This window comes from Peromyscus californicus, unplaced genomic scaffold (assembly GCF_007827085.1).
Source record: "Peromyscus californicus insignis strain IS unplaced genomic scaffold, ASM782708v3 Scaffold_8__1_contigs__length_139910024, whole genome shotgun sequence".
Classification (NCBI taxonomy): domain Eukaryota; kingdom Metazoa; phylum Chordata; class Mammalia; order Rodentia; family Cricetidae; genus Peromyscus; species Peromyscus californicus.
In genome coordinates this window covers 86,621,166-86,680,381 of record NW_026294606.1, presented here as the reverse complement: position 1 = coordinate 86,680,381, position 59,216 = coordinate 86,621,166, and the positions used below count along the sequence as shown (strand labels likewise).

At 47.4% G+C, this 59,216-nt stretch overlaps 1 long non-coding RNA gene across 4 annotated transcripts; it reads left to right on the top strand.

Annotated features, from left to right (window-relative positions):
* Nucleotides 1-32,184: 32,184 nt before the first annotated feature.
* Nucleotides 32,185-57,333, top strand: LOC128104079 (uncharacterized). 4 transcript variants are annotated; one of them, XR_008215861.1, is made up of 5 exons: nt 32,185-32,323; nt 33,052-33,161; nt 49,327-49,483; nt 52,948-53,141; nt 57,075-57,333. It is a non-coding gene; the product is annotated as an uncharacterized LOC128104079 (long non-coding RNA). The 4 variants fall into 4 exon arrangements; XR_008215862.1 differs by lacking the exon at nt 32,185-32,323 and adding an exon at nt 32,404-32,959; XR_008215859.1 differs by lacking the exon at nt 33,052-33,161.
* Nucleotides 57,334-59,216: the final 1,883 nt, after the last annotated feature.

Here is a 59,216-nt window from a genome sequence, read left to right as displayed (position 1 = left end):
GCATAAGTCTCTCCAGGGGTTGCACAGAACAGTTCTGCTAGATGAACCTGCTGTTCCCGTGGGCTTGTGGCACCTGTGGGACAGGCCACCCCTCAGGACAGCTACTACTCATCTGGCAGATAGCCAAGCTGCCCCGTCTGAATTCTGTGCGGTTCAGGAATCAGTAAGCAGGCACTGCATGAGGTCAGGACCTGTGTTCCCAGCCTTGGCTGGGCAGTCTCTTCACTCTTCAGCCGTGTGTAAGAGGCTGAAACTCTGGTTGAACATATTCTCACATTTCCACAATCCCCTGATTTCTAATGTCCATCTGGGAACAGTGGACAGCCCCAACAATAAGACCTAATCTGCATATGAGGGATGCATGCGACTTGCCTGGCATTCATCTCTAAGAAGAGGGGCAGACTTTGCAGTTCACTTCAGGCCACTTCTCTGGGACATCCTGCAACACTTTAAACTTCATTCATCGTATGAGTTTCCTGTTGCTGCTGTAACAAATACATTGTAAACTCAGGCATTTAAACAACCAAGCCTAACTACCTTATTGTTTTGGAGACTAGTAATCTGATGGGACCTCACTTCAAGAAATAAAGAGCTAAACAGTGTTAAGCCAGTAGGATTATGTTTACTTTGGTAGTTTCTGGGGTCACCTACCTCATGACTTATGTCTTCTTGCACCTTTGAAGCCAGTGATGGCTAGCCATCCCATTCTTATGTGGAATCACACAACACTGATGTTTTTGTCTCACTCTTTGCCACCCTAGACTCTTGTCATGAAGGCACTGGGTCCATTGGAGATAGTTCTGGGTACTTATTATCGAAGACTATTGGGGTCCAGCCCCTCAATAACCTTCTCCCAGAGTTCCAGAGGAGATTGTTTAATCTGAGGGATACTCAAATAAGTCTACGTACACAAAAAATTCTTAGTCCATACAGTTTGTTCTTCTGAGTCAGTTCTCTCTCTACACACTGTTCTCATACTTCGCTCCTCCCTGTCCTCATTGCTCTATCTAAGTTCCTTCCATCTTCGTTCCTCATCTTAGCTTGTCCTTCTAATCCTCTCAAGTCTCTGAGGCTTACAGTTATAGACCCATACAAAGCAGCAATTTTCTGGCCAAAGCAAGGTCACAAGGCTTGAATTCTTATAGGGTCATAAAGGCAGATAAGAGTTAACCTCAGGCAGTGACTGTCAGGCTTTCTTTTACAACCCAAAAGGAGAGTGGTTAAAGGAGGTGGGGTCAACTAAGAGCTAAAATCGGTTAATATATCAGAAAAAGGGAATTTATGTATGCAAACTACATTCCTAGAAGTGGTTAGGTAAAATGTTAGGAGTCTACAATGTTAGTATAAATCATGAGTAAAATAAAACAGCCTATTTTTCTTTAGGGTTTTAACTGTATAATTCAGTATATCTCAGTTGTGCTGTTTTCTGGGAGGATGGGGGTATCTAGGCAGCCTGTGTCACAGCTTGATGTACCTGGTGTGTAAAAGGCACTTTTGTTCTAAGGAGGGTTAAAGCTTAATTAGCACAAGAAACAAAGCTATATACCTAATGTCCACCTGGCCTAAGTGGTGTCTCCGTATGGATATTTACCTTAATTCAGGAGACTAGCAGGTGGTCTGGAATGCTTATTCTGTCTATCATTCGTCCTTGGATGTTTGAGAGGTATCTCAGATAAAATGCTTTTGTCCAGAGCTGGCCGTGGCCTTGGCTGTTAACTAAAGGAGATATCTGATTCTAATGCTAAAAAAGAGAGAGAGAAAGCCTGGAAGAAGGAAGCCTTGCCTGTGTGACTGTTATCCAAATACCTTAATTGTATATGGAAAAACTATGCCCCAAGAATGATCAATATACTGCAACAGCACATGAGAAATTCATTGCAGGAAATGACTAATATTCAAAAGTCATTATCACCAAGACTCCTTAAGACTTGACTTTATCCTCTGGAAGGCCCTTGGCTTCTTCCAGGTGTAGCTTTGTCATAGTCAGCTGAACTCCTACTTCATATTTCTGCAGCTTGTAGCAGCTTATCACCTGAAGGTCAGCTGATGGCAGTTTCTACCATGTGCCTTGTGTTCCTTGGCTATGAGACCTGCATGGTCCCAGGATCTAGTTTCAAGGGTAGAGATTTGGGAGCTCTCTTTGCACACACACACCACCCCCCAACTACTCTGCCCACACAACTCCACAGTGGGTCCACTGGCTGCTTGCACTATTCAGAAGCACTTGGGCAGCACTTGGTGCTGCTGGCTTCCCACTCTTTGAGTTTCTTCCCGTGAATCTGTATAGGGAAATGTTACACTATACCACCTCTAATCAGCAATCACAAAATAAAACTGAAAAGTAGTAAAGGATAATACTAGAGGTGTGTGTGTGTGTGTGTGTGTGTGTGTGAGAGAGAGAGAGAGAGAGAGAGAGAGAGAGAGAGAGAGAGAGAGAGAGAGAGAGGGAAGAGAGGAGAGAGAGAGAGGAGAGAGAGAGAGAGAGAGAGAGAGAGGGAGGGAGGGAGGGAGAGAGAGAGAGAGAGAGAGAGAGAGAGAGAGAGAGAGAGAGAGAGAAGACAGATTGGAGATTATTAATGTCTGGACTTTGGTAGGGGATTGATGTAAAGAACAAGCCTGGCCCCTGTATTTCTCTTGCCTTGCTGTGTAATATCTCTTTTACACAAACCCCTGTTATGATGCTACATCATTCTCCAGTAAAGTAGCCAGGATTCTCTCTATCATGCCAAGCAGATGTTAACCATGTTTGGACTCCTAGACTTGTTAGTGAAATGAACCTCTTTTTTTCCCCACAAGTTACCAGCCTCAGGTATTTGGTTATAGCAACAGAGCAAAACAACATGAGCTCATTGTTAGGCAGCGGTTGGAGTCAGACCTCCATCATTCAAATCAATAGTCTGCTGCCGCTTCCCAAACTGCCTTCCAATTCTTTGAGGGGACAGTAGCCCAACAGCACCATCTCAGGAAGCTGCTTCTGGCCAATGACCTATGGACTTTATGAAAGTTCAGTTTTCTAGCTCCGGGGCCCCAGGGATCACAGTCTTGATATCTCTGGTCCCTCCTGAACAGAGAAGACTCCTCAGAGGTGCTAAGCAAGGCAGCTGCCCACAGCTGCTGCATGTGTGGGGAGCAGATCCTTTGTGAGCAGAGACACGCGTTTGTCTCAGAGGCAGATGTGCCATGTCTGCTGTGTTGCTTTTACAGTCTTCCTGTTGGTGGTAAGAGAGTGCATTAGCCGGGGTCTTTTAAAGGAACAGAACTGTTAGAACAAATGAAAAAAAAATATAATATATATATATATATATATGTATGTATGTATATGTATGTATGTATAATTAGTGTGGCTTTCAGGCTGTGGGCCAGCCAGTTCGACAATGGCTGTCTCCCAGGAGAAAGGTTGTTGTTCTGGTAGTTGTTCAGTCCAGGAGGCTGGATGGCTCAGCAGTCCCAACCCTGCTTGTCTCCAGTCTACATTTAATCCCAACAAAGTCAGTTCTACTGCCAGTGAAGGAATGTCTCAGCAACAGGACAGAAGAGCTTGCCAGCAAGAGTGAGGGCAAGCAGGCAAAAAGCTAAAGCAGCCTTCCTCCATGTCCTTTGAAGTGGGCTGCTACCAGATGGCCTGATCCGGTTTTAGGGTGGATCTTCCCACCTCAAATGATCCAAGAAAGAAAACCCATCACAGGCATGCCCCGCTGATTTTAGTTGATTCTAGGTGGAGTCAAGTTGACAAGATCAGCCATCGCAGTGGGAAAAGCTGCTTTGTAACTTTCCGTGCATCCAGCATAGTCCTTAGACTCTAAGAAACTTCTCTGATATAAAGAGTACATGTGCTAGGCTTGGCACCTTGTGCAGGCAGCAAGAGTAGGGAAGAATCAAGACTAGATTGCTTTAGAGACTTGTGGGGTTGTGCAGCAGATGGGCAGCAGCCCTGGGGCAGAAGGAAGTGGGGCCCCCTCTGCTGATTCTCCATTCAGATCTTGTTTCCTGGAGAAGACAGTTCAGCTCAAGGTAATTTCCTTTCTTTTGTCTTTTTAGATTTATTTATTTTATTTTGTATGTTTGAGTACTTTGCCTACATATATGTACATGCACCACATACATGCATGGTGCCCGTGGAGTCCAGAAGAGGACATCGAAACCAGAGTTACAGATGGTTACAAGCCACTCTGTGGTCGCTGGGAATGAACCTAGGTTCTTTGCAAGAGCAGCAAGAATGTTATTAATGCTGAGCCTTATCTCCAGTCCTGGCAATTCCCTTTCTGTCTTCATGAAGTGACTGCCATAGGCAGCTCCTCGTTGACCCTCGTCCCGTGAATAGTATTCTGAAACTTTTCCACAGAACGCCAAGAACCCCAGGGCACTGCTTGTCCTTGATGGGGGCCAGCCATGTAGTCCAAACAGTGAATAACATCCGACATTTTACTGTATTCCATTTTCTCATTTCCAGCATTGTGAGAAAGTTTAGTCCCAGGCTATTCTGTATAAATTTTTTTGTGCCCTAGACAGGCAAATTCCACAAGGCTCCATCTGGAGGCCAAGGTTCCCTAGGAACCTTTTGTGACCTATTAGGATGTGGTTGAGGTTGGTTCATTAGAGCTGGCCAAATATTCAGGATGCAGTTTCCCAAGATTAGCATGGCTAATGCCTGGAACAGCAGCAGCTCGGCTCCCACTTGTCACAGGGAGACAGTCTGAGAAGTTCTGTGGCTGTCGGGGCTTGCCAGCCGATAGGTCAACTCCTTTCTAGCAATCAGCTGAGCAGCAGAGATGCCTCCTCAGATCTGTCAAATTGTGAAGTAACCTTGACTAATCTATCTCTCAGAGACTTTCAAGAGAGTCATGAGAGCTGGGAGATCTGGGATGCTCAGGACAGGATGGCCAAGTAATGGGGTACCACAGAGGATAGGCAGAGCTGCACAAGCAGTGTATGTGTGTGGGGGGGTACCACAGAGGATAGGCAGAGCTGCAGAAGCAGGGGGCGGGTACCACAGAGGATAGGCAGAGCTGCAGAAGCAGTGGTGGGGGTACCACAGAGGATAGGCAGAGCTGCAGAAGCAGGGGGTGAGTGCAGAGTCGCTCAGTTACCGGACATAGCATGTGACTGTCAACACTGAGACCAAAGCATGAACTTTTTACCATGAAATTGTTTAATTACACATTGGTTTGAGTTTAGCTGCAGAAGGGAGGGCCTTATTCCTCCTGTTTTGTGCACCAGAGGCTTAGTTGGGACCCAAACACCTTTCACCCTTCAGGCCCCTGATAAGAGACTCATCAGAGCATTTGGAGGTCAGAGGGACATGGGTCAGAGGTCATGAGTTTCCCCAATGAAAAAACTGTCTCCTCAAAGGGAACTGGGAAAGCGAAACAAAAGACAGAACTGGAAAGAGGTCTTGGTGAGGAAACCTCATGCTTGCTAACAGTTGACAGAGTTGGGGAGAACAGAGGCCAGAGCTGACCAGAGTGTGGGGCAGGTTGGTTGAGCACCCAGTCAGTTGGAGCCACCTGGGAACTGCCCTTGCTTCAGCTAGATGCTTCGAGACTTAGGTGAACCAGAGGAGCTGGGGATGGTGGGGAGGGGCTGGCAGACACTGGAGTGGTCCCCCACTTCCTCCTTCCCCTCTCCTTCTCCCCCCGACTTCGTGTGTCTGTGTCTGTCTGTGTCTGTTTCTGTCCCGCTGTCTCTCAGTTTCTCTCTCCTTACACAGGTCTTTCCTTGTTGAGCAATAACTTAATCACTCTCTTCTCGTTTCCTAAATGATTGGGTACTCTGCTGGGTGAATGTGTTCCAGGCTGGTGTAAACTGAGGACCACCCAGGAAACCATGCAACAGGAGAGAGGTATCAAAGATTTATGTACTAAAAGGTTGGGGTGGTGTCTGGGAAGGTAGATTAGAGGAAGCTAGCAAACTAGCAGGACCACCTTAGGAAATGATGTACACTGGATGGTCCCAACCAAACCTCAGGGAAGCCTGTGGTCTCAGCTGCTATTCGGAAGAGTGTCACATTGGGCAGGAGCAGCCGGGCATCATACTTACAAGACCAGAGTCTGGCTGGGGTGCTGGAGAGAGTGCAGTATGGCCACCTGGTGCTGCTTCCTCTTACTTAGGAGGCTGAGGATCAGACTCCATCCGTGGTGATAACGGCAACCATTGTGTACCAGTTGTTTGTGTGTGTGCTCAACTATGCTTTCTGTAATTGCTTGATTCTCAAAACCAATCCAAATTTGTTTTTATTTCTGATACTTGAGTCGAACGTGTCCAAGTTCAACTGTGTCTGGACAGTGAGAGAGCTAGGATTTCACTGGAATACATAAAATGACAGTCAGCAAAGAACAGAAATTCACTTCACATCCTAGGAGCAGAGGTTACACATCAGCTCACCCAAGCTCTGCAAGTGGTGGTGGGCAAGGCTCACTGTGATACCTGGCTACTCTCCTGCAAGGGGTAGGCCAGGTTTCCCCAGACGATGCGCCCATCTCAGCCAATCTGTGTATCTGCTGTCCCAGCATCAGACTTCACTTCGAGCTGAGTGATAGAGCCCATATCACCCCTCGGTGTCACTGCACTCAGGTTTCAGGAAGCAATGGGACCGCTGGTGTCACTCTGAATCTGGGGAGACTCTGCGCAGCATCTTTGGAATTCTGTCCTGCTGACCTGGTTCCAGCATTTCTCATCACACAAGAGCCAGGTGGCTGCCCTTGTTCATCTTCACAAGGCAAATGGCCCACTTGGGTTTATAGATGATCTACCGCACAGATGTTCTCTTTCAGAACATCGACTGTGGAAATTTGATAGACACTTGGAGAATAGAGGTGACTATTAACGTTTGAATCCTTTCCCTGTCTTCCTCTGGTTCTTCCTGCCCAGTAATAGGAACCAGCAAACCTGTGCCAAGTTCAAGTGAGGGTCAATGGCCACATTCTCTCCAATATGGAGTTCTGGTCCAAGGTCTCACCCCAGGGACTGCAATGTTTAGCAGAGCTCATGGTTGCTCAGAGTGGAAGGGGCTGGACCTGGGCCTGATGGGGATTCTAAAGGTACTCTTCCAATCTGGGGTGCTATCAATGACCAGGACATAGACGTACAAAGAAATTGTTGTCTGACTGAAATTCAGTTTGGTCACTTTGTATTCTACCTGTGGGGTAGGTCTATACATTTTATTTTACAAAACTGCATTTTTATTTTGTGTTTTTTGTTTTGTTTTTGGTGGGGTTTTTCTGTGTAGCCTTGGCTGTCCTGGAACTCACTCTGTAGACCAGGCTGGCCTCAAACTCAGAGATTCACCTGCCTCTGCTTCCTGAGGGCTGGGATTAAAGGTGTGTGCTGCCCCCTCCCAGCTCCACAAATTTGTATTTTTATCAGTAACCCATCTGGCTGGTTACAGAGGCCAACCTGAAGAACAGAGGCTGGGGTTCAACCTGTCATGGGTCAACCCAGCTCTTAATGCTGACAGCTCGTAGGACTACCAAGGCAGTCTTGGAACTTTTGCTCAATTTCAAATATGCAAGCATTTTCATCCAAAGGAGGCTTCACTGGGCCTTGGGCTTCAGCAGGAGGGAGAGAGTGCCCAGGACAGTCCCCCCTGCCCTCCAGGGAACTCAAGGTGAAGCTTGTATAGTCTGGAGTGCTTGCTGCGGCTACCCCTGGAGCAGTTCAAGGTAGGCATTCGAAGGGTGGAGGCTGCACACTTTGAAGAGAGGAGACAGCGGAAGTGCCCCCAACTAGGGACTCATATCCTACAAAATCCTGCTTCTCATTACAGACAAACAGCATGACTGGGAAATCAAGTCCTGTTCTGTCTTAGATAGGAAGAAGGATTCCAGGGACTTTGCCATGGGGTCAATTGCAGAGAACAAACAGTGACAGAGGAAGCCGGAGACTTGTTGGAATCAGTATGTGTCCAAAGAGTGCCTGCAATTGCACTTACTAAGTAACTGTGTTTGGAGGCAGGATGGTCACTGGAGAGCAGTCCAAGAAGCTAATGCTATCGTTATCCCTGTTCTATGGCTGAAGAAACCGGCACACAGTACCTTCCCAGGTACCTGCCCTGGGAAACACAGAAGGATCTCGATTTCACTCGCTGCCTCTTGTGCCAAGCCTGTGGTCTTGGTGTCTGAGGAGGCTCTGCTCTTGGGTTGCTAATAACAGAAACCCTCTCTGAAGATCGTTCTGTGTATAGCACAGGAAGCTTAGACTATTGCATCCTTTAGTGCTTCCTGATTGGCAGAAGGAAATACTGCTTTATGTTTGGAGAACAGTAGCATCCTGTTCCTCATGAAGCCTTCTATTGCAGAGACTCCTAACTTTTCATCAGTTATGGAATAAGGGAATACCATGCCTTGTGCAGATGTGTTTTGAGCCTGGCATGGTGATAAAAGATATGAACATTATCCAGCCCTCCTGGGAGCCTGACTTCTTGCTGCTTCATACAGGTCTGAGTTTCTTTGTTTTCCATATGGGGGGGGGGAGCGGGGGGGGGGGGCTCTTGGCAGCTTCTCCCTAGGATGGTGTGATCAGGTTGGCAGAGGTGGGCGCTGCATAGAGTACACCAGCTATAAGCTCCACCATCCTGGTAGGCCTGGGGCTGATAAGAGCCCTGCTTCCTGCTGTTCCCCAGAGTGCTCCGGAGGCCCACCGTGCTCCTTAATCCTCTTCTGCATTTGCAGATAGCTGCCACTTAGTGTCTTCTAAGGCCCTGAGGCATGTAATTGCTTTCCTACTGGGAGGCTGACTGACACTAACATTGTTGCGCCTCCCCTGGTTCTGTTTGTAGGCTGTCTGTGAAATACGATGAGAAAATAAATCAGAACCAAAGACAAAGAGGTTTATTTGGAGAAAGTAGAAACAGTGACCTACACGCTGCCATCCCCCAAGAAGAAAAACAGCCAGCCCTGGCACAATACATTCCCTTAGAGCTGACCAGGCTTGTGTGTGAATGACGATGTTAAGGGCCAGTTACTGGGATGGCCAGGCAAAGCGTATCCACTGCCGAGTTACATGGTCCACGATTCCTAAACGTTGTGTTTTAGATACCAGCATCGGTGGGTGGTGTGCAAAGAAGAGTGAAATGTGAACACTTGGGCTGTCAGTAGCTCCATCCATTCAGAGGTTCTTTGGACCAAGTTTGTTCCTGTGATCCTGAAAGCAAAGGAGGCTCTTATGGGCAGGCCTGCTCTGAGAGAGGGAAATTGCTAGTCCCACAGGTATGAGGAGAGAGACCACTGACCCAAATCATAGCCAAATTAATTAAAGCAAGCTTTTTTGTTTCTTCTTGTTTTTTGAGATGGGATTTCTCTGCGTAATGGCCCTGGTTGTCTTGGAACTCACTTTGTAGACCAGGCTGGCCTCGAACTCATAGAGATCCACCTGCCTCTGCCTCCCAAGTGTTGGGATTAAAGACGTGCATCACCACCACCACCAAGCTAAAGCAAGCTTTTTTAATTTGTGTACACATGCTGTCTCTCCCTAAAGGTGGTCTTCAAGAGTTCAGCATTGAACATGGGTAAGGTAAGGGTTCTTATAGTTTAGGAGTACAGGGTTTCCAAATAGGGGATTTGGCAGGCAAATAGGCAGGGTTACAGAAGCAGAATATAAGCATAGAAAGTTCGTCATAAAAACCTCTGGAAACAAAGACATGGCTGCAAGGTGGTCATAACAACCTTTGAAACTAGGGTATGGTTGCTGTTTCCTGGAACAGGCAGTACAGAACCTTTTGTAGTTAAGATGGGGGATAGCTACCTCCGTGAGAAACAGAGATTTAATCAAAACAGGAATGTTCATGTTTACTATAAGATGTAACTTATATAATGTTATATAAAGTTTATAAAGTAAAGTATACAATGTTTACTATAAGATGCTTTCCAGCCTAAAATGGAGGTAGTCTGGTTTATCAAAATTAGGAGAATGAGGTCCAGAAGAACAAGTTCACCATTATGAAAACAAAAACAGACTGGTTAAGAGAGGTTACCTATGTCTGGAGTGATGGCTCAGTGGTTAAGAGCACTGGCTGCTCTTCCAGAGGGCCACTGCCCAACCTGTAGGCAGCTCCACCAAAGAGTCCATCCATCCTCTGCAAGTTTGTGATTGCGTCTTGTAACTTTTTCTGTGAGTTTTGTGACATTCCCCATTCTCTGTGAGAACTCTCTGGAGGAATTAGAGACACACTATCTTGTCACAGTGCCTGAGACACCCTTAGGCCCATTTCATTTAGCTGAATGCAGTTCAGTGTTGTGGAGCTAGGGTTTGGCTTTTGGTCATATTTTGCTTCTTAAATGAAAAAAGTTCTTCCCAGGCCATCTGGCCATAGAGTTAGACCTTGTTTAAAAATAAATAAATAAATACATAAATACATAAATAAATAAATAAATAAATAAATAAATAAAAATAAAAAATAAAAACCAGGAGCTGGAGAGATGGCTTCTAGTGTTCTTCAGAAGGTCAGAGGACCCAAGTTCAGTTCCCAGCACCCACACTGATTAGCTCACAACTGGGTACAACTCAGCTCCACAGGATCTGAAATCACACACCTGTATACATACACACACACACACACTCTCAACTAAAATAAGATAAAGAAAACTTCTTATGTCCAATCTGAGCTATTGTGAGAATAAAACAGATTTTAGTTTTGTTTTATTTTTGATTTTCTAAGACAGGGTCTTACTCTGTGGCTCAGGCTGGCCTCAAACTTGCAATAATCAGCCGGGTGGTGGTGGCACACACCCTTAACCCCAAGCATCTCAGCACTTGGGAGGTAGAGGCAAGTGGATCTCTGTGAGTTTGAGGCCAGTCTGGTCTACAGAGCAAGTTCTAGGACAGTCAGGACTACATACAGAGAAACTCTGTCTCAAAAACAAACAAAAACAAACAACACCTTGCAATGACTTCCTGCCTCTGCTTCCTAAGTGCTGAGATAACAACCATGCACCGACATGCTCAGCTGGAATAACAGCTGCTGGTCCTGGTAGCCTTTCTTAATTTGGGGCTTGCTTTCCAAACCTGAGTCTACTAAAAGCTGGGCTTTAAGGAATCCTAGTAGAGAATGTTATGTTGCCGGAAGTGTTTGGCTAAGGGTCTTTTGCGCCTGTATAGGAGATGTTAAACAGCCAAAAGCAGTGTTGATGTATACCAGACCACTTTCCCGAAGGAAGAAGTTCTGCACCAATGTCTGCTGGTGTCCGTGTCACAGTGGCCGTTATTTCACACTGGCGACATCTTTTCCTGCACGGGTCCTGGTTCAGCATTACTCCTCAGCTGTGGGCCACCCTGCTCTGGGTATTAGGATTCTCAGGTACCTCAGCTCATACAGGCTATTGTACCTCCACTGCAGGAAAGTCATGCTGGGGGATGTCTTTCTGTACACTGTGAATATATGTTGTTCCCATTGGTTAATAAGTAAGCTGCTTTGGCCTATGACAAGGCAGCTTAGAGGCAGGTGGGAAATCCAAGGAGAGAGACAGGAAAGAGAAAGGCAGAGTCTGGAGAGAAGCCAGCCTGCCGCCCAAGGAACAATGTGCCAGCATACCTAGTAAAGCCATGGAACACGTGTCGAAACATTAATAGAAATTGGTTAATTTAACCCCACACTTGGGAGGCAGAGCCAGGCGGATCTCTGTGAGTTCGAGGCCAGCCTGGTCTACAGAGCCAAATCCAGGGCAGGCACCAAAAACTACAAAGAGAAACCCTGTCTCAAAAAAAAAAAAAAAAAAGATATAAGAGCTAGCAAGAGGCCTGCCGTAGGCCATACAGTTTGTAAATAATATTAAGCCTCTGAAAGATTATTTTATAAGTGGCTGAGGGACCTCGGGGCTGGGCAGGACCAGAGGAACTCGGGACCAGAGAATCTTACAAAGTCATCGTGTCTTGGCTATTGCAGAGGCCAACAAGAAGCACGTCGCGTTCAAGGGCTGTGACCATGCAAGAGTCTCAGCATGGAAGCTTCCTGCGAGAGCTTGGTTGCTGCCCCATACTCAGCCTATGGCCGGCAGACACCTGGTTTTGGTCATACTCCAGAAAATATATTTATCCGGTGACTCCACAGTATGAGTCTCATTTGGTTGAACACTGTGGATAGTTGTTCGGATGTCATTTTTTAAGAGACATTTTTATTCTTTTTAATTATATGTGTACAGGCATTTGTATGGGGGTATGTGCATGTGAGTACAGGTACCCACAGAGTTCAGAAAAGGATGTCAAGTCTCCTGGAGCTGGATTTCCACACAGGCAGCTGCAAGCTGCGGGCTGCTTCACATGGGTGCTAGCAATTGAACTAGGTAGGCTCTTCTGCAAGAGCAGTGTCTGCGCTTAACCACTGAGTCATCTCTCCAGCCCAAGGCTGTCTCTTCTAATTGAGTGCTTTTTACTTCCTCAAACTTTTTTCAAAGTTAAGAAAGGCAGCACACCTGTAAGCCCAGCCTTGGAGAGCTGGAAGCAGGAGGAGGGATCAGAAGGGTTTAATGCCAGGCTCCGCAGCGTGGTGAGCTCAGTCTCGGTTATGGAAGATTTTGTATTAAAAAAAAAAACTAAAATTTTTTAAGTCTTTGTGAGATGCCAACTAATTTGCTCATCATTCTCAGAGCATGAGGCTCATTTTTATTTTTGGCTCATGTCAAATGTAACATATTAACTCATCATTGCAGTTACAATTTTAGATGTATTATACTTTGCAATGGGAAAGTGTGAAATTTCTAAATAGAAGAAATCACAGAAGTTACTCTCCCCCAATATGCAGAGCCATTGCCTCTTTTGAGGCATAAATCTATATTTTTATGGATTTAAAAGAAAAATAAAATGTTTTGCTGACCTTTGTCCATTAAGACTGATGACAAAGTCCATTAGTCAGCAAACAAAACAAAAACAAATAGCAACAACAACAATAAAAAACTCTTCAAGAATAAAAACACAACATCAGTTTATTGGGGTTCAATTCAACTAGTATTTGCTGATCGTTTATTTCACCCATGTATGATCCTATTTTCCTTTTTTTGTTTCTCTTCTCTGTTTCTCCTTTATCTCTGACCTAAACAAGTTGCTATGTAACCACTGCAGGACCCAAATTTGTGGCAATCCTCCTGTCTCAGCCTTCTGAGTGCTAGGACTACAGTGTACTATCTGGTGAGGCACAGTTCTAGGCATCATAAATTCCAAGATGACTAAAAGTCCATCCTTAGGAAGCCGCTTCTCCCTGGGACAGGAAGCTGGACATGACTTCCAGCACAATGTGGAAAGAGCAGGACTGGTACCAGGGGTTCCTAACCTTTAAGTGTCTCAAAACCTGGTATCCATTCTCTTTGGGCTACTAGACGCTACCCAAGGACAAAGACCACATCTTCACTGTTCCTTTATCTTTATCAAAATACAGGGCTCAGCTTTGGTTTATATAGGAAAGAAAGGGAGGGAGAAAAGGAGGGTGAGAGAAAGGAAGGATAGAAGATGTTACAGAGTGAATTCTGTCCCTCGGATTCTTATGTTAGAATCTTAACCCCTAGTGTCTCAGGATGTGACCATATTTAGAAACATTTAAGTAGTAAAGTTAAAATTAGGTCAGTAGGGTGGGCCCAAATCCCATCCCACGGGTGCCTTTGTCGGAGGAAATTAGGACGCAGACACACACAGAGGGACAACCATGTAAGGACAAAGCAAGAAAAGGCACCCATCCTCACCTTGATCTTGGATTTCTGGCCCCCAGGACTGTGAGAGACAGATGTGTCCATGTAGCCCCGCCTAGAGCCTCTGTTAATGGCAAATCTCAGAAAATTAAAGCAAGACACTGGAGAAGGAAGAGGGGACAATTATTTTGCCAGGAATAGAGAAGGAATGAGAAAGGATTTTGTGGCAGAGCTGATATTTGAGATGAGCCAGGCCGGTCTACCAAGGGGGCGCAGTAGGGAGTGGCCTCATATAGGGAACTCTGCAGATATGAAAAACAGATCCATCCTGACTGGACAAGGAGGACTCCTGGACGACAAAGAAGGACTGGTCATGGGGATTTGGCTGGGAAAGACCTGGTGCAGACCAAGTGGGCAGAGTGTGGTTAGAGCCAGGCACATAGGTTAAGGAGAAAGAGAAAATAGGAGGTACATCAGGACTCATCACAGTGAGCCAGACAGATGTCTGAACTGGAGACCAGCCTTGCGAATGAACCGGTGAGGATTTTTTTTTCTTTTACTTTTTGAAACAAGGTCTCATTTTGAAGCCTGGACTGGCTACAAAACAATCCTCCTGCCTCAGTCCCTGAGTACTGGCATTATAGATGTGTGCCACTGTTCTTGGCCACAGGTGAGGACTGTGTATCACTCTGGGCAGAGTTCAGGAATGGCTGGCCCTGGCAGGAGCATCAATCCGTAGAACACCAAGTCTTGGAATCACCAAGGGTTAGAATCCCCAAACTGGAAGCATACCACCACAAGGAATGATAGTGCCATGAGAGACTTGAATTGTGACAGAAGACACTGGGCTTAGGTAACTGGAGGAGTCTGGTGGGGGTTAGCATCTTCTGACCCAGGTCTCAGTCCGTATGATGTCAGAGCTTCACCCAGATTGCCCATCTCACCTCTGTTATAAATCACAGAGACATACAAGCCCTAGTGTTATTGGGGGGGTTTGCTCTTTTCTTGGGGGGGGGGCCCACCACCAGCTCCCAAGTAAATTCACACACAGAGGCTTATTCTTACTTATGAATGCCCAGCCTTAGCTTGGCTTAGTTTCTTGCCAGCTTTCATTAACTTATTCTGACTGCCTTTTGCCTCTGGGTTTTTCCCATTCTCTAACTTCTGTAAATCTTACTCTTACTCCATAGCTTGCTATGTAGCTGTGTGGCTGGCCCCTGGAGTCTTCTCCTTCTCTGGCTGCTATATCTTAGATCTCTCCTGCCTTGCTATTGGCCAGTTCTTAATCAGACCATCAGGTGTTTCAGACAGGCACAGTAACACAGCTTCACAGAGTTAAACAAATGCAATATAAACAAAAGTAAGACACCTTAAAATAGTCTACTACACCCCAGTACAGCACAGCCCTCCCACACTGAGCAGAAGCATGGCCTCAGGCTCCCCAAGCGAGAGCTGGCTCTGCTATCATACAACAAAAAATGCAGGACTCCCATGGCTCACCGAGTAAAGGTCCACGTCTTGTTCACCTTACATCGCCATTGCAGGCTGAACACTGCTCTGTGATGCCATTGCCTCTTGGGTTCAGTTCTCTAGCAGAGCCCTTAAACACTCACCATGGCTGGCCATGGGAAGGGAGAGCATATCAAAGCTGCTCTGAACTAAAGCCCCACCCACAGGGCCCAGGAATGACAGACCCCCAGCCAAAGGATTCTACTGAAAATGAAGGAGGAGCCTGACTCTTGGCCTGAGAGCTCTATCTTCTGTGGAGGAGCAGGGGCTTCCAGGGGAGTTGGGGGCAGGGAGAAGTCTGAAAATTCCTCATGGCTACTAACCAAGGCTGACTTCCTCTGAGGCCACTAACCAAGGCTGACCTCCTCCGTGAGTTAGTTGGAAGCAAGCATTATAGGATGGGATGAGAGGGTGTTTGTCTCTGTGGTCTCCCCCAAATGCATGTCCTAGTCTGTCCCCAAGAAAAACAGGAAAGCCCCAATTGAAGCACATTTTAAAAACATCTTCCCAGGACCCTTCGAAACTGTAGAGATCACCACCCCGCCCCCAACAAAGGAAGTCTGAGAAATGGTCATAGACCATAGGAGGCAATGTGATGGGGACCCTGAAGGGACCCAGAACTGTGAGAAGGACAAGGGATCGAGTGGCGCCTAATGCTGTGTGGAGTCTTTCAGTAGTGACATACCCAAGCTGTCGCTGACTTTGAAAATGTGGCCTGATCTTGTAAAATATTAACATAGAAGGCAGTCGGGGTGGGAGAGTTCCGGAAGCTGTGTACTCTCTTTGCTGCTTTTCAAAAAGTTTTTAAAAGTAAGAATTTTATTTCCATTCACAGAAGGATCCCATGGACTCAGAGCTTCTCGTAGGCTGGCAAATGCCCTGCTCCTGAGGCTGTCACACCCCCTCCCCTGAGGGGCATGTGTGTGACTGGAGCTAGGGGTGGCACTACCTTGCCCCTTTGGACCAGAGCCCTGTGCTTCCTCTAGGCTGCCTCAAGGACCTCCTTGACTAGGATTCGGACTTTTCCTTTGCTCGTCTTGAGCAGACAGCACTCACTCTCAGTCCAGTCAGGTGCCCGGGTCATCCCAGAAGATAAAGTCTCTTCTTGTGAATTGTGTTCTTGTCAAGTCTACACTGGAAAGAGGCAACATCTGGAATGCGATATGAAAGGCCCTATGTGATATGAAAGGCCCTGCAGCTTGGTAGAAGTGAGGGATGAAAGTGAACTGAGTATATCTAAGGCCAGGCCCTGTCTTTAGGGCTGAGATGTGAGTCAGGACTCTTGGTAGACACAGTGGAAGGTCCTGTGGGTCCAGTAAGGAACTTGACTTCACCAAGCGAGGCTGCATGGTGACTGAGCTGGGCAGGCTGCCTTCTTTTAGGAGGGTGACTTAGGGAGTGTTTAGGAGGTCAGGAACCAGAATCTGAAAGATTCAGTGGCATTCCTGTTACCACAAGCTCCCTGGAATGAAGTAAGAACTGCCAAGGTGTGTGGCCGACAGGAGGGACCGCTCTCAACCCCAGACGCAGTTCGGAGCTCCCTGCAGAGCCCTGGGGCGAGTGTTCAGTAGTTTCTTTCCTCTCCTTGGACTGTTTCTTGAGCAAATTGGCTGCCCTTGTTCCCTCCTTCAGCCTACACCTTTGAGTGGCCTTCTGGCCACTTCTGCCTTCAAAGAATTGGCCACGAGGTTCAGTATCGCATGGTGCAATGTGATGTTGGCAGCAGGTGACCCAGTGTGGCCAGTGGTTTGGAGACTGTGTCCTGTCATGTCATCAGATCCCGTCACTCGCCTGTCCTTCAGTGTTGCCCGGGCTGGGATTGGGGATCATAGGAAAGCTACTGAGTTGATTTCATTCCTCCAAAGATGTAGGGATCTGGTAAAAGATAAGCAGTACCTGGGTAACCAGTGACTAATGCTGGAGGACATCCTCCCTCCATCCTCCCAGTACCCTAAACACAGCATCTTCAAGTTATGCCCACGAGCTGTCATCCAGCAGCCTCCTCTGTGGGGAGACACTGCTTTTTCCACTGGTGACTGACTGCTGGATAGCAACCCATGGCTGATCCAGCACCTCACTCCCAAACTAAGGCTTTTATAGCGTTTGTGGGATCCTTTGGCAGTAAAGAATGTGACTGAGCACAACCGACAGGCACAGAGTGGGCTGCGAGGGTGACAAGAAGACAGATTGGCACTCTGCTGATAAATCTCAAATATCTCATTTTTTTTTTCTCCTGCGGTTTGATTTTGCTTTGTTTCTGAAAACATTAGCATATGAAATTCAATTTGGTGTTCCTCCTCGTTAGATGAGAAGTTAATGAATTTCATTGCTATTTGATCTGGCCGCAGGCTATTTCATTAGCTAAATACAATTTCCATTAGTTTTAGTGGCCTGGTGATTATAGCAGATGCAGGCTGGAGTAGGCAGTTAAAATGCTGTCCCCACCCATTCACAAAGGTTTCTGTTTCTCGAGGGAGGCTGCGTGGCCCTGTCATAAAGACAGTCTCACCCTGACTGGATTGTGTCATGCTGTTCTAGGGTGAGCAAGGGTGTTTCTTTGTGGGAGGCTGTGCCTCCAGGAAAAGGTCTCCTGAGACTTCTGGGACCTGAAACGTCAGACAAAAGCCATCATGGGTCTGGGGAATGCGACAGGATGCAATGAGTGGATGAATCGGTTCCCTGGCCCTTTGTTTGCATAAAGGCAAATTTTTCAGATCCATTACACACCTACATTTAGAATGCAAGCCATTCTTTGCTCCTATTGGTAGCTTTAAGACAAACGGAAGAAATAATTGTTTTAACAGGCATGTGAATGATATGCTGAAGCCTAGTTTGAGCTACTGCTTTATAGTTTTAAACTATTTAAAATGAAGGCAGTGAGCTGCTTCAGTGGGCAAGGTGCCTGCTACAAAGCCTCACATCTTGAGCTTGATCTCTGGAACTCACACAAGGGAAGCAAACTGACTCCTGAAAGTTGTCCTCTGCCCTCCACACATGCACTGTGACATGTGGACACACACACACACACACACACACTCACAAATTTAAAAAGAATTTGGAATGACAACTATTACCAATGTGGATTGTTCTCACTAAATATAATGTGGAACAAAGTAATTCAGGCCCAGAAAATACCTATGATGTTATTTGCTTTCCATAATAATTTCCCAACTAAACCTCGGACACAACTACACTGCATGGTAGAAGATGAGACGGGGTAGAGAGGGGCCAGAAGGGAGCCAGAGCTGGCATGCGGCATCAGGCTCTGGATCTGATCAACTTCAACTCAGAAGTGTGGCCACACAAGGGTACCAGTCATCCTGGGTTGGACCGCTAGTGCCAACCCCAGCACATGACTCCAGATGGCCACTGACACCGCTGAACCAACAGACAGCGTTGCTAGGTGCGTAAACACCTCTGTGGAAAAGAAGGGGAGGACTCAGGAGGCTGAGTCAAGACAAGGAGTTTGAGTCAGTCAGGGCTGGCAGGTAAGACTGTTTCAAAACAAAAAGCAAGTAAACAAACAACTTGCAGAAATAAGAGACAAGGAAGGAAAAAAAATGTAGAAGGAACATGGAGAGGGAGAAGTTGTATCCAGGAGCTGGAGGAAACGGCTCAGTGATTAAGAGCACAGGCTGCTCTTCCAGATGGCTCGCAACTACCTGTCACTTTACTTGCAGGGAACCTGATGCCCTTCTTTGGCCTTCTCAGGCACCAGGCACATCCATCCATGTAAGCAAAACGAAACACTCATACACATAACAGAAACAAACAAATAAATGTTTGAAAAGAAAGTTTGTATCTATGCAACAGGAGCAGGCGACTCCTTTGGAAACCTCCAGAGAATAAATAAGAACATTTAAAAATTAAATATGATAGCAGAAGCACAAATTCAAAAGAATGTTTTTGATGGTTGATTGTTACCAGAACAGAAGTATTGGGAGCCATCCATAAACCCAAGCCTAATAGTCTCAGTGAGTGGGAAGGGCCAGGCTGCTCACGTCGAAGGCCTCAGCACAGTCAGCTCCCAGATGAGCTGCAGGTAAGCGAGCACGGAGTCACTCCAGGAAACTGTGGCCGCTAATGAGGAACCACACATGCACTGGCTTAAACATGCTGATTTATATCACTGTGACAGTGCCTGGCCTCACCCACGCTGAACCAAACCCTCTGTCTGAAGGACTGACTGTGTCTCGTTCTCTGAGCAGCCAGAATTCAGGCCCTTGGGATTGTAGGACTTCGGGGTTGTAGGGCCTCATTTCCTTGATGACTGTCCATTGTGTGTGGACACCACAACTTTGCCCGGATCATCCCAAGTTCTTTTCCTGGGGTTTTCGAAGACAGAGGAATCTGGGATTGATGTTAAATTCAGAATTAACTAGTTTTGTGACCCTAGGCAAACCAGGATCGATTGCCACTCTTAGATTTCACTTCCTTTCTACTAGACCTTGCTGTCAGGATTTGGTTCAGAGTCTAGCTGACTCAGAACTGTCAACATAAAACAGACATCATTGGAAAAAGCTCCACCCCACCCCTCAGCAACAAGTAGCTCGATTCATGCTTTGCTACAGTTCTTAAAAACGTAACACAAATCCCACATGATATGAAGTTGCATTTAGTGGTTTTCTAACCATGCACCTTGGGGGTGTGTGGCTTGGGGGGGCAGTGGTTGTCAGAGGACTCATAGAGCTTGACTCCACATGTGGGAGTCCTAACTCAGGAAGACTGTAGCACAGCTTCATGTCTATCCTCTCCAAGTATCAGGGAGCCTGGTGCTGTCTCCCAGGTACCTTGGAGCTGATGGCTTGGCTCCATGCCACCTCCTGGAAAATGCATTACTAGATGAAATGGAGTGTTTCAAGAAACTCCCTCCCTGCCTGGAGACACCAATTAGGGATGGTTGTTGTCCAAGGAAGTGCTGAGTCCCCTGGACAATGGCCCACTATAAGTGGCAAGCTGAAAGAGGCACCACAAGTGCATGAGAAACTAAATGATAAAGGGACAGAGAAGAATCCAAACACAGGTTTTTCTGTGGGCATGAGCAGGTCAGGTGCACATGGAGCAACCAAGACAGTGAGTGCATTGTCAAAAAGTGACCTGGACACTCAACTGTTGAGTGTCTGCTGGGGAGAGGCCAGATGGGAATGTTCCAGCACCTCCAGTACTGAGCCTAACCAGGATGTGGCCACCCATCCCCCAGTGCAGGACCTACCCTCAGTGGCCTGTGACAAGTTAACTAAGGAAGGTCAAATGGAGAAGAGCAGGCTCTTCAAGGTGGCGCTGTCTTCAGAGACTGTTTTCATAATTAACCGAAAGTAATTACCAGATTGTAGAATCATATTACAAGAACAAAAAGATGCTTTTCTCCACAGAAAGCCTGCCTGGTCTTCTGCACAAGTGGCCTTGTCAGGTAAGTGGCTTTCCTCCCTAATGTCAGCTCCCCCAGGATGCTAGAACCCACCATGGAAGTTCCCACTTATAGGTACAATCCCAGAATGTCTTCAGGTGTGTCTGTATTCTCTGTGTGCACTATGTGTGGATGTGTGTGTTAGTGTATGTATTGTGTGAGTGCGTTGGTACATGTATGAGTGTATGTGGTGTGGATATGTACTCTGGGCATGACTGTCAGTGTGTGGTGTGTGACTGTATAATCTGTGTCTCTTCATGCTGTGTGTATGGTATGTAAGCACAAGAATATGTAAATACATGTGTGCTGTATGGATACGTGTGTGCTATGAGTGTGTATGTTCCCTGGGCATGGTACATATATGGTCTGTACTGTCACTCTCCAGAGTACAGGAGGAATCAGCATTCTACATTTTGCACACTCTTACTATCTTCAAAGTGTCATAAGTCACCCAGGCCCAGGTCCTGCCCGGAGAAGGTCCCAAGGTCCTGTACCTCAAAGGCAAGGTGCTCCCTCATCTTATCCTGAGACAAGGGTGGGAAGCTGAGGGAATAATCCTAAGAATTCCACTTCTCCCTCTGCCTCTGCCCATAGTGGGGAGGAGCCTGGGAAGGTAGGCAGCTGGGCTGGGTGTCTTCTCTAATGCCTGGTCTGGGGCATAACAGGCACATCCTATGACTGGGAGAGGCCACTCTGCCTGAACCTCCACATGCTCCCCCAGCTGCTCAGCAGACTGGCAGCCCAAGACACAGTGCCCTCCCAGCCCATTCCCCCTGTGTTCCTTTGCTGGTACCTCTACCTTCCTGGCCTTAGGGCTCTACTTGTGGCCCCAGAGTCTCTTGAGCTCTCCCAGAATTTGCACAATGGGAAGACCAGAGGGGTCAGCCTCCAGCAGGGCTTCTGCCCATTCTTTCCCGTGCTGGTGCTGCCGTGCTGGAGAGGCTTGCTCACCAGGGAACCCTGCCTGATGAAACACCAGAGTTTCTCCCAGTGCTTGCCTTTCTAAACCTCAGGACCACAGCATACCTTGCTCCTCATCTCTGACTAGTGCTAATGGGATTTGCATCAAGCTGGGCACCCCCCGCCCCCGACACACACACACACACACACACACACACACACACACACACACACACCACTTGCCCTTGTGTCTCTTAGGTTTCTGACTCTGTTTTGGTTCCCTTAACGCCCCCACCTCCCCTTCTGAGCCCATCTCATTTTCATTAAACAGGGTCAAGAGATCTCATAGTCACTGTGATCAGGGCTAAGGCTCTCCCACACTGAGTTAGTAGATCAGGAATCTGCTCTGTGTATGGCCATCATGCCTGGCCCTAAACTTGGGCCTGAGCCCTGTCCTCTACCTCTCCGGCCCTCTTAATCTCCTCTCCCAATCCCGAGAGCTCCAGGTGCTGTCTGATAGGCTTCAACAGAGCTGGGAGTGTGGGGACAGTGCAGGCACCATTCAGCTTTGCACCAAGTGTGGCATGTGGTGATCTGGGGTCCCTTGCCTCCTAGGCCTCCTCTGTGCTCTAAGGTCCGGCTTCCCTTGGACCCAGCCTCCCACAGGCCTGGCTTCCCATCTTGTCCTCCTACCACAAAAATAAAATTCCTCAGTTTGTGACAACATGAAAGTCAAACCCAACCCAGAGCTTCAGTGTTTGTCTATGTCAAGCAATTTTGGCTGCTCTGATTTTCCTGTCTCCGATCGTCCACACAACTGGAATATCCGTTGTTTCCCTGGAGGAAAGACAGCTCCTTCCCCCGGAGGCACACCACTGTGGCTTCGATTAAAGTTTCTCCCCACTGGCCCAGAAGCAGGGATTCCATCAGCAGCTGAAGATACTGCATTGAGTCATGTGAAACCTTCTTTTTGTTTGTCAAAGATGGTGAAATAACAACAATATCACAACACAAAAAAAAAATATGCAGATACCTAGGTAATGAATTAATCCGAGTTATTTTGGAGAAATAATTCCTATGACTAAACAAAGAGAATTTTACCAATAAAGCAAATTATTCTTTACCATTGTCAGTATAAGCCATAAGGATAGGAAGTCGTTTAATTACCGAAAAAGCTGGCATGTTACAGGTGTCTGATTCTATTTCACTCCAGGCATTGCAGTTTGAGGGAAATCTCTGAGCTGAGGAGTCAGACTGAAGTAGAGGCCTGCTGTGGATGTCTACCCTAGCTGAGCTCCACGGTATAGAGTGAGAAGGCAGGTGGGGACAGTGGAATCTGCAAGGGTCAGGGAGCTCCACCCAGCTGCAGCATCTGCCGGTCCCACCCAGCAACACTCCAGGTACTTTCCATATATCCCCTACATCAGCAAATTCAACCAACCATAGACGGGAAACACTCCCAAAACCATTGCATCTGTGCTGAGCATATACAGACCTTTTCCTTGTCATCAATCTCTCAATAATACAGTAGAACACCTGCTCAGACACTATTGTCCTAGGAATTGCTAGTCAAGCAGAGATGGTTCAAAATATGGTGAAGGATGTGCATCAGTTAAGCAAATATTGTGCCATTTTATCTAAGAGACTTGAACAGTCACAGATCTTGGTTTCCACAGGCAGTGTGGGGAGAGATGTCCTGGAACCACTTCCTGCAGATACAGAGAGAGGAATGGCTCTTCTGAGGAAAGGGGCGAGGATGGCTGAGCAAGGCCTTGTCCTTTTTATGTATGTTAAGTGTAGTGAAAGCATTAATCTCCCATGCTGTGTTTCCGAGACTCTCACGTGTGTTTCCCGTCCACCCTTGCTCATTGTCTCTGGCATCACTCAAAGGGTCCAGCCTTGGATTCAACTAGGAATCATTCATTTCCTGACTGGTCTTGCTCTCAGGATAGCATGGAGCTTCTGTGCCTCAGTAGGTGGTTGGTCACAGAGGCTGAAGAAGCAGCGGCTGTGAGCTCTTAAGCTAACGTGCTTCTTTCCTTTCTGAACTTAGTCACCGTCTTTACTCACAGCCTATTTATTTAAGTGATGAGTACTTGGAGTGTTCACAGCCAGGTTCCAAGCCAAGTACCAGAAATTTGCAAGTTTATAGGAAGCTGTCGTGTTTTTGAAGCACCCATTGCCGGGCCCGAGACAAGGGTAGTGTCGGGAAAGAACTTGGAGTGTCCTTAAGAGACTTCATTCTAGATGCAATAGGAGACTACAGGCAATGTCAGTGACTTGGGAGTTCTGGTGTTAGTGCTGTGCATGATGAGTGCAGGAAGAGGCCGCGGAAAGAGCCTTCCTTGGAGGCTGTGGGGTAGGACTGAAGACTTTGGGGACATACTTCTTAGAACCCACCTGCTAGGATAGGTTAAAGCAAAACAAGACCAAGAAGGTATCTGAGGACTCTGGCTGGATGGCTGAGCAGAAGGAAAGGAAGTACAGGAGTAGGGGGTCGCTGAGTGCCCTTGAGATGACCTTGGAGTTTGTCTCTGCAGAATGTTTTCTGTGCCGCCTCCTACAGCCTCACCCACAAGGGTTTACCGATTGCTCTGGGACTGGTTTGTGTCTCGTGCCTGGCTCTGCACCTCTGCCGGGGGCCTCCGAAGAGAAGTCTTATGGGCCTGTCCCTGTGGACATTGCCCCAGACGCCCTTACTTCCCAGACCTTTAGCTGCTGCATAACTCTGCTCTGTCCTTCCCTGTGTCCTACTTTGGCTTCCAGGGCCCTACCCAGGGGCTCTGCTTGTCCAGATTAATAGGCAGATTAATAGACAGGAAAGAAGAGAGGAAAATCATTTTTGACATGTTGGGCTCCAAGAGTGTGTGGGGCATCTGTGCAGATACTTCCACTGGGCAGATGGGAGAATGTGTTGGGGAGGGCAGAAAAAAGCCTATAGCATAGAGTGACATTCCTCAGAGCAGTGTAAATAGGAAAGGAAAAATGCTGAAAATCGACCTCCGAGCATGCCGGGAGATGAAGGAAGCCTGAGAAGTGAGGCCCAGGAGGCTAGGGAGGGGAAGAGAAAACAAGGGAGAAGGCAAGAAGACACTTCCAGGACACCTGGATAAGAAGTGAGCGTCTCTGCACAAATTGCTACAGAATTAATTTTACACAGACAGCAAAGCATCACAATACTTAAGAACCTTCCTGTGTAGCAGTTACAAGCAGTATCTGCAATCAATAAAGTTCCATTACTACACCGAAGAACTTTGTCCTTTAACGGTAGAGATGGGCTTAACTTGGTGCTAAAATTCATTGCAGCATCCACAGGGAGCTCAAAGCCAAATGCATCAAGTAGGTGGAACGGAGTGTAACAGCTTCTGAGGGATGACCGGGTCAAACGGGCTGCGGTGGATGATCTTTGGGGCTGACTGATGGACAGTCCTGGTGGAAGAGGCCTTCGGGTCCTAAGCACTGGCAGAGAGTGAAGCTGGGGATGAGCAGCATAGTGATGGAGAGAGCGTTGTGATTCGGAATCGTGTTTAAATAATAGGCCTGGGTGGGGGCGAGGGGTGGGGTGGGATTGGGCCATTATTTGAGTTCCCATGCTCAAACAGGAGTGTTGCATTCTCTCAAAACCCTGGAGCTAGGTAATTGGGATCAAGTTGTACCTGCTTAGAAGATGGGGAAAGAATTCTTCCCACCTCTGCTGACCTCTGGTGACCTCGGGCTCTCCTTGGCATGGCCATGTCACTCCAAACTCCTTATCTTTGTCACTTTCTCCTCTTCCACCATGACCCTCTCTCCTTTCATCTTTCTTCACGACACTAGTGATGACATCCAGGGCCATTTGGATGACCCTAGACAATCTACTACTTCAAGATCCTCAACTCAGCCACCTTCATAAAATCTGATCTCCAGTAAGGAATTATTATTGGGAATAAGAATTAGGGCCTGGGTGTCTTTGGGGCCATGACTCAGCCTACTTCAGGCAAGGACATAATCAGCTGCATTTGGGTTGGATTTCTCTCCCTAGAAGTGGAGGCCAGAATAGGTTAAGAAGACCCAGAGTAGAGCCAGCATCACCACCAGCATGGTAGGTAGTGACGTCAGCACCGAGACCAAATCTCCTGCGCGGTGCCCTCTGTGACTTCACCCGACCCTAGACTGCTGCAGCTATCAGGCGGGTTGTTTTCTTTCTTTACTGTCAGTTTGGAAATCAGCTGGAGGGCATCGGGGAGCACTGCTCTCCAGCCTGCTCATTGTGTAATATGTCAGGAGCTGTGTGGGGGCAAACTAGTCAGTGACAGGAACAATTGGAGGGAATAATGATCTTTGTTCTTAAGATTTGCAGAACTGAAAATCATCCTGTGACCAGGTGAATAGGATCAGATGTGTATCAGATGGGACCCTTGCTATGAGAAGGCTCCCACCAGTCTGGGAAATCCCATCAGCCACCTGTATAAGCCTCACCCACCCACCAAATCAGCATCTTGGGAAGATAGACTTTCAAGAGTCCTCCATAATCCAGTCTAGCTGGATTTTGAATAAAATCACCTGCCTTCCTCAACACCTTGCCTTTCCTTTTTCTTAAAACTTTTATGTGTGTGTGTGTGTGTGCGCGCGCGCGCGCGCGCGTGCGCGCACATACCACAATGCATGTGGGTACCTGCAGAGGCTAGAAGAGGGTGTTTGATCTCTTAAAACTGGAGGTACAGGCTGTGAGCTGCCAGATGTGGGTGCTAGAAATGGAACTCAGATCCTCGGGAAGAGCAGTAGCTGCCATCTCTCTAGCCCCTCAACACCTTGTATCCTGAGCAACTCGTCTGTCCTACACAAGCAGCCAGACTTGGATTAGTAAAAGTAAGAACTTGCTGAGTCTGGATGGGCCAAGGATGCCAGTGGGGCTGGGTAGTCCTTGGTGTCTCCTAGGGTTCCAGGGACAGAAGCCCAAGAACACAGGTTGAAACGACCAGGAAATTGCAGTTGGTTTAATAATCTGAAGGATACTGAGTTTGCATGTGTCTGCTAGAATTACAGGAAAAAGAGACAGAAATGGTTTCTTAATTCTGAACTAATTTAGAAGAATAGGCCTTTTTTTGCTTCATACTCAGAGAGTGAAGAAGTAGAAGATATGAACTGGTAGAAGATATGAACTAAGAATGGTTTGAGGGCTTTGATGTAGTTGAAAAGGTAGAGCATTTGCCTACCTTACAAAAATAGCCCGGAGGCACTCTCTCTCTCTTTCTCCTTCTCTCTCTCTCTCTTTTGCTCTCTCTCTCTCTTTCTCCTTCTCTCTCTCTCTTTCTCTCTCTCTTCTCTCCTCTCTCTCTCTCTCTCTCTCTCTCTCTCTCTCTCTCTCTCTCTCTCTCTCTCTCACACACACACACACACACACACACACACACGTTGAAAATCTGAGCCACACACACACACAAAAGTGAGTAATGTGCTTACAAATGGGCTCTGAAACAGGTGATCTGGATCCCAGCAGTTATGCGCAAGGTAGGAGGCAGGATGGCCATTGTTAAGCCTGCCTTTCTATGTCCACGTGACCTGGACTCACCAGGTCTTCCCTGTGTCTCTGTCCAGTCAATGTTACAGGCCAGGCTTCTCCCTCAACACACATTAAGGGTTGCAAACTGAGCAGGTGTTACCTGCAGCCACCAAGCACCAGGGTCACTGCTGGTTAAAACCCAGAGCAGAAAGTGTCTAACCCAAGCTCTCATGGCTTGGAGCTGGAGGTCCGGCCTGCCAGTCCAGCCCTTTGGCCTCAGATACTCAAGAGCTGGGGACTTCCAGCACTGAAGAGCTTTTCCTTTCCTGCTCATGATTTCCATCTGGGCAGAACAGAAGGACCCCAGCCAGCTGATTGGTGACAGCAGAGGCTGAGACACTGAGTCAGCTGTCACCAGGCAATGCCGCATACACAGCGTGGGAGTCTGCCTGGAGAATTCCGGCTGATGGGTGACAGTTACCAGATGGCCGTAGTGGGCCAGGGGCCCCAACAAGCCCACCCCTCACCCCAGTAAGGGCTAGAAAGAAGTAACACGGCTCCAATCTTTGACCAGAAAAGGGTCTCTCTCCACTATCAGCTGTGTGATTAAAAGTGAATCACTGGAGGGGTGGTGGTGGCTGGAGAGATGGTTCAGTGTTAAGATTTGTCTACAATTCAAGAGCACCTGGGTTTGATTCCCAGCCTCCACATGGCCACTCACAAATGTCTTAAACTCCAATCCCAGGGGATTCAACACTCTCTTCTGACCTCCAGGAGCACCGCATGCGCATGGTGCACAGACATACGTGTAACAAAACACCCATACATGTATCTTAAATGGAAAAAAAAAGCATTAGAGAGGCTAGAAAGAGACAGCTCAACAGTTAAGGGCACATGCTGCTCGTCCAGAAGACCTAAGTTTGGTTTCTAATACTCACATTAGGCACCATTCACGACAGCTGTAACTCCGGCTTCTGGAAGATCTGACATCTTCTTCTGACTTCTTTGATCACCTGTACTCAGCATGTGCTTGCCTGTGCACACACACACACACTTAAAAATAAAATACATCTTTAATGTTTTTTCTTTTGGTTTTGTACTCATGCTGGATTTGATTCTAACAAGTCTCTGTCTCACCCTCCCAAGTGTGCCACTGTATGTTGCAGGGTTTTCTTTCTTTCTTTCTTTTTGTTTTTTTGTTTTTTGAGACAGGGTTTCTCTGTGTAGCCTTGGCTGTCCTGGAACTCGCTCTGTAGACCAGGCTGGCCTCCAACTCATAGAGATCTGCCTGCCTCTGCCCCAAGTGCTGGGATTAAAGGTGTGCCCCACCACTGCCTGGTTGTTGCAGTTTTCTTTGAAGGAGAAATCTTTTAGATCTATGTACCGATGTCAGAGATTTGATTTTTCTGTGGCTGTGGGGTTTTGTTGTTGTTGTTGTTGTTGTTGTTGCTTTTCTTCAGATATCATTTGATCATACAAAATCCAAAGACCCGACTCCGGTGGTCAGCCGTGGTTGCAGGTGTCTCTTTCAGGAAGCAGAGAATACTCTAGCTTCATACCATGCCCGACATGAAGCTCCATAGCCTGAGCTGTTCTGTTCTCCTGGCGACTATCAGGACACGTGCTGAGTGACATGCTCTTGTGTGGGGTTGACAAACTTCTGTAAAAGGCAGCTTTTAATTTGTCTAGGCCAATTTAGTGTGTGTGTGTGTGTGTGTGTGTGTGTGTGTGTGTGTGTGTGTGTTCAGGATCAAAACCTCAAAGTACAAAAACATTCTCAGCTGATTTATACAACACAAACACAAGGTGAGTGGGTTTGGTCGGATCCCAGAGTGATGGCTTTTCTGTGGGTCGGGTACCCTTAGGTCCGTGACAAAGCCCCCCACCCCTCCCCACCACGAGGGGTCGATTCTTCTCGCAAGTCTCTTATTCTTTTCTTTTCGTTCTCTGCCCTTCCCTCCTTGCCATTTCCCCCTAATGTTTCCAATTCGTGTTCACCTCCCCAGACCCCTTTGCCCCACCTTCCTGGAATCCAGCTTAGTTGACTTCCGGGATCTGAGCCTGTTTGGGAGAAGTTTGCCTTTCCTTTTGTGCTCCAAAGTCCTCTGAACAGTGCTGTCTCTGATCTGAACTCCAGGCTCCTTACAAAAGCCTTTTGCAATTCTCCCACCCTGCTGAGGGCATCCCACTGTGTCCTTTTGAGTCTGAGGTGTTAAATTGGGGTCTCTGGGGTGGAAGGTATGGGGAAATATTGGTATTAGGTCCATGGCCAAATGAAGTGCCCTGAAAGATTTGATTCCAGGAGACATGAGAGACTTTTCAGCCATGGAGTTTCTCATGATAACTAAATAAGGCCATAGAGTTCCGGGAAGGAGGGCAAGGCAAGGATTTCGTCAAGCCCACTACTTATTAATAATACCCTTGTCTTCCACTGTGGGCCCCAAGTCATTAACCACTCTACCATCCACTGCATGGTTCAAGCCACAGTCCTGGCTGCAACATGCAGTCAGTTTTCATTACCCATAACAGGTATGGTCTGCAAAGCTGCCAGATTAGTGAATATGGCACATTTACTCCTGAGGGGAGACACAGGATTAAATTCCTGTGAGCAAATAGTCACATTTTTTTTTATCGACCTATCTTTGTGTGACCTTGCTGTGGGCTCCCCTCTGTTTAAGACAACTTATTCAATGGACATCGCTGGGCCGTTAACTTCAGACTCTGCACTCACTGTAACACATGGCTGGGGGAAGCTTACCTGACACAAGACACGCTTATTAAGAGTCCTGCAGAACTCAGAGCTCTGTGTTTGAAGGAGGCATTTGCAACAGCAACCCATGGGGGGAGGGGGAAGCATAACAATTGCTAGGGAGGGAAGAAAAGCTGTTGCCACGCAGTCTGCCAAAGTTTGAGAGCTGAACCAGAGGGCAGGCCTCCACTGTCCTGCCTCCACCGGGAGCATGTGCATCAAAGATGACAATGTTCACTGCACTGTGTTCCCAGTGACCATGAAAGTAGATGACCATTGACTTTTGCCTTATAGATAAGTTTCGGTGCTTTCTGAATTGGCCAACCCAGATCTGCCAGTAATGAAGACTGACTGTGTATTTAACCCTGTTCCAATCAACAGTCTACTTCGGCACCACGGCAATGACATCTGAGGCTCCTCATGTGCAGCCCTCAGATCCACATGGTAGAACCCTTTGAAGTGTGTTTGATTTACATCTGTATACATCCAGGTTCTTTTTAGACCTGGGCCACTCTACAAGGATGAGCAATTTGCCTCCTTGGCTCTTATTAAACAGCTCTCTATTGCCAGGTTAGAGTAAACACAGGGTGATTAAAGCTACAACTTGATTTCCACCGTTCTAGCGGGAGTTAGTGATGGAGCAGTGCTCTCTGGAGGGGAGAGCTGACGTGTAATAACTGTCAACATTCCTCTCTGTCTCTTTGTCTGTCAATAATATCTCAGCATTTGCTGAGCATGGCATGGGCCTGCTGCTGGGGTGATGAGCTGAGGCCTTGGCTACTGAGGCATCCTCTCCCTTCGCAAACTGTCCTCAGACACAGAGCTCCACCAAATGTAGTCCTTTGCAGAAACAGAGCACAGGAAATTGAAAAGTTCTTCACTTATTTTTACTTTTTTTTTTTTTTTGAGTCAAGATCTCATGAAGTCCAGACTAGCTCTGAATTTACTATGTAACTGAAGCTGGTCTGGCCTTGAAATCCTGATCCTCCTATCTCTCTCTCCTAAGTGCTGGGATTATAAGCGTGTTCCATTGTGCCCATTGCAAAATCCTATATAATCAAATGATGTTGTGTCCTCCTCCATTCGTGTTAGCTCACCGCCACCCTGGGAGTGGTAGGATACCTTCCTGCCTTGGCCTTCCTCTGATATACATGTCAACACGAACATGAGCAAAGTAAAGATCATACTCTGCTTTGGAGCCTGAATATAAGATTTGGGGTGAGGGGAGGATAGAGGATTGGGGAGGTGCAGGGGTGCAGCTCCATACCTGGGCAACACAAGCTGCCTCTTACTTCCTGTTCTGTTCCAGAAGTTCAGGCTGACCAGGCATAAGGTTGCAGCACTACATGGGTACCCCATGCCTCCCTCTCCTCTTTCCTATATGTCCATCACTCCACATTCTCATCCCTGCAGATACCAGGGTTCTGCCTGGGTCCCCCACTGTCACGTATATCAATCAGGTGCCCTTGGAGTGACCAGTTTTGTGGCCCACAAGGTGATAAACCTTTCTTCCTCTACTATCCCAGGAGGCCATAGGCCTGCCCCAATACAAGTCGGCTACAAGGGATGCCCCAGGGCTCAGGACTGCCTTACTTCAGCTGCTCTTTCCTTGACCGAGAGGAAAGAGCCTACTGGACACTGTAGGTTGTTAAAGCACTGGTGACCCAATCAGGCCTCCACATTCTCTGGGGCTCCTTCATGCATTTTCCTGGAAAGAACAGCCTTTCCCTGAAACAATAAAAGGATAATTTACTTGCTGAGCTTAGGCCCCCGGTCTTTACTTTTTCTTGATGCTATCCATTTCCAGAACTCCAAGACCCTCTTTCCTTGATAGTTTATGTTTCCTTGGCCGACTGCCTTTTTCTTACTTGTTGTTTTCTTTCTTTTGATGACTGACTTAGCGTCGTTCTGGGGTCTGTAACTAAATCAACACAGCCTCTGCCACTGCTGAAATTCTAAACTTACCACAAACACAAATGCACAGTGTCAATGTAAACACAAATGCACAATGTCGCCAGTTAGACTGAATGATGTCAGAGCCCCATTACACATGAGGTTTTGATTAAGTCAGGCCCTTGTCCCTGTCACCTGCGTGTACAGGTGTGGGTTGGGCAAAGGAAGCATAAGAGAGGCTGCAGGATGTTGTTTGCTGCTCTCAGGACACTCTGGAGTGTCCCTGTGGACGGACTTGTCCCCTCTGACTCTGGCAGGTCCTCTCACTCATGTGGGTGTGTTTCCTTCTCTATGAAATGAAGATAATATTGCCTTGTACTAAGAGGCCTGTGGTGCCTGAGGGAAATTGAAAGCTGGTGCATATGAAGTCTCCAACACAGACTCTGCACGTGGAAAGGTTTATGATGGCTCCGCAGGGGTCAGGCTAGATGCTGGGATGTGCTTGGAAGACCAGTGAGGAGGAGGCTCAGCAGAAAGAACAGAAGGGCCTCTGTCTTGCCTAGAGTTCCTGCTCTGGGGGTTGGTACAGCCAGCCTGAGAGAAGTCATTTGCATGAAACCAAGTTTAGGTCAGGCCATTGAATCATGGGTTCCGAGCTGGAAGAAACATCAGGAGTCAGTGATGTGGCTTTTCCATTTCACAGAGGAGACAGAAGATGTCTGGTTTGGAGTTATCCTAAAGACAGTGGAATGTTATCCAGGAACATTAAGAGTGATGTGAGTGGATCCAGTCTTCTCTCCTGAGAGCTCAGCACAGGGAGATGGGGTGAGGGAAGCTCATGGTCCATAGTAAGTGTTAGAACCCTGTGTGTGCTCACCCAGACTTGCTTCCTGGGATCTGTGGGACTGGGTTTCCTTCCTCCTTTCTTTCTTTCTTTCTTTCTTTCTTTCTTTCTTTCTTTCTTTCTTTCTTTCTTTCTTTCTTTCTTTCTGTTTCTTTCCTTTTCTTTCTTTCTTCCTTTTTTCCTCCTTTCCTCCCTCCCTTCCTCCCTCTCTCTCTCTCTCTCTTTTTCTTTTTTTCAAAACAGGGTTTCTTTGTATATCCCTGGCTGTCCTGGAGCTGACTCTGTAGGCTTGGCTGGCCTGGAACTCAGAGAGATCCGCCTGCCTCTGCCTCCTGAGTGCTGGGATTAAAGGTGTGCACCACCACCGCCCGGCAGTTTCTTTCTTGTGACTGTGTTTTCTATGCCTGTCTGTGTGATGCCATGGAGCTTACAATGATACATAAGAAAGAATTTGACTTGGGAAGTGGTGAGGCATGCCATGTTGAGCTCAGGGATAGAGAACATCCGGCCCAGCTATTGACTCCTCAGCTTTTCTCCAGTGGCTACATGAGCTGGCAAAGGATTAGGGGTAAGTGTTGGGCAGTTATTGCCTCTTAGAAAGGCTCTGAAGCTGTGTGGCATTCCCTGAGCTCCCAGCAACACTGCACCCTGCCATTCCAGGTGGGCACATATGGTGAAATGGAGAAAATACTGCAAGTGAGGAGGCTGAGGGCCTGAGTGACCGGTCCACAGAGTCACTCATGCACACAGTGGAGTCACTCAGCATGAAGGTAAGAAAGAGGGAGGGAGCAGAGATGGTGACAGGAAGACCCACAGGGGACAGAGATGTGACTAGAGAGTGGCAGGGCTCACCAACGCCAAGCATGAAGGGGTGGGGAACTGCAGGAGAGCACGTCTGGAGCTCTAGTGCTGCAGAAAAGGGCCACCACCATGCACCCTGCTCAGCCACCTAGGTGGGGTGGGTGGGATGCAGGGAGGAGACTGAGGCGTGTGGGTGATATAGGAGAAAGTCTCTCCCTAGGATATTTTATGAGGGTACCCATGCCATTCCTGAGGTGCTATCCTTATGACCTAATCCTCTCAGAAGCTCCACCCAACACCATCACCTTGGATGAGAATTGAATACATAAATTTTGAGAGGACCCAAACATGGGGATCACAGCAACTGTTCCACTCTGTCCACTCACAAAAAAGAGATGGTGGTTACCTTTTTCTAGTCTCATCCCAGCCCCTGCAGTAGAGCCTGATGGGGCCACGTCCTGAATCTTGTCTGCTCATCTTACACTGTAACCTCTCAGCACTAGTTGGAAAAAAAGGGAAGCCAGCTAGGCTCTGAGGAAGAACCCATTTGTCTTTCCTACTCTGCTGACCAGGCCCAAACATCATCCCTCTCTTTAGACTCTAACTCAGCGCAAAGTACTCCGCATCTCAAAACCTCAGAAAAGCAAGCTAGAGAATGAGCCAATAGCTGTCCACTCCCTGGAGGACAGATACCACCTTAAGGCCTGCTCCTCTTAGGCATGTCCCCTCACATTAGACAGGAGTGCTGCCTCTACCATTACTAACCTATTCTGGACAGTCTTGCCCCTCTCAGCTGTGAAGGACAGGGAGAGACTTAAGTAGGCTGGCTGGTGCCAGAAACTCCCTGAAGACTCCAGTGTGGGGACCGCAGATGTAGACAACCTCCCCTCTGAAGCATATGGAGCTAGAAGTGTGGACATGCCTGACAGGGAGCCACTGAGCCTTGGCTTGGTTGCTGGCCATCCAACCAAGGTTCTAGAGTCATGTGTAAGATGGCATCTTTCTTTGAGGCCCAAGCTTATGGGACAGTTCATCAGAAGGGTCCATGGGGGTGGATCAAGTTCTAGGGATCAGGAACTGCATCAGAGACTTGGACCATTTGGTAGGCTGGCAAATTGAGTCACTACCTTCCATGGCTCCTGTGGGGGTCTCCTTTCTTTTTCAACAGCTAGGATAACCCTATGGAATGTTGGCTCCATTGCAGCCAGAGGTCTTGGGTTGGCTCAGAACCTCCTTCTAACCTGATGCTAGGCAAGGACAGGTTCCCTGTCTTGCAGTGTCCTCTGAGAAGACTGGGAGAAAGTGGGGAGGATGTGGAAAAAAGAAATCTTGTACTCTGCCTATGGGTAAAATGGTACAGCTGCTCTGGAAGACAGCATGGCAGGCCCTCAGGAGACTGGAAGTAAAAGCACCAGGATCCAGCTGTTCCACGGCTGGGTATACATGCTAAGGAACTCAAAGCAGGGACCAGGGAGAGACTTGCAGTCATCAGAGCAGTATTTACAGTAAGCCATCCAAAGGTCTGCTGAAGGGGGACCAGATAAGCAATGTGATGTGTTCACACAGTGGACTCTGCCTTACAAAGAAAGGAAATTCTGGCAAGTGTTTCAGCCTGTGGGAAACAAACCAGTCACAAAACGATAAATACCATATGACTCCTCCTTACATGAGACATTCACACAGCCTGTCTTAGATGTGGAAAGTGATCACTGCTGCAGGGAGCTGGGGTGTTTAAAGGGATAGAATTTCAGTTTGGGAAGACACAAAGGCCCTAAAGAGGCTGCATGGTGACTTGTACCACCCACCCTAGCACTCAGGAGACTGAGGCAGAATTGCCATGAGTTCAAAGCCAACCTGAGCTACAACACAAGGACCTGCCTCAAAAATAAACAAACAAACAAATAAATAAATAAAATCAGTGATCCGAACAAACAAACAGAAACACTGGAGATGGATGCTGGTGATGGTTATGAAAGCGTATGAACAAACTTAGAGCCACTCAACTGTATTCTACTTGGTTACAATGGTGCATCTTGTTATATGCATTTTACTGTGATAAAAACATATCAAAGGAAAAGAAGACTGGAGAGATCTTTATAATCATTTAGCCTTAGAAAAAGACACACAGGGCGTTAGTAGCGCAGGCCTTTAATCCCAGCACTCGGGAGGCAGAGCCAGGTGGATCTCTGTGAGTTCGAGGCCAGCATGGGCTACCAAGTGAGTTCCAGGAAAGGCGCAAAGCTACACAGAAAAACCCTGTCTCGAAAAACCAAAAAAAAAAAAAAAAAAAAGAAAGAAAAAAGAAAAAAAGAGAAAGAAAAAGACACATGAAAACAGGAGTTTTGGAAGTATGAAGAATTACACGTTGACAGCTGTTCAGTAAAAAGCACTAATGATGTTTAGGTGACATCTGCTCATAGAATTTAAAAAGTGTACAGTCCAGCTTGCCAGAATTTGTTACCTGGTGGAGGAATTTTAACGACAGTATGCTATACTTATGGAAAAGCAGTGAATTTTCCTTCATTTTTTTTGTACATTCCATTGTTAAAAGCTTTTCAAAACTGTGTGTGCTAAGCTACTGCTAGGCTAGTTTACCTGTTTATTATTTTCATTAAAAAAAAAAAAGAGACAAATTCTTGTGTAGCCCAAGCTGGCCTCAAATGCACTAGAGGATGACCTTGAACTCTGGATCCTCCTGTCTCCACCTCCAGCTGTTTCTACTGTTGTCCTCAAAACAACAACACAAGGCAGAGTGGTGGCCCATGCCTGTAAACTGCAGCATGCATGAGGTGGGAGGCAAGAAGATCAGGAAGTCAAGGCCGTTCTTGACTCCACAGTGAATTTGAGGCAAGCCTAGGCCACAGGAGACTCTGCCTTAAGAGGGAAAAAAACCCAAGATAGCATGTTAGGAAGACAGAACCCCCCACAGTCCCACATGTTATCACAGTTCAGTAGATGATTTATTTAGGACTAAATTAATCCAGATTTTTTTCCCTATGAATTTTTTATTTAGCATTTGAGTGTCTGAGATGAACAGTGATACAATTGATGAATATTCTAATTCACCCAGTGCTCAAATGCTTACATTGTCTTAGGGCTGTCTGTGGTTTCATGGCTGCCACAGATAAAGTGGTCATTAACCCTATTTTTGTTAAACATTCTGCTGCCAGTGAACTTGCTGATTCTGTTACTTCTGTTTTATTTTATTTTTTCACTCCAGGCTTGTCATCCTGTGATGCACATTTCCTGACAGTGTTGGTGAGGGTCAGGCTCAGTCAGCCTTCCACGAGAGCTGTGGGTGTGATGCTCTGCAGCCCTCGACATGCCTGAGCCTTCCTAAGCATCTTCAGACAAAAACATGGAGTCATTAACATGCTACTTCTTCGCCTTCCAGCATGAGGCTCTCAGGCGGTTTCCTTCCTAATGACTGAAACTCTTGAGGGTCCTTAGCAAGGCGGGAGATGCTTTCACCAGCAAATTCTCTGGCCTCTTGATAGGATAATGCCCCTCCAGGGTAGGACTATCTAGATTGTAAGGTTTCCATTCCTACAAAAAAAAAAATATTTTATGTGTATAATGTTTGCCTGTATGTGTGTGCATGAGTGTACAAGTACCCACAAAGTAAAGGATGCTGCATCCCTTGAAACTAGAACTATATGTGGTTGTGAGCTGCCCTATGGGAGCCGGTAACTGAAACCACTGAAACCAGGTCCTCTATAAGAGATCAACATGTGTTCTTTATTTTTTGGTTTTTCAAGACAGGGTTTCTCTGTGTAGTTTTGGTGCCTGTCCTGGATCTCGCTCTGTAGACCAGGCTGGCCTTGAACTCACAGAGATCTGCCTCGCTCTGTCTCCTGAGTGCTGGGATTAAAGACATGTGCCACCACCACCCGGCACAACACATATTCTTAACAGCTGAGACTCCAGCTCACAAAGGACTTTGTCAACAATTCCAATCAAGGACATAGGGCCTAGGTCTTCTGAGCAAGGCTGGATTGTGTGTGCTTTTCTGCCTGTTGGGGTTACCTTGTATTTGTTTCCGGGTACAGCATTGTTCTCAGAACAGGGGGTGAATGTTGCCTCTCCTTCAGCTTTCTTTTCTCTAGTCCATCTCCAGTTATTCACGGACATCTGAGCAGCGAACACGTTAACCTAAGTAATGTCTTAGAACTCTCTCATTCAAGCAGGGAGCATCAGGACCCTTGGGTTGAGCCCCTCTCCCAACATAAGTTAGATCATGATACTCCAGGCTGTGAAAAGATGGAAACAATACCTCAGCCATTTTAATCTGGGGGAGCATGACATGTCAGCTAGTAAAGTCTTATGACTTGTCTAATTCTAACTGAAAATGCCAACCTCAGGTTCTAGGCTGGGTATACTTGAGAATCACTCTTAGCATTTAGAAGGGCTTATTATGGTACGATTGGATTTCTTCTAGGTCGAGCCTGTTTTAACAGTGTATGTGACTTGGGGAGACCCAGCTCCTGAATGAATGGAGAGCAGCACAGATCTGCAGTAGCAGTGGCAGGAGGAGGGAGAGCCTTAGGGTCTGAAATGCAGACATCCAGGCCTGCATTCTGCATGTGTGATTTCCTGCTGTCTAGATGCGTCTCCTCTAAAAGTCTTAGTTTTGATGGCTGCTCAGGAGGCCTGACGCAGTCAGAAGCTGGAAGAGAAAGAACGTGTCAATTGGTTTGTCTGGTTCTGTACATTGAGCAAAAACCTACTCTGTGTTGCTCTGGGCTGTGATAGATGCTGGGATCAAAAGACTGAGCACCCAGGTCCTGATGTCTCACAGCCTGGAGGAAGGAAGAGCAGAGCCAGGTGCAAGGTGCTCCAGGGACCTCCACCTACAAAGAAGGGAAGGAGAGCCGGAGCTGGGCCCCTGGCTGAAAAGCGCTCACCTGCACTGCCCTTAGCATGAGAGGAAGGTGGGTGGGCTGCGGAGAGCAGATCCACAGAGGCAAAGACGCATGCATGTGTGAAGATTTGGCCAGGAAGAGGGCCAGAAACAGTAGCCAGAGCAAGAGAAGCCTTACTGTTCAGGGTGTTTTCCTCATGCCTGCTAATGAATAACTTACGACAACAGAGTCAGACAAATGACTTCACGGGCTTGGCAAGAAAATGTTAGTCCGCTCTGTCAGGTGACAAAACCCGGTCAGCTGGTGCAGAAAATTCCACCGAATTCTCCTGGGCAGCGCTTCCTACTTGGAGTTAAAAATAAAGGAAGGAAAAAAAGTCAAAGATGTTTGACTGAAGTTGTGGCAGAGGAGGCAGAAGGGGGAGAGGCTCACTCCAGATGGGCACACGCTGCATCCACTAATTCACCAGCACCAGGTTAACTGGACATTTGGATAAAAACGATGAGTAAGCACATGAGAACCTTGGTGGAAAGGGTTACCCAAATCTGAGCGAGGCCTGAAGAGTTGCCTTGTTCCACAGAAGGGCTGAGAGGTAAAGACAGTCATGATTCCACCTCAGTGTGGCTGGTCCCTGTGTCAGGGAAGCTGACCCAGAGAAGCAGCTGGATAGACAGACTGGCTGTTCAATGTCCCGGAGAAGAATATCTTTGTTCTGGAAATTGACAGAAAAAGAGTCACAGTTAGCCGACAAGTGTAGCCCTGAAAATAGAAATGTCAGGGAAGAGTCATTTTTAGCTCATACACTTCACTAAAATTGGGGAGAGTGGTGGGTTGAATAAAAATATTCACCCGACAGACAATTATCTTGGCCAAATCTGGTGGCACATACCTATTGTGATCCCAGCACTTGAGAAGCTGAGCCAGAAGGATTACTGTGGTTGAGGTCAGTGTAGGCTCCATAATCAGACCTTGTCTCAAACCAAACGAAGAACAACTAAGCACCAAACATAAGAACTCTTTGTGGCACCCATATTCTACCAGGCGCTGGTCTAGTCTCACTATCAGACCATATTCTGTTCTCAGGCACGACAACGGCTCTATAGTATTCCCTTTTGCCCTAATGCTGCTTCCAGGAAGTTTCTAAGGAAGTAGTCCTCAGTCTTTCTCTACTCCAAAGAAAAGGCTCCCAGGTATAGATTCACACAAGGAGAATCACTGACATACAATTCATTGTGAATGACCTTGGGAACCCTGGAATCATACAGAGCTGGAGACCAAGACAACGGGAAGGTGGAGAGAAGATGGCCTGCTAACTCAGATCCAGCAAATGACATGGTGACCGGCTCTCTCTTGGCGTGTTCATTCAGATTCTGGTTTGGGTTTTTCTTACCTTGTAAATCCCATGTGTGGAGCTGAAGCCAGCGACTTGGAAATGCTGGTAAGCACAAACCAAAATATTACCATAGGAAACTTGCTCTCTCTGACAAAAGGCAGGAAATGGTGGCCGCCAAGGCTGTCATTGACCTCATTGCCTTAGCCAGGCACTGAAGAGCCCTGTAGCAACACCCCTCTCACAACAGAAGCCAAGCAGAGCATCTAGACCTCACCACAAAGAGGCTGACAGACTCACCAACTCAAGAGTCCACAAAGGCTTCAGAGCTCTGCTGAACCTCCATCCCCAGAATGGGACTCTATCTAGCAGGGCCTGAAATCCAGTTGCACGGGGTCTCCAGGCTGATGACTGCCCAGGGATGACAGCCGTTCACTCCCCATGACTCCTTCTTTAGACTCTTGAGCCCTTCAGTGACTTTCTTAACTGTGGACAGTGATTTTTATGATTTGACATCCAGCTTTTAAACAGGAGCACTAGCCTGTCCTCAGGTTCTCAGTCCGACTGAAAGCTGAGGTCTGTTTCTCAGAGTTCATGTGACAGCCTCAGGCAGGGCTTTGTACTAAGAGCTCTTTCCACTGTTCACACTTCCCAAGTGAGAGAGAATCGTGTTAGAAGAAAGTGGTCAGCTGTGTAGCTCGAGCTGGGATGCTAGTGGGAATGTTGGTTCTGCTACTCACTAACTTGGGGGAAACTTTATACTTTGTAAATCTCATCTGTGAAATGAAGACATCGGCATATCCACTGAAAGGAGTTGTAAGGACAGAATGCGGGGAAGCAGGTAGAGAGGGTAGTGTGAGCCAGGCGTTGGTGGCGCACGCCTTTAATCCCAGCACTTGGGAGGCAGAGCCAGGCGGATCTTTGTGAGTTCAAGGCCAGCCTGGTCTACAAAGCAAGTTCCAAGAAAGGCACAAAGCTACACAGAGAAACCTTGTCTCGAAAAACCAAAGAGAGAGAGAGAGAGAGAGGGAGAGAAGGAGAGAGAGAGAGAGAGAGAGAGAGAGAGAGAGAGAGAGAGAGAGAGAGAGAGTAGTGTGGATGCCCAGCACACAAAGGCAAAGTTGCCTAGAGTGAGATCCTAATTAGTCTTAACAATAAAAAACCCGAGTCAGAGGCCGGGCGGTGGTGGCGCACGCCTTTAATCCCAGCACTCGGGAGGCAGAGCCAGGCGGATCTCTGTGAGTTCGAGGCCAGCCTGGTCTACAGAGCGAGATCCAGGAAAGGCACAAAGCTACACAGAGAAACCCTGTCTCAAAAAACAAAAAAACAAAACAAAACAAAAAAAAAACCCGAGTCAGAGATCAGGGCAAAAGCTGAAAGATCAGAGCAGCAGAGCAGTCAGCCACCAGAGACTTCTTACCTCTACAAAATCTCAGACCGAACGGGGCAGTTCTGTCTCTACAAATCCTCAGACTGAATGTGCTCGAGGTCCTGTCTCCACACACCTTATATTCCTGTCTCCACCTCCCTAGTGCTGGGATTAAAGGTGTGCACCTCCACCACCCCACCCGTCTCTGTTTCTCTTTTAGATTGGTTCAGTCTCCCGTAGCCCAGAGTGGCCTCGAACTCCTGGTCTTCCTGCTTCCTTCTCCTAAGTGCTGGGATTAAAGGTGTGTGCCACCACGACCTGGCCTCTAGGGTCAGCTAGTGGCTAGCTCTGCCCTCTGATCTCCAGGCGAGCTTTATTTGTCGGAACACAAGCAAAATATCACACAACAGCTGCCAGCTAGCATTTAATATCGATACTCTAAATAACAAATCTATATGTAGTCAACAAAATTTTACTTAACTCATAAACACATTAAATTGATTAACTATTTACCTATTTTCTTTCTTCTTCTTTTTGGTGTGTGTGTGTGTTAAGAGTGTATATGTGTGGGTGTACACGTATGAGGATGAAGGCTGAAGTCAACTTGTGTTATTCCTCAGGAACCATCCACTTGCTTTTTGAGACAGCCTCTCACTGAGCTGGAGCTTACTAATTTAGCTAGGCTGGCTGGCCAGTGGCTTCCAAGGATCTGCCTGTCTCTGCCTACCTAGTGCTTGGATTATAAGCATATACTAACACACTTGACTTTTTATGTGGGTGCTGGGAATTGTGGCAAGCAATTTACCAACTGAGCTATGTCCCCAATCCTCTGTCTGTCTGCCTGTCTGTCTGTCTGTCTGCTTGGTTTAAACAGATTCTCAGGTATCCTAGGCTGACCTGAACTCCCTACGTAGCTGAGGATGACCTTGAACTTGTGTTCCTCCTGGATCTACCTCCCAACTGGCTGTGTGGTGGTGGGGAATTGAACCTAGGATTTCATGCATGTTAGGCAAGCATTCTACCAACTGAGCTGTATTCCCAGCCCCTACTTGTCTATTTGTGACTTGCATGTCTGATTTTATTTCAACAATAACAACAAAAAGAGTCCTCCAGCCATCCTTGATTATCATCATCAATCTGTTTACAGATGACACAAGGCAGGCAGACTATCACCTGTTGTCACATGAGCCAATAAACTGTGCAGAAGAGCACAATTTCCCGAAAGAAATTAAACACAAAGGAGAAGAAGGGAGGAGCCCCGCAGATTGAGCAATCCATGAGAGCATGGTGTAACACAGTGGAGATCGCCTGGGAAAGAAGAGACCGTGCCTATCACTGAGAGCTCTAGTTCTCTGGACTGTACTTGAGATATTACAGCTCCGTTCACAGAAAAGCGATAACCGAGCCTGGCAGGCCATCCCTGGGGAGGAAAACGTGATACAGGCTCTATCTGGCTCCTGCCTTCCCTGTTGGTAGAGGAGGTGGGAAATGGGGGAGGACAAAGGATCAACCAAACCACACTGAAGCTGGTGGCCATTGCCTACCGATACTAACGCAGCCATCTGTATCCAAAGGACTGAAAGGATCCAAGCTTGCAAACCCAGCATCTGGAAGCTTCAAAAGGAACACAGGATCAGAGGGCATGAGAGTTCCGAAGCATTCCAGGTCCTAATTCCTGATGCGCTGCTGATGGCTCTGTGGTGTTGAGCAGGGAAACTGCCTTTCAACTTTACATCTTCATCTCTAGGAGTTATCCTGGGGGCAGGACATCAGCTTTTCTGTTTGTTATTGCACATACAGTCATCCGAAGGTCATTGATGTATAGGAGCTACTATTCTTGGTTTGTTTTTTTTTTTTCTCATTAACTTCTTGGGCTGGGCAAGGTGGCACATGCCTGTAATCACAGCACTTGGGAAGTGGAGGCAGAGGGGCCAGGAGTTCAAGACTACATGAGATCCTGTTGAAAACTATATCAAAACACACACACACACACACACACACACACACACACACACACACACACACACACAAATAAATAAATAACCATGGAGCATTCCACAATGTACAGTTAAAAGTGAAGTGATTAATATTTCTTCACCTATAATAGTTCGATTTTCTCCATAACATAGAGATTACATGATTTTTGTAGCTTCTATTCTTGTCTTTCAAATAGCGAATGTATTTCATGGGAGCCAGGAAAATATCTATAGATAAAGGAAAGCTTGCTTTACAGCAGATGCCCACTAATAAATACAGAAGAGATGAGTTAGAGAAATCGCTTCCTTTAACTTTTTACAGCAACTATAAACAAGTAGTTTTAAAAGGGAGAACTGTCGTGGGACAGAGCCGTCATTTTGGCATTCACCCCAAATCTAGACTTTGCTCCAAGAGCAGGGCTATTGATTTTATGGAATGGCAGTCCATAAAACAAGGTGTCCAGGTATGTAGACCAGTCACAGGAGGAGGAGCCTTTAGGTGGCTTTAGGGGGAGGGGTGACTGCCCAAGAGGTAATGTAAGACATAGACTACATGCTGTGGCCTCAGAAGATGGAATAAGAACGGCGGCAGGAAGCTTCAGGAAATTAGAAAGGAAAAGCCTGGGTAAAGTGGGGGACAGGGTACTGGAGCTGAGTAGGAAAGGAAACAGGGAATGATGGAACTGAGACCCAAGTCCATGACGGGCCACTAGACTGAGCTGTGGATCTTGATGGGCTTGGCCTCAGAACCTCTAAGCTGGTTGCTGTGCCCCGATGGGTAACTGAGCATGGGCAGCTAGGCGTCGCCCTCCTGCTGTGGAGAAATCAGAGACATGTTTCCATGGGCTTCCTCCCAGTGTAGCTAGTCCTTCTGTCTGTCCTGGCTCTGCCTTTTACCACAGAGATCACATGGAGCTGGAGACCTCCCAGTGTACCCAGAATACACAGACTTCACTGGAGAGTCCAGCACCCCTGTTCTGAGAACTTACAGGAAAGTCAATGTGAGGTACTGTGATCTACCCTGGAACAAAGGCCTATGGGAGCACTGCTGCCTCCTGGTACGGAGGAAGGAGGCTTGGGGCTGCAGCTCCTAAGCATTGTCTGTCCACAAGAGCAAGCGAGCACGTGCGTTATGCTTAAAGTGTGACCATGTTTTTTTTGTCAGCTCAGAGCACAAAGGCCCTGCCCTGCTGAGTTTTGCAAATAGAGACCTAAATAAACACAGTGGGGCTGGGGCTGGGCAGTCTGGCTTCTGAGTGACTTGCCAGGCTCAGAGCTTCTCGCCACTCCAGACAATCTTAATTCTTGTTCTGCTGAGACTCGACAGCCACCATCCATCCGCTTTGGGATTAAACAAAGGAAACAGAGGATAAACCTAGTCCAGCCTACTGTTCCCATCCCAGCCATCCAGGATCCATGACCAGCGGAAGGACTGACGCCACAGCTTTCTAAGAAGTCAGGCCAGCCCTGGGACAATGATCCTCTGTGGAGAACTTTATCTCATGCCCCCAGTCTTGGGCTTTAGTCTCTGGGTTTTATGGGTTTTCAGTTCAGAACTCCCAGATTGTGGTTAACAACCCAAGTTTTATGGGGTGAGAGGCACTGAGCCTTCGCCTTCTGCTCTAAGTCTTGTAGCTCAGAAGCCTCATCCCTGCCCAGCGCAGAGCCTCTCCCAGAGGGTTGGGGAAAGCCGTAGCCTGACACTCTGACCTTTGATCCTGTCAGATGTGTCTTGTCTCCTGACTCTGATCTTATGCGAGAGTAAAACCATTATTCTAGTGTTTAAAATCTCTTCTGTAACTATAAAACTATTTCAGAATTTCAGACTTACAGAAAAGTTATAGACACAGAGTTCCACTTGCAATGACGCTGGCCTGTCTCAGAGAAAATACCCGTGACCCCATGGTTACATTGTTTACCATGAAGCTTACACAGCACATGCCTTCTTACCTCCCATCCTTACTGAGTCCATCCTGGGTGTGTGTCCACTGTCCATCTTCATGTCCTCACCATGTCCACTGTCCATCTTCATATCACTTTACCCAGTGTCCATCCCCATGTCCTCACCATGTCCAGTGTCCATCCTCATGTCCTCACCATGTCCAGTGTCCATCCTCATGTCCTCACCATGTCCAGTGTCCATCCCCATGTCCTCACCATGTCCAGTGTCCATCCCCATGTCCTCACCATGTCCAGTGTCCATCCCCATGTCCTCACCATCCCCAGTGTCCATCCCCATGTCCTCACCATGTCCAGTGTCCATCCCCATGTCCTCACCATCCCCAGTGTCCATCCCCATGTCCTCACCATGTCCAGTGTCCATCCTCATGTCCTCACCATCCCCAGTGTCCATCCCCATGTCCTCACCATGTCCAGTGTCCATCCCCATGTCCTCACCATGTCCAGTGTCCATCCTCATGTCCTCACCATGTCCAGTGTCCATCCTCATGTCCTCACCATGTCCAGTGTCCATCCCCATGTCCTCACCATCCCCAGTGTCCATCCCCATGTCCTCACCATCCCCAGTGTCCATCCTCATGTCCTCACCATGCCTAGTGTCCATCCCCATGTCCTCACCATGTCCAGTGTCCATCCTCATGTCCTCACCACGTCCAGTGTCCATCCTCACGTCTTTACAGTGTCCATCACACATCTTCATGTCCTCACTGTGTCCAGTGTCCATCTTCATGACTCTACTGTGTCCTCACATCCTCGCCATGTCCAATATCCACCGCAAACACCTGGAATTGAGCAATCCTCAGGCCAGAGTTGGAGGCCTCCTTGGATTCCTCATGCCGTGAAAGTTTCTCAGACTTTTTCTGGTTTTTGATTACCTGGCCGGGTTTGTTCCTTCCCTTTCCTCTCACTCCCTTTCCCCCTTCCTGCCTCACTCCCTCTGCTCTTGTCTTCCTTCCTTCTGACCCCCTCCCTCCTCTCTTTCTTTCTTTCAACCACATCATTAAGATCGACTCTTGTTCCTGGTGCTACAGCAGGCAGAACACACAGGCAGCTCCTGTGAGTTCTTAGGAGTACCTGGAGGGCCGGGCCTCCTCTCTTGCTGCAATACCACGAGTCATGCATCACCTGCAAAGAGCTGAAATCTGCCCCAAAGCAGAGAAAGAAGGAAGCATTATCATAGCCCTGCACACTCCTCTGTTGAAGATGCTTCTCCATTTTGGGTCTAATCTTACTTCTATCTCCCTCCAGGTTTCCCTTGCACACCTGCAAGAGCAGGGTCACAGCTGTCCCCCTACATGGAGGGATTCCTACAGCATGCCCTGAGGGCATTTTGCACCACACTGTCCCATGTGACTCAGTAGCTCAAACTGTTTATACACTGTACCAAGAGAGCTCACAACCAGAAGAGGTTCTGGGTGCCCATGGCTGGTTTTCTTCTTTGTACTCTACAGTGTCCATTTCTTTTTCATTATTTTTGTTTTCTTTCCTGATCTAGTTTTTTTTTTTCTTATCTGGTTTTTTGTTGTTGTTGTTTTGTTTTGTTTTGTTTTTCTTTTTTTTTTTTTTGGATAGGCTATACATGAGGAGGGACAGAGACATGACTGTCAGAGTCACCAAAACCTATTGTGATGGTAACAAATAGCACCCACCAGAGTTCACCAGGGCTAAAGCTTTGGGGAATAAGAAAGGCATCCACTCCTGTGCAAAATGTAAGGAGGACCAGTAACTCAGAAACCCAGATAAATCACCATTTAGTGTAATCTTTGAGAATAAAATGTGTTTTAAAGTTAAAGTCAAGTTCCTAATGAATACATTATCAAAACTATCTTTTCAAGATTTATTTGTTTTTAATATGTATACGTGTGAGTGCCTGCATGTATGTATGTATAACTTGTGTGGGTCTGGGACCCATGGAGACCAGGAAAGGGCCTAGGATTTCCTGGAACCAGAGTTACAAATAGTTGTTAGCCACCATGTGGATTCTGGAAACTGAACTCAGGTCTTTTGCAAGAGCAGTACATGCTCATCACCACCAAGGCATCTTTCCAGCTCCTCAATATTGAAATTTTAAAGAAAGACAGTGTTTATTCTTTGTGACACAGCATGATTGACAACAGACAGTCATTCTCCAATTAGGCTAAGGTCAGGCCACAATGACTATGTGTGATGGTTAATCTTGTTAATTTGATGAGATTTGGAATCACCGGGGAGACACTTCGGTGTGTGTTTGTGATGGAATTTCCAGAGAGCTTTAACTGAGTGGTGTGGACCTACTCTGGATGTAGGCAGCTTCATCTCATGGGCTGGGGTCCCGAACTGAATAAAAATGAGAAACTGAGCTGATCTCCAGCATTCATTTCTCTCTGCTTCCTGTCTGTGGATGCAATGTGAACAGGCTCCTTAGCTCCTCCCATCACGCATCCACCATGATGACTGTACCCGCAAAGTGTGAGCCAAGATAAACACTTCCTTCTTTAGGGGCTTTGGCCATGTATTTTGTCACAGTGATGAGAACGGTGACTAACACACTATGCACTTTTTACCAGCTGACATTCGGGCTCGTACTGGCAAACACTGGCCATGCTGGCTTGAGATGGACTCACGTTTTCGGATTATCCAGCTTCCATGAACGTCGTGCCCTAGTGTAGGGTTTGAGGATGTTTCTACAAGTTTGTCCTGCTTTCACCTCTTCATGGTATTATGCTTACAAGGCTTCCTCCAGTACCAAGTAATTTAATCCTTCAGAAACAGAATCCTGTGAGTGGGCGGGGCCACCTTTGTGTTACAGTGAAGAGTCTTGGTTTCCCAGTTGTTAGCCTGACAATCTCAAGAACGCCAGTCATGGAGCTTGGTAGTCCAGTATTTCCCAACACTCAAAACTCTAACCGTAGGATGTTACTGCCCACATTGAAGAAAGATCTTCCCTCTTCAGTCAATTTGCTCTAGAAACTCACAGGCCCAAAGGTTTCCCTCATTAATGCCTTAGTTGTTTATCAATCCAGTCAATGGAAATTAGCCATTACAACATTAGAGCCAGCCCAATCCGTGGGTGCCAGATCACCTTTGTAGATGCTATCATACCGTCTGCTTGCACCTCTATCTCTCTTACTTCCTTTGTGGAGTGCAATGCTAGTGGAAACACTTATGTACATGAGAATGCATGCTTATGTAAGAATGTGCATGAGTGTGTTCAGACTACTAGAGGATTTGAAATAGAGAGTATGGTGCTTGTGGCATGCTTCCTTGTACTTACACGAGTGTACACATGTATGCACATACTTGCATGAGCAGGTATGTATATATGTATGTGTGTGCATATGGCAAGATATTGTAGAGGAAACTGTCCCAAAGAAGGCAGAGACTGCTCTGGACAGTTATGCCTGGCTGCCTTTGTCTTCTGTCTGGTGGGTCCCTATACTCCTATCATGGTGAGGCCGTATCTGGCTGCTCAAGGAACAGTTTATTCTTTGGCATCAAGTGAAGAGGAAACTCCTCCTACCTGTCCTCCTCCTCTACTTCAGAAGAAGGCTCAGGATCTTTGCACGTGATGTAGTTGTTGCAACTCAGAGGCTAGAAGAATACATTTGGTTCTCTCTTTTGGTAGAGCCCAATTGGTATTTTCTGGAATGAAAATCTGAAAGCCCTGCCTATGTATAGAGGGCTTTCCATGAGGTATGCTAGGACTGTATCAAGGGAAGCATTCTCTGAAATGACATTTCCTCCCCAGCCCACACCCAGCATAGCCACCAGGGAAGCTGCTGGCCTGGCCTCAGCACTGATCTGCTCAAGGGAGGTCCACAAGCCAGAAACTCTTGGCCCTTTCCCAGCTCATGTGCCTTGGACAGCTTCACTTACCGACTCCTAATAGGAGAGGACAAGGCTTTCTGGTACATTGTTGAGTTTTCTTGCAGTGTGTGTGATCATGAAGCTTATAAGACTTTTTTTTTTTTTTTTAAGGTATGTATTGTTTCTTGGCCAAAGTATTTCAGAACACAGCAGCTAAGACAGGTGGGAGGCTGTGGTGGTCTGAATATGTGAAGAAATATGTGTGAAGGTGAAACAGGGGTGCTCATTGACGTTAAGGGGGGTCTAGCAGTCACCTCAGGGCAGGCCCTGGAGCTGTGCCCATGGTCTGAGTGTGCTGACCCTCTGAGGCATGTGGGGAGTTCTGATGGGAGTGAAAAGGTGGGCATACTTCAGGAAAGAAAGCCAGCTGTAGCTGGGGGCAGTAGCCCCAGGCTTTGCAGCCCGAAGGTTCCAGAAGGCTCTGGTTGGGTGTACATGCCCTTCCCTCAGCCGGCCACGCTTATCTCTGTGTCATTTTGTTTGTAGCCTGTTGTAGTGACTGAAGGGGGCTGACAAGAGACCCACAACCATTTCAATAATGTTGTGTTTTGAACTTTATGTTGTCTGGGTTTTATTGCACTTTATGAAATAATGGTTCTCCTCTAATATGAAGGTCTACTCCTCTGCCTTCTGGTTTAATTGCAGCACACTGTGTCCACTGCTGATGTTTCAGTCTAATTTAACAGGTCACAACACTTTGAGGACAAAACTCTACAAGTTTCATGTCTTTTTGTTTTTTTTTTTCCTAAGTAAAGTTCTAAGTCTTGTTAACTTTTGTGTTTTCTCTTCCAGGCCCTATGGTCCTGTAAATCTTCCGATGTGAAGAGCCCCGGGACTGCTCCTACAGGCCATTGCTTAGTTCCTGACTGTCCTTCACAACCAATCCAAATTCTGTACACCAAGGAGGACCTGGGACAGTGCCATGGCTACTGCAAGTGCCAAATCGCAGGTGTGTGACAGGGTGCAGGTTCCACGTGGAAAGACCTTCCGTGCACGTCCTCTCTGCTCACCTTCCTTCCTGCTCTGCTCACTGAGGCTCCCAGCCTCCTCCCAGGATGCCTGCACCTGGTGTGCACTCTGGAGGTTTCGGCTGTCCCAATCCAATACCCACTCGCAAGCACCTAGGCTTCTGGGGTCTGTAGTCGAATCAACGCCCACGACTCTCCCTTCAGTGTTTACCCACTCATAACTCTGGATGTGGGTTTGTGGAGCACTCGGAGAAAGAAGGTCATGTTTCTGTGCATCCCTCACCATACACAGCTTTTGTCTAAGTGTGCCCATCTCTTCCAGAAAAGGGAGACTCCCCAGGGGCAGGAATCCAGTCCATTGTTTCCTTGTGCCTCCTCTCAGCTTCTGCCAGCTCAAAGGTCCTGATAAGCAGGGCAAGTTGCGCATTTTAATGACCTAGGGCACAAGGCCCTGCCAGGCAGTGAGAACAGCCTGTATCAAGGCGCACATTCATCCTTGGGGCTCGGTCTGCTTGATGAAGCCTTGGCAGCTCATTGCAGTTTCTCAGAGGCCTCTGGTGCTGACCGGAGCACACAGTCCCACGTGGTACTGGGGCTAATGAGCACACATGGTGTTTTATTGGGTGGTCACAGGTCACTTTTGCTTCCATTTGTTTTGGACTGGGAAGGGTGTCAGGACCACACAGAAGCAGGGAGAAGCTCCCATCTTCTGGGAGTCCCCATTATAGACCTCATGGTGCAGACCGCATCAGCAGGAGGAAGGAAAAGGATACAGCTGGGGACAGATATGCCATAATTTGATCTGGAGAAATGGCTTTCTTGGAGCTGTGTTTTGTTTTCCCGAATTAACAGATTCCAGAGGCTGAGGCCACCTAGCATCTAGTGAGTCCTGGGCAGGAAGTGGAAGTTCACATTGCAAAGGTCTTCAGCAGTGGTTGGTTGTTTGGGATGTGTGCTAAAATGTAGGAATTCCCATAAACCCTCCCATCAAAGAGAAGCAGACAGGATGCTTCTTTCAGGTCCAGAGGTTACTTCCCCAGACAATCTTGGCCTTTTCTTCAGTTGTCCTGGTAGCATGTTGTGCCTCTCTGTGATGCGTAGGTCCTGTGAACTCCTCAAGGTCTCCCAGAACATGCGGGGTAAAGATGCCAGGCACCTCTGCCAAAGGGAACTGGGTGCATGGTTGGGCCTCTTTAGGGCACCAGGCCTGTGGGCCCTGAGGCAGGATACAGCAGTCTGTCATTCTTGCAAGATGTCCCTCATGCGCAGTGGGGGAAGCAGGCTCCATACCAGTGTTTTAGAAACGAGGAATCAGTGGGCAGAAAGGTTAATAGGGAGCTGAGTCCAGCACACTGCACCTGTCTCTGGGCATCATCCACTGGGTGAACTGGACCTGCCCTGTACAATCCGGACCTCAGCTGTTAACCCCCAATGGGACTATGGATACAGGACCATTTTGAACCTCTGAGCCTCAGGAGAACCCAGGGGCTTCCTGAAGAGGCCCACGCTTTAACAAGTGAAGACTTTAATTCAGGGGAGTGGATTTGGGAACAGTTCTACGTTCCCTGTGGATTTGCCTGGGGAACAGAGCAATAATTGGTGTAACAGCTGAAGAGAAGATCTGCTGGTCGCATTCCTTCTGCAAACTGCTGGCCACACTGGCTCCATCATACGGTGAAGTCAAGGCCTCAGTCTAGCACTGCTGAGGTGGACTGGGCAGGGGCTATGCCCACCCTGTGCCTGGGCTCTTTCGGCATCTTGGCTTTGGTCTTTGCTTTCACACACTCCCTTCCCAGTGTCCCTCCAACCTTCACTTCTCACCTGATATGCAGCCCAATGCTCTGTTTACTTTGAGTTGGAGCCAAAATGACCTCAGGGGCTGGTGACTCACACTGCTGGCCAGAGAACACAGCCCAGTGACCCTGATGTAAGGCATTCTTATTATCTGAGGGCAGGGCAGGGCCAAGCCAGTCCACTCTCCTCTAGTTACAAACACTCTTTGTGGTTTTGTTTGGACATTTAAAAATAGGCGTGTCCTTTAGTTTAGAGTACTAGAATCCTGAGTGGAGAGAACCCTGCCGCGTCCTTTCTCATATCTCCAGGTTTCCATGCGGTCACTCGGCTCTGACTGTACCGAGTGGAAAACGTAGCCCTCCTGTCCACTCTATCAGCAGCCACACTGGCCTGTCTACTCATTGTCCCCTCTGTGAGCAGATGTCTCAGTCTGCTCACACTGACAATGGTTATGTGGACAGACACTCCCTGGAAAAGAAGGCTCGGGAGATCAGGAGTCTCTGTTTCTCCCTGGCTTCCTCCCAGCATGGGATAGTCACTGCTCTAATGTCCTGAGCTGGCACAGGCAGGGAGACGAGGTGTTCAGGCCCTGTGGGTGTCATTTTCTCCCAGTTCCGTGGCTCAGCCTGTTCCATCCTCTGCTCTACTTTCTTTTCATCTCTTCAACAACAGGGTCAAGGATATGGTATTTTCAGTTCCAGTTCATAGGTGAAGAGGTTGGGTCTCAGAGCCTGGGTAACTTGATCAAGACACATCCCACAGAGTAACCGGAACAAGCCTCACAGACTCCTCAAAGCCCGCTGACTGCTCCAGTCCAAACCTCTGGCTGTTTGCTGCTTGCATAATGAGGGGTCAGCACAGAAGCTGGGCCTTGGCGCTGGGCAGGGCTCACTGCTCACAGTGGGGAGGGGACAGCAGGCTGAGGGAGGGTCAACAGAGCTGTGTGAGTACTCTACCGAGTCAGAGGGCTCAGGCCAAGGAGTAGGCAAAAGGCACCCGAGAAGTACCCGACCAAGAGGTGACTGAGATGTCAGACTGCAGGCCAAGTCGTGAGTGGAAAACATCCAACTCAAAGGCCCTTAAATCCAGAGCTACTTATGCAGAGGCTTGGGTGCACATGCAAGCAGATACACACATGCATGCATTTGTACACACGTGGGCACAGACCTGTGCGTGTGCACACATACACACACATTATTGTTTTTGCAACTATAAAGTATAACAATTAAAAAAAATACATGTAGTCTACATCCTAGGCCCTGGGACAGAGCTCCTGACCCCTAGTCATTTCCTGAGTGATGAGTGGAACATCTTTTGTTCTGATGAAGCAAGCCCCTCCAATACCTTGATCAAGCTGGTTGCCAAGAAAACCAGCCATGGATCTGTAAGTTGGATTCCAGTCCTACCCCATCTCTGGAAAAGGATGGGACTGGAGGTGGAGTTAGTCCCCAGCCCAGTGATGCTGCCCATCACAACTGCATAATGCAACTTCCATTAAAATCTAAAAGACAGATTCCTGAAGCTTTCTAAGGACTGGACAGTGGAAATTTCTGGAGGAGCATGCTCTCTTTGAATGCTGCTGCTTCTCTCATGCCTTGACCTCAACATCTTTTCAATGATATTCTTCATAATATTCTTTTTTTTTTTTCAGAAAGGAGTGAATGTAAGCAAGGACTTCCCTGAGTTTTCCTCTAGCAGATTAATCAAACCCAAGTTGAGGGTGTGGAGACCCCACTTACAGCCTGCCAGTCAGAAGCTCGGGCAAGACCAGGAGCTTTCAACTGGCGCTGAAGTACAGCAGTCTGAGGATGAGGGTTCAGCCTGTGGTTCTGACACTATCTCCAGGTAAGCAGAGTCGGAACTGAGCTGAATCAGAGAACAACATCTGGTGTCAGTGGAGAAGGTGGAACTGCCTGCTGATTGGGTGAATCCACACAGGCAACCACAGAATATGCTGTATGTGAGAGTGAGTGGGGAAAGAGGTATCTGACAGTCACTGACAGGAATTCAGAGTCCATCCGAGTTCATCCTGCAGATCTCCACAGCTGCCACATCCCTCAATTCTGCTAGTCTTGAGATTCTTTTCTCTTCTACAAATTGAGATGACATCACTTGGGGAGACTTTCAAAGCTTCTCTAAGTGATCAGATTTCTCCCCATTATTGCTCATGCTACAACACCTGGAGCAGGGTGTGTGTGTGTGTGTGTGTGTGTGTGTGTGTGTGTGTGTGTGTGAGAGAGAGAGAGAGAGACAGAGAGACAGAGAGACAGAGACAGAGACAGAGACAGAGACAGAGACAGAGACAGAGAGACAGAGGCAGAGACAGACAGAGAGAGAAAGCACCAGGGAGTGAAAAGTGAACCAGTAGCCAAAAAGGGGATGTGACAAGAGTGTTTACATCAATCATGGAAGTCCTTTATGAACTATACTTGTACCAATCACATGGCTCCTTTTGGGCCACAGGGTCCAGGCTCCCCCTGTGGCCGCCTGAAAATGGCTTGTGATAGCAGAAAGGTCCAGTACAAGCTGTTTTATGAAATGGTCATGGCTGGAATGGTGCTGTCTGGAGCTGGAGCAAGCAGCTGGGGTCAAATGCAGCTTCCTTGAGGAATCCCTACAGTGTTCAAAGCAACTGGGCTGCCATGTCAGCAGTCAAGTTGGCTGCTTGGCAGACTGGTCTCTGTTTGGCAGTAGCTGGGGTAGAAGGTCTAATAGCTGTCAGTTAGGGAGTCAAATCACTGGTCTCCAACAACTCAGTATATGTAAAAGGAAAAGAAACATTAATAAGGGTATTTACAACAAAGGCTGGCCATTAACATTACCAAGGCCTAAACTTATTTCTGTGGGTGCCTGTTTTCTATCTTAGAGACCATTGCATTCAAATAAGTCTTAAAGTCAGAAAGACAGACAGACAAAGAGGGAGGGGGAAAGGAGGCCTCGTTCCTGTGAAAAAAGTCCTTTAACCCTGATGGGAAAATACAAAGGTGAGAAAATCATTTTCTGCAAGAAGATGGAGCCGTCGTGAGCCCTTCCCACGCTCAGCTGCTCAGCCAGGCTCGGCTTTGCCAGGGTAGAAGCTCCACTCCTGTTTCCTGTTCAAAGACACAGTGCAAAGGTCTCTTCTGCTTGATGGATTAAAGCGGGCAAGAAAGCAGTTCCTAGACTGCTAAGAGTCGGTGACAGGCAAAGGACCTAAGGGCTCTTAGGAACCAAAGTTTAAGAGAGAGAGTGGAACCAACAAAGCAGTTCTGAGAGAGAACACTTCTCGTCAGTGCCAGAAGCCCTGTCCAGACCCTGACCTGAGACTGAGACTCAAAGACTGTTATCTTATTTATGGTCACTACAGACAAAGGAGCTGGGGCCATGCAGATACAAAACATATGCTCCCCTCAGACAGCCCCACCCGGGAGCTGTCCCCACAGGACAGCAGGGAGGGGGCCCTCAGCACATATGAACCACAGCCAACTGGAGAAAGGAGCACTTTCTCTAACTGCGGAGAGATTGGCAAGGTCACACAAGGCACTTCTGAGTTTTTAGGGTTCAGCCCTCCTCACTGTCTTTTCAAATCTGAGCCTCAGGGAGGAGAAACCAGCTTTTTATGGAGTCATCCAATTTAAGGGTTTTCCTTCAGCCATACAAAGACCCCAAGGCTTTCTAGGGACAGTCAGGGGTGGGGACAGGTGTAGGGTAGCTCAAAGCCCTCTGAGTGTCTGAGATGGGTCAAGGATCTGCTCTCCTGTCCTGTGTACACTCCTGACCCAGGAACCTGGTCTCTGCTGTCATGGGGACCAATCTTACTTTAAGGAAACTTTGCTCTCATGGAAGACACTTGTTAGTCATTTTTCTCATTGCTGCAACAGAATACCCAACAAAATCAACTTCAGGAAGGAAAGGCGACTGTGGCTCACAGCTTAAGGAATGTAGCCCATCATTGCCACGGGAACATGAGGCAGCCGGTCGGTTACAGTGTGTCACAGTGAAGAGGTAGAGAGAGCTGAAGGTTTATGTTCAGCTCCCTTTCTCCTTTTAATGCAGTCCAGGACCCCAGCCCACAGAGCAGTGCCATCCACAGTTAGGGTGGGTCAATCCACCTCAACTAACATACTAGAACAGTCATTCTCAACCTATGGGTTGGGACCCCAAACCACTAGGAAAACATAGATATCTACATTGCAATTCGTAACAGTCGAAAATTACAGTTATGAAGTAGCAATGGAAATAATTTTATGTCTGGGGGTCACCACACCATGAGGAACTGTGTTAAAGGGTCTCAGCGTTAGGAAGGTTGGGAATCACTACTCTAGCAGCTTCCCCATAGAAGTGCCCAGAGATTTGTCTGCTCCGTGATTCTGAATCCTGTCAAGTTGGCTATGAACACTAGCCATCACAGCGTCTGTAGTGGTTTGTCTTGGCAGTCAACTTGATTGTGTTAAGAGGTCCCTAAGACTGGTGAAACATACTCCTGTGTGTGTGTGTGTGTGTGTGTGTGTGTGTGTGTGTGTGTGTGTGTGTGTGATTGTTTCCAGATGATTGATTTGTGGGACAATAATTAGAAATAAAAGAAGACTCTCCCTGGCTGTAGGAAGCACTTTGAACGTATGTCAGTCCTAGGGTGGAAGGAACTTGGAGGATGCTGTGACACCTAGCTGCAAGCTCCTTTCTTATCTGAGCATGTCTGCTGCTCCTGGATTCCCTGCTGCTGCCACCAGACTCCAGCTTCTTCTAGCCTTTCAATCTAGACGCCACACCAGTGGCTCTCCAGGGAGCTTCCGGGACCCCAGCCCTTAAGCACTAGATTAGGACTGCTGAGGCATCCAGCCTCTTAGACTCACAGCTCCCAGGTTCTCAGGCTCTCTAGCATGCACAAAGCCATTGTTGCCCTGCCCAGTCCATACCATGATGCCGATCCAGTGAATCCCCTTTTACAATGTGTACAGACATTCTATAGAAAACTCTTGCTAAGAAAGCACTGTTCTCTACATTTCCCGTAGCTGTTGGGTTCAGCTCAGACCTTAGAATATTTGGCCTCTAATGAGACACAAGGAGACCTTGGCCACCTGGATCAGAGCAGTGAGGCAGTGGAACAAAGAGAGTGGTACCCAGGAGAGGATTCAGGAAACCGCCTCACACAACGCATCTTCTTTGTAGAAACAGAAATAGCCTAAGCGTCAGTTCTTCTGGGTCCTGAGGCCGCTCCACTTTCTTGACAGACCTGTTGTCCTTAAGTCAGTGGTATAACAGGACAGCAGTGCCCTGTCCTGTTCAGGTCGGAGGGCCCGGTGGAAAAGTTACATGCCACAGCTATGACTACCAGAGTTAGAAAGAGCTTTATTAGAAAGAAACCAGGATAGGAGGGAGAGCCAGGCCTGGAGAGACAGAAAGATGGCAGGAGCAGAGCAGAGAGGAAACAGAGAGAGGGGTGGGGGTCCGCGGCCGGCCTTTTTTAAGGCAGGGACTGCATGACCACTCGGCGGGTTCGCCGCCCGCATCCTCCTGATGATGTAAGACGTTAGACCCAAACTGTGAATGTACAGAATCCTAACAGGTAGCCCACAGTTTTTCAGAGATGTGAGGACCCAGCATGTGCTCCCTTTAGCTCACAAAATGAGTTCCTGACATTCCATGTTTCCCAGACAGTTTGTAAATAGACTTCACTTAAATAACACAGAGAACTTCCTATGTAAATGAATCCTCTTGTAATCCCATGAGTTAAGGAGCCCTTCACAGTGTGGAAAATGTGAGCCCGTTTAGTAATGTGGGTTTATCATATTTTCTCAGTGAGCCTGGACACAGCATGCCTGTAAGAATGACAGTGATTATAATGGAGGCGACACTCACCAGCTGCTTCCTGTGCCCTACAATCTGTAGGAGAAGATGTGTCATGCTACATGGGGTGCGGGAAGGTTCAGATGTAAAGAATAAAATTTGCTGGCACCGGGGTCATCTTTTCTGAACTGCATTCTCATTGCATTTGACCAGTAAAACAACATAGTGCATATTGTGACAAACGGAAATAAAGCATGAACTAAAAATCTAAGTAGACATAGCACATTATTTAGAGGGAGTGTTGCATGTTATGTTGGCGGGTGTATGTGCATATGTGTTTATACTCAAGGTTAGGGATGCATATAGAGAGTTAAACATCTTCAAGAGCTTAACAACAATAACAACACTTAAGTAGACATGATTTCCTTAATGAAAGAAAAATTAGCTGGTCATGGTGGTACATGCCTAGAATTGAGTTGGATACAGTAAGAGTAAAAAATCAAGGTCAGCCTGGGTTACAGAGTGAGATTCCATCTCAAAAGAATTTTTAAAAAGGAAAGAATTTTAAACCCTAAAAAATTATTAATCCAAAACTGGGCGGTGGTGGCACACGCCTTCAATCCCAGCACTCGGGAGGCAGAGCCAGGTGGATCTCTGTAAGTTTGAGGCCAGCCTGGGCTACAGAATGAGTTCCAGGAAAGGCGCAAAGCTGCACACAGAAACCCTGTCTCAAAAAACCAAAAAAAAAAAAAAATTAATCCAAATGTCCATGAATAATTATATCTGAGAATAAGAACTAATCCATAGCCAGGCGGTGGCGCACGCCTTTAATCCCAGCAATCAAGAGGCAGAGGCAGGTGGGTTTCCGTGAGTTCGAGGCCAGCCTGTCTACAGAGTGAGTTCTAAGACAGCTGGGGCTGTTACACAGAGAAGCCCTGTCTCAAAAATAAATAAATAAATGAATGAATAATAAATAAATAAGACAAAAAAACTAATTCATGTTCATCTTATTCCTAATTTTTTCTTTTCATAAGAGTAGCATTGGTTGTTTCAAGGAATGGAATTGAAAGGCATTGAAATGCCTTTCTGTTTCTTGACATCTAAGTTACGAACAAAATTATACAATTGCATAATAGCCTAACTTCAAAAGTATTTTCATTGTCTTTTTCTTTTGCAGAACTGAGCATTGAACCCAGGGCCTTGTGCATGCTAGGTAATCACTCACTGCTGAGTCACACACCCAAACCTCTTTTTACTTTTTATTTTGAAGTAAGGTCTCAGTAAGTTATTCAGGCAGGCCTTAAACTTGTCATCCTCCTGCCTCAGCCTCCCAGTAGCCAGAATCACAGCCCTGTACCATCAGGCCTAATCCCAGTGTTCTTTAATTATGTGGGATTCCCACGCTTCTTTAGTTGTATTGGTGGGAGAGATCCTCTCTCCAGTCTCTACTCCGCCTTCCCCTCTCCCTCCATTCCCCTTTCCCTCGTGGCCTTCCAGGCAGTGGGAAGCCTGTTTTGCTTGGAGATGATGCACCAGCCCCAGAGTGAGAGAATGAATGGCCATCTTCAGTGGGGGAGACAAGTTGGGGTCATCTCCCACAGGTACATTCCAGGTCATCAGTGTTCCACAGGGAATGAAAGGGAGCAGGAGAGCTTAGCACAGGTTCTCTTACCAGGTCCTGTTTGGTTAGTATGGTTGTGAGAAGTCTTTTGATCCTGGGTATATGTATGCAGCTGTTCAAGATTGCTGTGGGAGGTTTCCATTCAAGATGGTGGGGACTAATCAGAAAATAAGATGCAAAGTATGAGCCGATTAGCATCAGTATCACCCTACCTTGACTCATGACTTTGAAAGCAATCAGAATAACCACTGCTTTCTGTTTAGCATATATATGGCTTTGCAGACAGTCTGCTCTCCTGTGAACGAGTGCGTCTCTCCATGACATATGTTGCTTCATGCTGAGTGCAAAATAAATCCGGAGCATGAGCTGTCTGATGAGCTGATGGGGCCTTAGCCAGTGAGACACGCAGACTGCCATCACTATAACGTCTTCGCACTAACAGGCCAGTGAGCAGACACACACCGCAGGAAGTTAGAAAGGTGTGTGCTCCGTGTCTGAGATAGAAAACAGAAGCCTCTTGAAGTCAAGTTGTT